The 72,089-nt window shown below is 36.3% G+C and overlaps 2 protein-coding genes and 2 long non-coding RNA genes across 6 annotated transcripts; 2 read left to right on the forward strand and 2 right to left on the reverse strand.

The window, feature by feature from the left end:
- The first annotated feature begins 23,786 nt into the window (after positions 1 to 23,786).
- LOC113279973 (transcription factor bHLH84-like) lies at positions 23,787 to 25,334 on the forward strand. The gene is made up of 4 exons (XM_026528605.1): positions 23,787 to 24,600; positions 24,693 to 24,911; positions 24,991 to 25,056; positions 25,167 to 25,334. The coding sequence occupies exons 1-4, from the start codon at positions 23,881 to 23,883 to the stop codon at positions 25,332 to 25,334; spliced, it is 1,173 nt and encodes a 390-aa protein (XP_026384390.1). The 5' UTR covers positions 23,787 to 23,880.
- Positions 25,335 to 26,064: 730 nt separating this feature from the next.
- LOC113283483 (vacuolar-sorting receptor 3-like) lies at positions 26,065 to 31,268 on the reverse strand. Its single transcript, XM_026532758.1, has 12 exons — positions 30,807 to 31,268; positions 29,437 to 30,129; positions 29,270 to 29,358; positions 29,048 to 29,117; positions 28,872 to 28,955; positions 28,695 to 28,771; positions 28,537 to 28,618; positions 27,892 to 27,974; positions 27,743 to 27,809; positions 27,408 to 27,536; positions 27,221 to 27,330; positions 26,065 to 26,522 (listed from the first exon to the last, which is right to left on the reverse strand). Exons 1-12 carry the CDS (start codon positions 31,108 to 31,110, stop codon positions 26,424 to 26,426), a joined length of 1,887 nt encoding a protein of 628 aa, XP_026388543.1. The 5' UTR covers positions 31,111 to 31,268; the 3' UTR covers positions 26,065 to 26,423.
- A 146-nt stretch (positions 31,269 to 31,414) lies between these two features.
- LOC113278057 lies at positions 31,415 to 33,054 on the forward strand. The gene is made up of 5 exons (XR_003325281.1): positions 31,415 to 31,494; positions 31,887 to 31,969; positions 32,056 to 32,128; positions 32,271 to 32,336; positions 32,627 to 33,054. It is a non-coding gene; the product is annotated as an uncharacterized LOC113278057 (long non-coding RNA).
- A 5,488-nt stretch (positions 33,055 to 38,542) lies between these two features.
- On the reverse strand, positions 38,543 to 42,671 carry LOC113283484. Of its 3 annotated transcripts, none has more exons than XR_003327469.1 (5): positions 42,380 to 42,671; positions 42,063 to 42,147; positions 41,256 to 41,343; positions 40,921 to 41,120; positions 38,543 to 40,825 (listed from the first exon to the last, which is right to left on the reverse strand). It is a non-coding gene; the product is annotated as an uncharacterized LOC113283484 (long non-coding RNA). The 3 variants fall into 3 exon arrangements; XR_003327468.1 differs by having other exon boundaries at positions 41,256 to 41,393; XR_003327467.1 differs by lacking the exon at positions 41,256 to 41,343.
- Positions 42,672 to 72,089: the final 29,418 nt, after the last annotated feature.

Here is a 72,089-nt window from a genome sequence, read left to right on the forward strand (position 1 = left end):
TCTTGGAATCTGTCAACGAATAAAGAAATATATTTTTTTCGTCATTTATTGTTGAACGTTAAAGGATCAGATGCTGACGAATTTCACGCTTAGGAAGACGATGATATTATCATCCGACAACTTTAAAATGCAATTACTGATAGCAATGCACCTCAAATGAGGATGATTCTTCTTTTACTTCTTTAATAGTTGAATGTACCTATCCAAATGGTAAAGGAAAAATCTTATGCCCGAATAGAACAGAAGAAATGAGAATTTTTTACTTCCAAAATCTAACATTTTCTTCTAAAAATAGTAATCAAACAATGAAATAAATTATCGGATGTATGTCTGTGAACACAGTTGGATTTAATGTTGTCGGATCCCTTTTATGGCACCAAAACTTGAAGAGAAATATATCACATAAAAATGATAATTAGATTTTTAATTCATCCAGCCTAGCATATCTTCGGATTCCAATATTAATTCCATGATTCTGTCAAATCAGTTTCTTGATATTTAGGAGAATTTGGCTACAATATTATATGAGCTAGTGGGATTTATAAAATGAATGCACTTGTACAAAATTCAAAAAGAAAGATATATACTTGGTTTCGTAAATGTTTGTTTGACGATCTTCTCTTTTTCTTTTTGCTGGGTGGATGTTTTCATTTGTGTGGTAATCTTAGTAAGAACACCATTTCTTCCCCACTGTAAATTTGTACCATATTACTTGGAGCCATAGTAGAGGTGTAAAACGTGTCGGCCCGGCACAGCCCGACACACGAAATCGCGTGCTTCACGTGCCATGTGTCGTGTTGGGGTGTGCCAACGATTTAAACGTGTTGTGCAGTGTTGTGCTTTACTAGTCAAAAGCTAGGCACATCACAACCCACGGGCACAACATGTAACGTGTTGTGCTGTGCTGTGTCATGTTGGCACACGTGCTATAAACAATTTGAGATCACTTAATGGTATACATTAAGTCGGACATTATCACGATATCTAAATAGACACCATATAATTTGAAATTATTTTAGAATTTATTTCAAGTAAAATTAACAAGTTTATTCAATAAAAAGAAATATCACACCAAATATAAAATTGGATCACTGTCGTGTGAAGTTAATGTTCTAGTCAAGTATATATAGATAATGACATTATAACAACGATATTGAAATATATTTTCCAAATATTTAGGTATTATATGTGTTGTTATAAAAATAAGTCAACATAAAATATCAAAAACTAGCTAGAATAGTGACTGTTTTGTGAAATATACACAAAATATGATGTATTATACCTAGTTATATTATGTATTTGTGCATGCTATGACGTGCTTTCTTAACCGGTTATATGCTTCAAGTACCATTTTACGGCCGCAGTTACCCAAGTATCATCTGGTAGTACAAAGCGTCGAGTATTAAAAAACCAATCTACAAAATTGGTCGGCTTTGTGTTTTATACGAATCTTAAAAAAATAAATGAACTAATATGTTGACGGTTAGCATGCAGTTCAATTCTTTTTCATTGTACAGCCGACTGTGAGAAACTGAGTATATAGTTTGGTGAAACTAAAGATTTTTTTTAAAAGAATTATCCATCCGCCGGCCAGACATACATGTACCTTTGGTACTGGCCGTAATCTGCTTATAGCTACTTTAAGCGATCTCCCCAACATTATTGCAAAGAATCAGAATGGGATTATGATGATTCATGTACATGTATGTACATTGAACTAAAAGCGTGCCAAGTAACGCAATCTTCAAGTACCCAATTGCCACTTATTGCAAAAAAATTTAATGCTCAACGTGCCTTAATTCTTAAATACCCAATTGCCACTTGGTATTATAACCAAAATGTTAAATGTAGGTAATGTTAGACTCGGAGAGCCGACTGATGAAAATGGCATGGTTTATTTACTTTTTAATAACGATATTAGTATCTAATTATCTACTGTCCGGATAATATATACAAAATATGCATAAATGAATTTTAAAAGAGACAAACAATTACAAAGATTAACGATAGTATTATTGATATTATTGTCGGGATCCTTGTTAAGGACCACTACGACTAGGACAAGCTGATCATAGCTGCATTTGTCGACCATATTAGTCGATTAAACAAAAAAAGGAGGTTAAAATCGTGTAATATAGATGTTTAGTGAAGATGATGTTCGTAATTGCTATGGACTGTGGTTTACAGTCGACCAGACCTCAGTTACATTTTAGCTGTCAAGAGCACTCTTTTGTTACCCATTAAAAGGCAAACATAATCCTTTAGTTTCTTCAAAAAAAAAACAAAAAAAAAAAAACAAAAGAAAACAAAAAAAGAAACGAAAAAGAGGAAGCATCTAACGGTCAAGCATTTGAAAGAACATAAAGGATCAAGGCGGTTGAAAGAACACATATGTGAGACGCGGCACTTCTTCTTTGGTTTAGATTGGGTGAGCTTAGAATTTAAATTAGTTCGATCAAACAAGAAGTTCTTTCATTAAAAAAAGCTTGAAAGGATGTTTTTGACTTATTTAGTCTCCTAATTTCTGTTAATAAGAATAAAAAAAAGGATAACACTTCACTAATTAGAGGGTTATCTTGAATGAATTAAGATCAATATCGTCACCTAATCATCATTTAAAGACCAACAAACTATTTAGATATTTTATTTAATTTGTTACTGGTATATATTTTTAATATACCACGATGAACCCATTCATGCTCATATTCAAATCAACTTAACAGAATCAAATATGCTGTCTTATTGCTAGCTAGTTGTAAGAGATGATTTTCCTTGTTACTTGCAAAGCCATTGTCTATCTAATGTGGTAAGTAGCACCGGGAAGTTCTTTTTCAGCAGTGTGAATTATACACTGTACAACTGAAGTCATGAACTACATGTTAGAAACCTATACGTTAAAAACCAGCTTATATAGGTTGTCTAAAGCTTACGGGCATCACAAATATAGAAGACGGTACCTAGTAGAGTAATATGTAGTTGACGTTCTAACAGCACAGAGTACTTCACAGTTTGGAGCGCTGCTGTTGTTGGGATTCCAGGTTTGGCCGGTGAGCACGCTGTTCAAACTAATGAAGTTAATCACTTTGCGAGCTGACGCATGCAACATAATGATTAATGAACATCAAATTATTGTCTTGTTTGAGGTTTAATTTCTTCCATAATGTTGGAAGGAGGAGACAGGGAAGCGAAGCAAATCATATCTATGACCTCGTGGAATTAGGTTAATGGTACACGTGTCCCCATGGTAGGTTGAGAAAGTTTATATTAACCTTAATCCTAGCTCAGGATATGTTTTACAGCTCTTCAGAAACCCCAATCCTAAATAATTAGCAGAGAGACAGAGGTCGTGCAGGCCGGTTTAGGATACGATATGTATTAAGAGATTATGCATCCAATGGCAAATCAGCTTTTTACGGCTTTAGATTTTATTCCTTTTTTTTCTTTCTTTCTTTTTTTCTTTTTTTTCTTCTTCTTGTCGATAAGAATAAGTCGCTCCATTAATGGGCCGGCAAAATCCTCAAAGTCGAATGTATCTCAATGGAAGTAGACGTTGGGAAATTTCCTCGTTCCTTCATTTATCTCAGTTTGGCGGGGTTCAGATATGTAAAATTAATGGAAGAATTACGTAGAACGGAAACCGTGAAATCCGCGAAACTAGGAGTTAAGATTTCGGTAAAGTGTCTGCCCATGAAAGAAATAATCTCAGTGACTCTTCAGTGAATTCTCAGGTAACTAAATGACAATAAGCAACTCTTGAGAAAATTTTATTTCGGCACAACAGTACAGTATAGTCTTAATCAATTTTATTTTGGTGGCCACTGTTTTAGGCTTCCAGATTTCACAGCTGGATTTCCGCGCTCGCAAAGGAGTACTGAAGCTGTTTTTCTTCTCCAAAGAAAATTATTTTCCTGCCATAAAAATTATTTTTCAACCCGGTTGACTTTTTTGATCCAAGTTGACCGAGGAATAAGAGCTACTCTCCCAAACTTATCACTTTTCTCTAACATTGAATTCCTTTTGAACGGATGCAATAAGTTAACTGTCCAGAGTTAAATTAGGAACGCCAGATCGTTCTATTTTTGGGTGGACCGAAGCGAGTGAGAATTTTATATGGCCATTTTATCGTAAAATCTAGGTCATGGATCGACACAAAAGGATTGGATTTCTTTTTGGTAGTGCGTACCTGAAATGACAGAATTATCCCTCCTTTTTAGTCCAATTACTGTAATTATCCCTCCTTATGTATCCTATCTTTTCAGTGGTATAATTAGAAAATAAAATTTAATATAACACATCTAAAAATTCGTGCCTTTGAATTTTAGAAATTTTATTTTGTTGGAAAGGTTATAAAAAAATCTACGCAATGAGTATAAACAACAATATTAAATTTAGAGTTTTTACGAAAAATTCGGAGGTCTTTATCATTTTAGGCACAATTTTAGAAAATTAAATGTACATTCATTATGCAAACCACCACAAAGGATACACAATATACTTTATATAACCATATTTTGGTTTATGCATCCAGGACCGTCTTATAGTTCCAGGATGTCCTAGGCGAACTTCATTTTTGAGGCCTTTAAGTGATACTAAGTCAAAAAAGAAAAAAAGAGATAAATCGGATTTGGCTTGGCGGCCGAAGGCCGTCGATTTTTTTTTCCAGTTTCTTAGGTTATATTTTGGGTCTAAACTTTTAATTTCGCATAAAATATCCCAAAAATCAACGACTAACGGAAACTTATTGATACTTAAAGCTGTTACAAAACAGTTTGCAACAATTATAATTGTTACAAACTCTGTTAGAATATTAACTGTGACAAAATCATTTAATAACATTTATAACTGTTAGTATTTTACTTATAAACAATTTTTTTTTGGGCCCAACAATTTGGGGCCTTAGACGACCGCCTAGCTCGCCTACCCCGTAAGACGACCATGTATGCATCAACTAATTTTCCGTTGCAACTAATAAATGTATGTATATGCTTAAAAACAAAAAATATTATGTAATTTTTCCGTTTCAAGAAAAATGATAATTTCACTTTAGGCATAATTTTCGAAAATTGAATGTATAACTATTATGCAAACCACCATAAAGGATGCATAATACATCATGCAACCATATTTTGGTTTATGGATCGACTAATTTTCCGTTTCTGGAAAAGTGATACTTTCACATTCCATTTCAGGAAAAGTGATACTTTCACTCCGTTTCAGGAAAAGTGATAGTTTCGCTCCGTTTCAGAAAAAGTGATGCTTTCGCTCCGTTTCTGAAACAGGGCGAAAATATCACTTTTTCTAACACGGGACGAAAGTATAATTTTTTCTGAAACGGGGCGAAAGCATCACTTTTTCTGAAACTGGACGAAAGTATCACTTTTTCTGAAACTGAGCGAAAGTATCACTTTTTCTAAAACAGAGCGAAAGTAATCGCGGGCAAACCACTTCTTCATATTCTTCTTCGATTGGCCCTCACACCGTGGCAACAGTTGTACTAGTTACATGTAAGTCAAAATGATCAGGTTGGATTAGTCTGCTCATTAATGGATAATTTTGGAAAAATATCTCAATTTTTATAATTTTTTTGATGGTTAGTATTTAAGAACTGTTGATTGTGAGTTTATTACATGAGAAAAATAATTGAACATCATTTTTATGAGGTTCAGAAGTATTAATGTTTTGGGAGAAAAAAATAATCTAAGTGAAGTTCTGGCCTTGTATCGACCATCCAATAGACCATGGACCAACAATTACAACACTCCTACGTTACAACATTTACAACATTCCCTACTTGTAACATTTACAAAAACCTATACGTGAAATTAATGTAAGCGTTTACATGCACCCAGATATATCCCAACAAACGTTCAATCCATTTTTCAGATTTGGAACACATTAGTTAAACGAACCCATATCCTTGACCGCGCAACTAAATTATGTAAATGATATTTATTTATTTTTAGAAGAAAAAGATATATATTGAAAGAAAAAAGAATATTTAAAAGAGTTCAGGAGCACTCAAACCGAGAGGAAAAGAAGAAAAGTTTACAAAACACAGCTTCCCAGTTATACAAAATTTGGTTGGTTGAATAACCTTTAAAGATGTCCGTATCCGAGCTCCATAAGCAAATTTCCAATTTGACAGCGTAGATCAACTCATCTTTAGACCTTGCTCTTTCCCCACGGGCTCTTATATTACGCTCCAACCATAACTCCCAACAAACAACAAATGGAGCAATTTGCCAATAACTTTTTCTTCTTTTCGACGTTCTCTGTAATCTCCAGCTCAATAGTAAAGAACCAAAAGAACCAGGCATTACCCACCTTACCTGCATAGATGAGAAAAAATAGTTCCAGAGATGACACGCCCAGCTTCCCTTCATAAATAGATGTGTGAACACGTAAATCACGAGGGCATCTATATGTTCACAAACAATATTCAAACTCTAGGTACCAACTCGTGCTGATAAGACAATGGCATTGATTCCTTGGATCAAAACCTTCGGGTTTACCATAGCCTCATCTAAGAACACTGCAAGTGGCGTTTACGCAAGGGGAGATAAAGAAAACGAAGCATAAAAGTAAAACTCATGAAGCGTTAGACAAAAATAAAGTGCTGAAGTGTAAATGAGACCGGGATTTACGTGGTTCAGCACTAAGGCCTACATCCACGGGGTTGTTGTTTCACTATGTACTTGATGATTACAAAGATAGTCGAGTGACTTTGTAGTTTACATAGGTCTGTCTATCGTAAAGGACTAACTTACACTTACAATATTTTCTTTCTCTCATTCTCCCCCAGTTTTTTCGATCCCCTTACTCTTGGTGGAGAGGGGGTATTTATAGGGTTAGAATGGGGGACCCATCTCTGAGGACCGTTGGAGCGTTATCTTCTTGTGTTCTGTGTCCATCCCGCGGGGGTCTTCGTTTATTACTTCATCACGCAGGGTCGTCTTCGTTCGTTCCACGGGTTGATCGACACGTATGTTGCTCAGAGTGTTTAATGCGGGTAGTTGAGGTGCCTGCTCATGTCAGGCAAGTGTTTTCTGCCCCTGTTACATCCGTGTCAGTTCATTTTCTCTCCACCGTTGATCTTGGATTCTTTTGGGGATGAGATAAAGTAACTCTTCGGGAGTTATCTGGTGCTCCGCAGTACATCGTGTTACCGGTACATCTTTTTAACTTCTGCCCTTAGATTTGTTTGGGCAAAGATCCAATGTCGGCGGGATGAGTATCTTAGCTGTGGGCACATGTCATCATGCTTTGATGACTTTGTCCGCATGCTCTCCACGTATATTCCTATATACACGTGTTTGATGATGAAATATGTGCACACAAGATGCTCCAACATTTATACAACATTACAAAAGAGGCAGTCGACTGAAGGAATAACCACTACTCTATGTTGCAGCATATCTCTAGCAAGTATCGAAGCATGTATTGCTGCTCATAATATGAAATAGACCTTAGGAGGAGCGAGCTTATTTTCCAAAGCAGATAATACATCCCGGTCATCACCAACCAACGATAGCTTCCTGGAAATAGCTTTTGAAGTTGCTTTACCTTGGATTTTCATCTCCATCAAGGTATAAAACCAAATTCTTTAATTCATACTTATGTTCCAAAAGATCTATTCTAGTAAACAAAAAATTTCAGTTCATATTAAGCAACTCAACTGTAACTGATTTCTTCTGTTCACTAATCTTATATATTCCTCTTTGAAAGAGTAATTCCCCATCCACCGGTCAAGTCAGAATCTGACTCTTCTCTCGTTATTTATCTTCACATTAATCAACTCATGGAAATCATTTTTTGCCTTTAAAATTTCATACCACATACTCCTGCCCACTGGATCATTAACGTATAATGGAAGTAAACACTTTCCATATGTTTTTGTTTTTTCGCAAACAATCTTTCCCCATAAAGTCGTCGTTTTTTACAAAACCTGTCATGCCATTTAGCTAGCAATAATATGTTAACCAACCTGATATTACGTATCCCCAAGCCAGATTTTCACTTTGGTATTCAAACCTTCTACCATGAAACCCAACTCATTTTCATGTTATTTTCATCCCATCCCCCTCCGCAGAGCTCTTGATCAAAGTTACTCTACCAGCCTAATTAAGAAACTTACACTTTCAGAGAGCGAGTTTCTTCTGTATTCTATGAATTATCATCTCCCATATAGCTACATTTCACTTTGAGGCACCAATTGGCATCCCTAAATAAGTGATAGGTAGAGCATCAATTTTATACCCCAGTTCCATTGCCAATTCCTGAATCAAATTATCCGCTCATGTGCTTGTCTTAGGACTCTTTTCTAAATTCAATTTAAGACCGGTCAGAACCCCAAAAAGCAGTAAAATAATAAGTAGTCTTCTTACCTCCATCATAGAAGCATTAAGAAAAATAATTGTGTCGTCAGCAAAAACTGTAAATGGGACACAATAGTTCCACCCTCCGCTACTTGAAACCCACTTAATCTCCCTGCTGTCACTGCTTCATTAATCAAGATAGATAAAACTTCAACCACCAAAATAAAAAAGAAACTGTGATAAAAGATCACCTAGTCTGATTCCTTTTGAATGTTGAATTCTAGTAGCCTCGCCATTAACCAATATCGAGAATTGAGCACCTGTTACACACCAACAAATCCAAGAAATCCACTTCTCTCCAAAACCATTCTTTCGCAAAATAGAGAAGAGAGAGAGCCAGATAGCATTATCAAAAGCTTTCTCCATATCAAATTTACATAAGATACCCGACTTCTTTTTCCACGGCCTGCTGTCAATGCATTCATTTACGATAAGAATACCATCCAAGATCTGTTTGTTCTTAATGAAGGCCCCTTGAGCATTAGAGATTAGACTCGACATTATCATTTTCAATCTCTCTGCAAATAACTTAGATACAATATTATAGAAACTTCTAATGAGACTCAAAGGTCGAAAGTCTTTTGGAGTAGCAGAATTCTCCTTCTTAGGAATTAATTTCAAGAAAAACATATTTATTCTCTAGTCCAACTAAACTTTACAGAATAATTCGTTAATTACAGGCATAATATTCGTCTTTAAGGTATCCCAGCAAGCCTTATAAAACTCGAGATTGTAGTTATCGGGAGCATTTGCTTATTAGCACCGCACTGCTTAATCACTAGCACAACTTCTTCTCCGTAAAAAGATCTCTCAGGCCATTCTTTTTGAGTATTATCAATGCGGTTAAACTCCAGGTTCTCAAAAGATGGAGCAACAATACTTGTGGCTTAAACAACTTAGTATAATACTATTAGATCTCCATTTTTGTCGCATCTTGATTAAAAACATCCGCACCTCCTATTTCTAACTTGGTAATGAAACTCATTTTCTTATTAGCATTAGTAATCCTGTGAAAGTATTCTGTGTTTTTATCCCCCTCTCGAAAACCTTTTACTTTAGCCCTCTGATGCGCCATTCTAGCCTTATTTATTTTGACCTCATTAAGCTTCACTAAAAAATCAGCTCTCTCCACAATTTGGACTCTAGACAAAACATATGTTTCTTCAGCTATATTGAGAGATTTTACTTTATCCACCAACTTTTCTTCCTTCCGTTTAACATGACCAAACACTTTTATACTCCAATCCTTAATAAAGAACTTAAGATTTAACTTCCTGAATAGAATGTAACCCGGTGTGCCATTAAAATTCATATCCTTCCACCAAATATCCACCAATTTAACAAAATTTGAATGTTTAAACCAGTGATTTTCAATCTTGAAGCTCAACTATTCCGAGTGCCGGCAGATACCTCAAAAAGAAGTGCATTGTGATCCGAGAAGGTTCTGACTAGAGCAGTTTGAATTGCATTTCTGATTTTGGAGTCAAACTCATTACATACCAAAACTCTGTCCAATATACAAAGTAGAGAGTCATCATGCTTATTACACCAAGCAAAAGAACTGAAAACGCGGGGGTACCAGAATACACCACCACTTTTTTTCCCAGGAAATCTGAATGGACAAACTTAATACAACTCCGAGAGTTAAATTCAATCAAGGAATAATATCTAGAGTTATATATATATATATATATATATATATATATATATATATATATATATATATATATATATATATATATATATCGTGTGATTAGAACGTTTACAAAATCGAATCCGTGAACCTAATCACAAAGAGATTATTTGGACGGTATCAAAGACCAATGTCCAAGAATCAATCAAGTCATATCCAACAAACTAGGTCGGATGTATCTACTATGATTGGTCAACATACAACCTATGATATTTCAATTATAAAGATAAACAATTGGCATCGGATCCCAGCAGTACAAGAAATCTGGATGACTGCTGCTTTCATAACCATGAAAGAATTATGCTTTTTTAGAAACATGACTGTTTATGATGGGGTGCATCCAAATGCATAGGAACTGAAGAAGAGAATCATGCAACTTACTAAGGAGTGTGAAGTTAGGATGGGGGGTGTATCTTGAATACAGTGGAGGACTTGTTGATTCCTAAAAAATTTGGTATGAAATGCAGAAAGTGAAAAAATACAAAATACAGGAATGCTTCTTATCATTTCCCACTGGGAATCAAATCCTTCTGTACTGTGATGGAGCTGCAAGAAACAACCCTGGAGAAGCTGGATATGGTTTTGTAGGAAGAAACAATATAGGTAGAGTTCTGATTGTTGTTGCAGGAGGGATGGGTATTGCTACAAATTTTATGGCAGAGGTTTTTTGCAGTAATAAATGCATGTGAATGGGCCATAAGTGAGGGATTCTTCCAGCTATGCATTAAGACTGATTCTATGTCAGTTCTCAACCCTTTTGCATCCAGAAAAGTACCATGGTATGTGAAAACTAGGTGGAATAAAATAGTGGAAGCTCTTACTAGTTACACAAAAGTATACATAGTTACAGAGAGATTAACTTCTCTGCTGATGGCATGGAAAAAATGGGGGCTACTCTTCCTAGAGGTGAAAAGAGAATTCTTTTAAGTAGACGTCCTTTTATGTTACATATGGAACATCCTAATGTTACATATTATAGATTTGGATGATGTTGTTGGTTACAAATGCTTGCTTGTAAGCATTTTAACCATGAGAGATAGCTTTTCCTCTTATTTTGGAACTCTTTTGTAAAATCTTTTGGAATCAATAAAATTTTATTATTAAGCAAAAAATTTTTATAAAGATAAACAATATAATGCGGAAAAATAAATAAGACAGACACCAGTAGTTTTGTTAACGAGGAAACCACAAATGCATAAAAATCCCGGGACCTAGTCAAGATTGTACACCAAATTGTATTAAGCCACTATAGACACTAGCCTACTACCAATTAACTTCAGACTGGAATATATTGAGCCCTAAAAGGTATCCCACTGATTAAGGTACAATCGGGCTCCTTACGCCTCTTGAATCCCAGCAGGACTCCGTGCAATTGATTCCCTTAGCCGACATCACACTAACTAAGAGTTGCTTCAACTCAATTGAAGACTTTGAACCAATCTGCCTCCCACAGATTAATTCTATATATGATTTCCTTTTACAATCAAATAGTTTGATCAAAGGTGATGGAAATCGATAGTAATAGACAAAGTCTAGCTAACCTCAAAATCCGAGCAACCGGAAGTGCAACCTAGATTATTATTCACCTCACAAGTATAAAACATGTGGAATCAATAAAGTTTGAGACAAAGAGAACTTTGATGATTTCTATCTATTTTGATCAAGTAAGCAGCTCAACAGTCGATCAAGATTAGGATACTCGAGTTATCAAGAGAAGATAATTTGACCTGGCTTCACGAGTCCCTACGAAGTATTTGTAGTCGCTAAAACCTAAAAGGTCTAGGAAGAGGACAGATCTAGATACAACTAGGACACATCAAAAAGTAGTGTCGGGATTCAAAGATCTCAGTTGCTTGAAGTTCCCTTTTTATATACATTCAAAGTATAAAGCTAAGATAGCTTTGGAACCAAGCAAACAATATCCACCGTTAAATGAATCTTTGAATCTAATTTACATATATAAGATATACATTCTGGTTAGGTGAAACTGTAACCAAACCGTGTATAAAGAATATATTCAACATGGTTAGCCGAAACTAGTCGATTTGAACTTAAAAGCTTAACACTCGTTTTCATGAACACATAAGACATTAACCTTGAGTCACAATCATGTAATAAAATAAGTCTAGTATTTTAGAGAATTAATCAAATGCTAATGATCTCGTAGAAATAATTTAATCACACTTGAAAAAAATCGACATGGTTAGTGGGTGTACAAGGTACAAATACCATTGTCGTTCGTGAGTCGGTTCAGTCACAGTATGTGTACCAAGTTCCGAAGTTAACAGAACTATTTAGGCATGTGTACCGGTATGGTTACCTTAAGACTATCACCGGTTCTGGAGTTCACAAAACAATTTTGGATTGCGTACCGGTTTAGATACACAGCCGAGTTCAAGAACATATAACTATTTTGGTTTGCGTACCGGTTTGGATACTAATCCTGGTTCCGTAACCATAGTTCAAAAATGGTTTGCATACGAGTATGCGTACCGATCCGGTTCATGAGTTAAACATATTTTCACATGATGTGCATAAGAATATACGTACCACAAATCTGTGAAACGATATATAGCTACTCTGTTACATGTACGAGTACATGTAATACGGGTTCAGACTTATAACAATTTTCCAAGTTTGTAAGACTGATAACACTGTCTTGTATCTTAATCCATAGTAGTTCTATATTTCTCTCTAAATCTATTCGAAATATTCCTGAATAACATCAATGACACATATCACTGTTCGAGGCTATTTTTGAATGATGAAACTTGAATCGTGATTTTGATTCCGAACAATAAATTTTCCTTAATCGAAATTCATCAAGTATGAAAAAATGTTCATTAAGCTTCATCGTTATATTTCGAGAAATCCCCCAACTTGGTAATTAGTTCTCGTCTCGAAATTATTGTCTATGCATAATAGTCTAATTAGTTATGCGACATCGTCTCAAATGATAGAAAAGTGAATATAACTTGAGAAATAGGTGGTTCAGTCTTCACTTACCTTTTGTTGATGAAGTTCTACAAAAGCTTCGGTTGGTTTTCGCCTTCAAACGGTAGAACGCAATAATGACTATCGTGATCCACTGTTTCTCAAATATAATTTTATCCTATTCCGAGACTTAATTAATTGTAAACTAGAAATCAAGATATAGTTTTGACAACAAGATTGAGATAGCAACACTTGTGAGTTCGACCGGGAAATGCTCTAACAAGAACTACCGTTTAAGGTAAGTGAATCATCTCCTATGTTACGATGAAATCATTCAAAAAAGTCATGTTGCTTATATCTCCTCCTGGTCTATTTTGTTCATCATCACTTCTTACCGCGTTAAAATCTCCCATCAAACACCATGCTTCATATGACCAGTTATTAACTTCCGCCAGATTAGCCCAGAAAGTATCTCTTGCATTGTACTCACAAGGTGAATAAGTGTTAGTTAGGATAAACTTTAAGACGCCTCTTCTAAATTTGAAAAGAATAGATATTGAATTGAATCCCAATATTTTATCCAGTATCTCCAACCGTGCATTGTACCACATGGTTATAAAACCTCCATTATTGTCGTTAACACCTTGGGAACGAACAAACTCAAAATTAAACCAAAGTTGCCTGACAAACAATTGCAAGGTATTCATCATATTTTTTTTTTGGATTGTATACACTAGACATTTATGCGTCGCAGTTAAATCTCTGACTGCTATTTTTTTTATTGTACGCGTTGAGACCTCTAATTTTCCAGTTAATAAATTAAGACCCCATTATCTTTAAGATTTTCCCTTGAGCTTTCCTACTCCATATCATTGGAATCATTTGAATCATTAGAGTCATAACTATCATGGACCTTCTTACCGTCTTCGATGGCCTTGTATCTGTCTGTATACTTGAGTAAAATCACATCGATTACTTCTTTAACATTCCTTTCATCCTTGGGATGAATTCCACCTAGTCTACAACATAACTCAATCTGATCTTCAACCACTGAAAAAAGATTAGGAGCTGGCACAACTTGAAGTGGTTGAAGTTTTGAAACTGTATCAGTCTTGTTCACCAAGGAATTACCATGCAAAACCAGTTCAAGGTCGTCAATACAACTTGAGAATAAAAACCTTCTTCCAGAAACTGGACTTTCCTTAGCTGTTGTAGCAGGAACTGCACCTTCACATCCAGCAAAAACAGGAAGAATAGTTCCAGAATAGACCAAGTTCAATTGATTAACATAATGTGTGGACTCACCACCATCACCACATTCATTCTGTAAACCTACTGACTCAGTTGCAAGAATACTGTCAATCAAATCCAGTCTAGATGAGTTGGGAACCACATCCCGTCTTCCAACATCATTTAAAGACTGAAATCGATTGTCAGTAGGGATTATAACTCTATTATGAGTGGTGGGTACATCACATGCACATCCATGTTGGTTAAACTTCAACATAGAAGTCACTAACAAGCTGGTTAGGACAAGATTAGGAAATTGATGTAATCCTAAGGGAATTAGAAGTCATCTAGTTCTAAGAAAAGGAAAGACATGTAATAAGGTAATAGGACTAGGAAAAGGAATTCATAGTTTTATATATATATGATCACCAAAGTTGTGGTTGATCATATGAGCAAGATTAGAGCTTGTGTTTAGTTTTGAGAGATTTTCTAAACATCAATAAAGAGAGTTGTCTTTATATAAGCTAAGTTTCATGTTGCAGTTGCCATTAATTGGTATCAGAGCTTGTTTCTGATCCATGGAAAACGAAACCACCATTGTGGGTGCAAAACAGTTCACGCCACCATCAATACAAGTTCCAATCCTCAACGCTACAAACTACACAGTATGGGCCATGAGAATGAAGGTACTGATAAAAATCTACAAAGTTTTGGAAACAATTGATCCTGGTACATTGGACCCAGACAAAAACAATGTTGCCATTAGATTACTCTTTCAAGCAATACCAGAATGTCTTGTTCTACAAGTTGGTGAACAGGAAACTTCAAAGAAAATTTGGGATGCAATAAAGGCACGTAATCTCGGAGCTGATCGAGTTAAAGAAGCCCGTCTGCAAACCTTAATGTCTGAATTTGAAAGAGTGAAGATGAAAGACACTGATACTATTGATAGCTTTGCAGGAAAGCTATCAGAGATAGCCTCAAAAGCTGCGTCACTTGGACAATCCATTGATGAAGATAAACTGGTAAAGAAGTTTCTCAATAGTTTACCAAGATCCAAGTATATTCATATCATAGCTTCTCTCGAACAAGTCTTAGATTTAAAGAAGACTAGCTATGAAGATATAATTGGAAGATTGAAAGCATATGAAGAGAGAATCCTTGATGAAGAAAACAATGGAGAAACTCAAGGAAAACTCTTGTACACAAACTCTTACCAAAAAAAATCTGCGACAAGAGGAAGAGGTCGTGGAAGAGGTGGTATAGTAAACAGAGGCCGAGGAAGGGGAGGAAGGTTTAACTCACAAGATAGAACAACAAGTCAGAATGATCAAAACCAAGGGAAAGAAAAGAAGGATAGATCAAACATTATTTGTTACAGATGTGATAAACCAGGACACTTCTCCTCTGTATGACCTGAAATAATACAAAAGATGGAAGAAGCAAACAAGAATGAAACAAGGGAAGCAGATACAACTCTTTTCATGCACGAAGTTGTATTCTTAAACAAAGGGAAACTAATACCAACGAAATACGAATCAAATGATGGATAAGAAGGAATCTGGTATTTAGATAATGGAGCCAGCAATCACATGACTGGTAAGAGACACTACTTTTCTGAACTCAATGAGAAAATCAAAGGACAAGTGAAGTTTGGGGATGGATCTTCTGTAGAAATTGAAGGGAAAGGATCAATTCTATTTCAAAGCAAGACTGGAGAACAGAAGCTTGTCACAAACATCTACTTCATCCCAAACTTACAAAGAAACATTCTAAGTTTAGGACAAGCTACAGAAGTTGGATGTGATGTTAGAATGCGACAAGATTATCTAACAGTTCATGACCCAAGTGGAAGACTTTTAGTTAGAGTCTCACGCTCACAGAATAGACTCTACAAGATAAGTCTCATGATTGGAAGGTCATTGTGTCTGAATATGAGACTGGAAGATCAGACATGGAAGTGGCACGCAAGGTTAGGACACATAAGTTTCAGAACCTTAAAAACTATGTCTCAGAACAAGATAGTTCCAGGGCTACCACAACAAAACGGAGTGGTGGAGAGGAGAAACAGGACTCTAATGAAGATGACAAGAAGTTCTTTAAAGGCTATGCAGGTACCTAATTATCTATGGGGAGAAGCTGTACGATACTCCACATACCTGATAAACAGGATACCTACGAAAGCTCTGAAAGACACGACTCCATTTGAAAGTTTGCGAAAGAGAAAACCAAACATAGATCATCTAAGAGTGTTTGGTTGCAAATCATACGCAAAAGTTGATTCTACAACTCTTAAGAAATTGGATGATCGATCTCAGACTCTTGTGCATCTAGGAATTGAGCCTGGATCCAAAGCTTACAGATTATTCAATCCAACAACGAAAAGAGTAATAGTGAGTCGAGATGTGGTATTCGATGAAAAAGCAAACTGGAACTGGAAAGAAACTAATGATGGACCAAGTAGGGATCCAGGAATGTTTCACATGAGATGGGGTCAAGTAATTGATGAAGGCGAAGGACCCATAATCATCAATACCAATGGAAAAAATGTTGTTAATCAAGAAGAAGAAGAGAATAATGAAAACACTGAGAATAACGAAGAAGAAGAAGAAGAAGAAGAGGAGATCGATGAAATAACTCAACCCATTCCACTGCGAAATCAACAAGATAGATACAAAAGCCACAGCATCTGGAGGATTATGTTCTTCAAGCAGCAGAGGAATGTGAGACATTATTGTTATCCATTAATGACGAACCAAGAAACTTTAAGGAAGCAAAGCTTTCGCATAAATGGATACAAGCATGTAGAGAAGAAATTGTTTCAATCAACAGAAACAAGACTTGGTGTCTAGTTGATAAGACAGGTGGGGTAAAAGTGATTTGTCTTAAGTGGATTTTCAAAATAAAACGGAATGTTGATGGTACTGTCAACAAATATAAGGCAAGACTTGTATCTAAGGGATACGTTCAAGAATCAGGCATAGACTTTGATGAAGTTTTCGCACCAGTTGCTAGACTAGAGACAATTCGTCTCTTAATAGCAGAAGCAGCATCAAACTCATGGGAAATTCACCACTTAGACGTTAAGACAGCATTCTTACATGGTGAATTGCGAGAAGATGTGTATGTTGAACAACCAGAAGGTTTTGAAGTAAAAGGACAAGAGCATAAGGTTTATAAGTTATCAAAAGCTCTATATGGTCTAAGACAAGCTCCTCGAGCCTGGAATACAAAGTTAGATCAAATCTTAAGAGAAATCATATTTGTTAAGTGCTCTAAAGAAACATCAGTATACAGAAAAGAAGAAAAGGGAACGCTTCTTGTGATTGCAGTCTATGTAGATGATCTATTTTTGACTAGCAACTCCCTTAAGGTGATCAATGAGTTCAAGAGAGAAATGTCATCAAAGTTTGAGATGTCAGACCTCGGAAAACTCACTTATTACCTTGGCATAGAAGTTCATCAATGAGTAGATGGGATTCAGATTAAACAAGAAGCTTATGCAAGGAGAATTCTGAAAGAAGCAGGACTTGAAACTTGTAATCCAACTAAGATACCAATGGAGTTTGGACTTAAAGTTTCAAAGGCACAAGAAGAAGCTGAGATTGATCCAACGAGTTATAGAATAAATGTTGGATGCCTTAGATACTTGTTACACACAAGACCAGACTTGGCTTTCTCTGTGGGAGTAGCAAGCCGTTATATGCAGAGTCCACGCAAGTCTCATGGTGATGTAATAAAGCAGATATTGAGATATCTAAGAGGAACAATCAGCTATGGATTGAAGTATGGTCGAGGAGGATCAAAAGAAATTGTTGGGTATAGTGACAACAGTCATAATATTGACCAAGATGATGGAAAAAGTACAACTGGTCATATATTTTATCTAGGAGAAGCACCTATTACATGGTGTGCACAGAAGCAAGACACTGTAGCCCTCTCATCCTGTGAAGCTGAGTTTATGGCTGCAACAGAAGAAGTTAAACAATCAATATGGCTTCAAGAACTGTTGGGTGAAATCAAAGGAAGAGAACCTGAAAAAGTTCTCATCAAGATTGATAATAAGTCTGCAATTGCACTCACTAAAAATCCAGTGTTTCATGGGAAGACGAAACACATTCACAAAAGGTATCATTTCATACGAGAATGCATCGAGAAGGAGGTCATTAACGTTGAACACATATCAGGAACTGAGCAGAAAGCATATATATTTCCAAAGGCATTAGCTCGGATCAAGTTTGAAGAAATGAGACAATTGATTGGAGTGCAAGAAATGTCACGGGTAAGGTTGAAGCTTAACGGGGAGAATGTTGGTTAAACTTCAACATAGAAGTCACTAACAAGCTGGTTAGGACAAGATTAGGAAATTGATGTAATCCTAAGGGAATTAGAAGTCATCTAGTTCTAAGAAAAGGAAAGACATGTAATAAGGTAATAGGACTAGGAAAAGGAATTCATAGTTCTATATATATATATGATCACCAAAGTTGTGGTTGATCATATGAGCAAATTTAGAGCTTGTGTTTAGTTTTGAGAGATTTTCTAAACATCAATAAAGAGAGTTGTATTTATATAACCTAAGTTTCATCTTGCAGTTGTCATTAATCCACTCATCTCACTAACAAAGTTAATAACCCCCTTCTCTGTAGCCTGAATATGAACATGATCTTCTCTATCATTCATACCACAAGAGTGTGATGATCAAACCACGTGGACGCCACCATCTAATGGGACTTCATCTTGAGAGTTACTTGCAGAAATTTTTTGGTTTGAAAACCCAATTATTTTCCACAATGTATGTTAACTCTCGATTCTGATGAATTGCCTCACTCGATTTTGAATTAGAGACCCAGACCGATTTAGCTCCTGATATTGCGGGAAGAGATATTTTCAAATTTGAAAGATTTTGTTTGTTGTCAGAAATCAATCTACTATACTCCTCTAGAGAAGCCTTATTTTTAGGGCTGGAATTGAAATCCGTTCAATCGTAACAATCCAAATATGGTCTCCTTCTTCAACCAATAACACCGTCGGAATTTGCAAAATTCCCTTTTAAAGAAATATTAAAAAAGGAAGCCTTTACGAGTTGCAGAGTGCTAGTTGCAATCTCCATTACACCTCCCAAAGAATCTCTTATTGATCGAAAGAGATTTGAATTCCAATGATGATGTGGAATCCCTCTAATCTTAAGCCACTTTTTAAATTTTGACATTGCTTGTATTGGAATAGTACCATCTTTGACAACACTGGATCTAACAAATTCCTTCTGCTTGCCACTCTCCTTCTGTGTACTACCTGCAACTGCTTAGCCTTAGCATGGTCCTCATGCCACTGTGATAAGTGAACCTCGGAATCATCAACAGTAATACACCTTGATTTCCAGAAATCTAGCCAATAATCATGAATAAGTTTAATCTTTGTTGTTTGCTCATCCACAATCTCCATATCTACGAAAGACTCCCATTGCATTTATCTGCGAATCTCCCTTGCCACCTTATGCTATCTAACAAAACCATCTACTCGCACTAACCCTATACATGATTTAGCTCCAATATTGTTCTTGGGTAAAGAGACAGGAAAGTATGTCTCTGCAGGTAAAGATTGTCTTATCTTTCTGTGTATATTATTAATTTGCAACAATTTACGGATTTCCTTGCAGAGAGTAACCCAATAATAACAGCCATCTCCACATGTAATGCACATCACATAAGATTTGTCTGCATCTCCTCTTCTGACCCTTGACACCCTCATGTATCTTCCTCCTTCATTTTCCTTATCTTCACATAGAAATGATTCCTCTCCTTGTCTCCTTGGCCATTTCTTCCTATCACTGTTTATCACCCTAGCTTCACCCATCACATCACTCAACCAGAAAGCCATGTCTACCAAAAAGTGAATCCATGAGCTGAATCCCCTCCTTTTGCTTTTTTCTAATCTAATTCCTTTAACATTACCTAGAGTGTCCATTGAAAGATAAAAAAAATTCTATCGAGATAAAGAACTCGGATGTTCTCTCTCCATTAAATCAAGTACCATTTATTATGCCAATGATATTATTATGGAAACTAAAGAATAGTCTAATATTATTATGGAAATTTAACTAAAATTTTAAATTAAAATATGAGCAAACGAATATTTAAAAACTAAAGAGACAGTTCATACAAGCAAATAACACCTTATTTCAGGTTTTTAACGGACTTAACGGTGATGTGAAGGTAAACCTAAGGCAAAACTTCTATCGTACTGTTCAATAGATGGACATTAAGGGAAAACTAGTATTACTAAAAATATTAAGTTTCATAACTCAAACAAAAGTAACACAGAACTTATGGGTGGCGATACAAATAAGATTGAACCTAACGGATCACGTTGCATAGGATCGGTGCGTCGAAAGTAAGATTGTTAACGGGTATATACTAATTTGGAACCGGTTGATTCATTTCTTGATCTGGATCCTAACACTTAGCCCATTATAATTTTAGTTCTCATCCGTTGGTACCTGGTACTCGGATATATGTCTAATATTAGGCTTATAAATAGGTCCTAAATTATTTGACTTTGAAAAATACGGGGATACCAAGCGCACCACGATATTTTCGATATCAACCTATAAGTCAAATATCTTGTGTGATCTAATATAGACAGAGGCTGTCAAGAAGATGGAAACAACAAGGTATACACTTGGTATATGGAATAGGTATCGAAACTGAACCTAACTATAGGGATCAACCCCAAGTGTTCTGGGACCTAGTCCAGTTTGGAAGACTCTCATAATTAAGTCGTTATATAAAGACCACTACCAACTTTGTATAGTTGAGACCAAGTAAACCACCCCTAGTTACCTAGTTTCCTCAGTATCCCTGTGCCTACAACCAACCAATGCATGCAAATCCTAAGATAGAGTCCACTATCTTAAGTTGCTTCAGCCGATGTGAAGACTTCAAGCACTCAAATGATCGTCCTCCGAAACAGTAAAGGACTAATCTGTTCGGTAACCATTTTTTCAATCTCAAGAAATAAATCAAAGATTATATGTTAAGTTTAACAAAGGCTCTTTCGTTTAATATAATAAACTCCTTTGTTGGGTAAGATATACCAAGATTTAGATTATCAAGATAACCAAATCTCGGTGTACAAATTATCATATTCAGATACTGAAGAATATTACCAAATGATAGTTTGCGGATCTACTATGACTAGCAAATTATATGTCTATAAAATATAAAACAAATCTAGTCGGATCTCAGCCGATCAAGTGTATGCACGAAGTTAAATCCCAAAGATACGAAACCAATAAGAAATCTTCTTGTCTTCAAATCTTCAATGTCTTCTTCTGTACCTGAACAAACAAACTTGAACCCCTTGTAATCAATCATACGCAGAACGAAGTATATAACAATGGAAGATCCCAAGCATATTGTCAGATCTAAAAACATATATGATCTATGTCGATCCTTGATCTAGTTCGAGTGACCTTATATCAGAAGAAAATGTTCTCAGAATAAACAAACTAGGTGCAATCAGGTTCAACCACCATTAATCAAGAAAATCAATAATTGAAAACTAAAACAATAATGCAAATTCTAGTTCCCCACCAACAGTACTATCTATACGCTTCTTGATCCCAAAAAGTCGTTAAATTAGCGTACGTAAGGGATTTTTTCTAATTAGGTTACTCTCCTCTCCAATATAGTATTACAAGTAGATAATTAGTTTTTATGATATTTGGAATCATAATTTGTTAACACTTTTTTTTTGGTCGGCCTTGTTTAGAGGTGTAAAACGTGCCGTCCCGGCACATCCCATCCCACGAAATCACGTGCTTAACGTGCTGCATGTTGTGCCAGAGATTTAGACATGATGTGTTGTGCTAAATGACGTGACATGCTGTGTTGTGTCAGAAAATAAACGTGATGTGTCGTGTTGTGATGTCGTTTAACAGATTCGGTTAGCCATACTAGCGTGTCTTATCATTGTCTTTCTATGTAAACCATAGAAAAATGGGATGGGGGTAATAGGCAAAAGGTCCGAATGATATACACAAACTACATAATGGTGTTCTATTTTCTTTGACCTTCATCATCTTTAGAAAACTTATTTTTCTCCCAATTTTAATGTCTGCATAGTACGACACTACGATGTTCATGGCTATGACAAGAATGTACACATATATGACAACACAAACAAATGAAACAAGAAAAAATATGCTACGAAAAAGGAACTGGAAAAAAAATGATACATGGAAAGGAAGTACTTATGACGTTACTCGTTAGGTTAGGTTCAAGCATCCCAGCCTCGGAGGAAATGGACGCATAATATTATTTAGACCTTTTTTTGTTTGTCTCGCACGATCACGCCTCTCCGTCCTTCGTCCCCATATTTCTTTAGTCATTATTCTATCCCCAACAACATTCCCTTTGCAAATTTCATATTCATATAAAAATTCCCCCCACGTCCTCCCATTTCTAACTCCCCGTAGTCAGTCTTTCCCAACCTAATTCTTCATTTTCTGTTAACATTAATTGTGATATCTATCACTATACTTATCAGATAAGGGCTACCCTATGCGCCCTTTTGTGCAGAATTGATCAATCCCCACCAAAATTTGTCAAGCGCATGGCCGGGGCCCTGGGGAGAGAATTCTGCAGGGTATGAAAAAGAACTCCCATTAAAGTATAGTAACCCTAAATTTTGTGAGAATTCTATATTAACATTAAAGTCAGATTCTGAAAGAGCTCCCATGGCCGTTTTTATGTAACCCTTATCTGTAGGGTATGCGTCAGATATCGTTACCCTCGTTAATTGATCATAGTTGGGACCCCTTCTCATGATTGCTTAAGGATTAGGCTCCAACCATCACTAGTTTAATAAATTTGAAATGGTCCCTAGCTGTTGCAAAGGGTTCCACTTTTTTAATCAACCAACACGCATATCATATAGAACTTGATCTCTCTCGAGTTTTGTCTCACAACCAAACTGAAACTCGTGCATCCGCTCTCTCTCGATCTCTATTCTCTAGCTTACGCACCAATGATTAGGAATTAATCAAACAATTAAAATATATGATTTGGCATGTACACCAAAATGGGCATACTGCATCCAAGACCATAGCAAATTATTTGGGAGCCAAGGTATTCTTAATGCAGACCAGGAATACACTCACAAAAAAAATGGCCATAATGGAAATTAGTCAGATTTTACCCAAGGTTTAAGTGTTTCATAAAACAGATTTTACCAGTAATTACCACAGTAACACCGCAACTGTAATAAAAATTGACATTTTTTTAAAAGCAAAATATAGGCTCTGGGCGGTGTCTTGCTCTCCTTCACTATTGATCACAAATTTGGATAGGAACTATGAAAACATTGAAAATTGCATGGTAAAATAATCAATTTGGTATTTTATTCTATGTGTTCTGGAAAAAATGATGAGTTAAGGTTATTATGGTCTTTTAGCCTAATTTTTGGTTGTATAAATATGTGTTAGTAGTTTGTCATTATTCCTCAAGCTTCGAAACATCATCATTTGGAGCTACTTCTCTCCCAACAGTTAATGATCACTATTCTTTAATTCTTGATAACCATTTCGAATACATAGTCTTTTTTCTCAAGGCATTTTAATCCTTTTCTCTTTCAATCTACTGAACAATGGAGTCTATGGGAGTTATGTCTGACGGAGAACTTATTAACTCCTTCTGTGGGTTTTTCTCTAACAACGAAGAAGCTGAGTTCATGTTACAATTGCTCGGTAACTTCTCGTATACAAGCGAACAACAACAACCACAACAACATCAAGACGAGTACCCAAGTTTGGGAAATATGTCAACTCCTGTCACTGCTAATTACTATCCTAATCATCATCACGACGAAGCTGAAACTAACGATGGCGGGATGATGATGAGGATGCCTGACAATTCATATTTTTGTGCTGATATTTCCTACCCCCATTATGAAAATATGTCTCAAGTAGGTAACTACAGTTTTAACGGTAATGGTGATCATGTTTACATGCAAAATAATTCTTATCATGATGACCATGATAATTACTACGTCAGTGATGCTAATGCTCCTATTTTGATGAGCAATAATTTATCTATGGATTATGTTATGGTTGAGGATCAAGAACATGTCCATGGTTTGACGACCAATAACTTCTTCCCCGGCCATGTAGTGGAAGAAACTAACAATACTTGTTTGAATGAAGAAATGAGCAATGAATCTTCATTAGAAGCTGTTGACCTTCATGATCAGAGATTTGAAGCTAAGGCGAAATCCGAGATTGAAGAACCAGCTATTTCTACGGTAGAAGACAAAAGCAACGTCGAGTTGATTGGAAACTGTAAAAAGAGAACTCGGGTTCCTAGAGATGTAAGTTTACTTGATCAAATATGAGCTTGTTATGAGATACGCGTAATGGGCTACTTTTATTGACTTGTTTTCATTTTTATTTTGTGATGCAGAATCAGAAGAACAAAAGAAATGTAAGGTCTAAGAAGAGTAAAAAACAATCTCCCAGTAGTAACGATGAAGAAGAGAGACAGTGTTCTAGTGGTTGCAGCTCTGAAGAGGATTCCAATGGTTCTCAGGAAGAGCCGAAAGAGTCATCCGTTCTCAATATGAATGGAAAAGCTAGAGCTAGCAGAGGTTCCGCAACTGATCCTCAAAGTCTCTATGCTAGGGTAACAAATTCTAACCAATATTATATCTAGCTAATTCTTATTATCGCTTACTTACGGGAACTATGGTTTATTTTTGCAGAAACGAAGAGAAAGGATAAACGAAAGATTGAAAACCCTACAAAACCTTGTCCCAAATGGAACCAAAGTAAGTGCTAAAACATCATGAAAATCACTGTATATAATTTGCTTCATTTTGTCAAGTTTAATAAGTAAATGAAGGAACATGTTCTAATAGTAAGTTTTGTATATCTGCAGGTTGATATAAGTACAATGCTTGAAGAAGCAGTTGACTATGTTAAGTTTTTACAACTCCAAATCAAGTTGTTAAGTTCGGACGATTTATGGATGTATGCACCGATTGCCTACAATGGAATGAACATAGGCGCTTTGGATCATATCAATAAGATCTCCCAAAAGCAATGACAATCTAGGAAGAAGATTATGCGTCATCAAACATATACAAAAGAGTTGTGTTGGACTTGCCAATGTTAATAAATCTATACATATATATCCCTTGATTTAACTAATTTTAAGTTTTCTTGTTACGAAAAGGTCCAAGAAAAAATTAATCAAAATGAGTAAATTTTTTTCTAAATATATTAATGTTCAGATCTTTGAGGATTAATCCTCTTGATTACTAGTAAAAGACTATATCAATCAAATATAATGTACACCTCTTCTTCTTATTCCTTGACCCCCTTCATGGGCTTATTTTACCAGACAAAAATCTGAATACATTTAAGAGAGAACTGATTTGAATTCTGATTATATAAAGGTAGAAAACATGCATGTAATGCGCACTCTCTCTTTGTTGCATTTTAAAAACAATGAGATCTGAAAAAGTCTAGAACTATGAACACATACTACATTGGATATTAGATACATTGATCATAATCTGCCCCTTAATCCTAAATATTAGATGAGTGATAAAACTTGATCCATTCTAAAGGTCTGACTGCTCGGAATAATCTTTCAGCATTGACTCCACGAATGTGTATGCATGGCCCGCCAAGGTCTACTACTTATTTGCACAACAATGGTATCGGGTTAGAACTGACTTGGTTTCTCATGGGGGAGATGCTTGTCTGCATTCCTTGCATTGAAGGGTGCAACACATTCATGACTATCAGAAGTTAGTTTCTTTAAAATAAACTGATCAATTGAAGGTTTCGAGAAACCTAAATATATTCCTACAAAAGATATACATGAGTGTTACAAATTGATCTTCTGATTACTACATTGGCAATTCTTGAAAGTTCTCATGGCAAACAAGATTCCTACAGTTACAGCTACAACTACAACCACAACTACAATAACTTAACCTTACGAGAACCAACCCCCCTAACTTGGTATATCTCCTTTGTCCCTTTCTTTATTAACTTTCAGGGTACACTAATCTTGAAGACTATTATTTTGTTATCCGTTAATGTTATACAAAAGGAAAGTTCCTTGGAACACAAAAGGGTTTATGTTACAAACCACGGTAGCAGTTCCAAGGGTTTTTACATCTCTCTACGCTCGGCCGTCACTAGCATGATTTGGTATCTCCACCTGACTGTCCAGTGGCATGTACTGTGCCATTATAGCTCTGATCTCTGAGTCCATGTACGACTGGAACCAGTACAAAAGAAAAAAATGTCAGATGTGTAGGAAGAGCAAAAGAGATACAGATACACAAGTAGCATTTCAAACTCCGCCACTGTTTAGCAAGTGAGCTACTGAGAAGGGATGGTACCATAGTTACAAATACTGAATGCTCAAAAGTGAAAACCGATGGTACAAAAATTCAAAGCAAGCATTAAAAGAGCGACAAAAGGTTAGCAATGTAATGAATTAATCAAGGTGAGAGGTTATATATGCTTGGCAGGTGAGAGGATCTTTATGTTTATTTTTCCAAAGAGACTAGGACATTATTTTTATATAACAATTATCCAGATTTAATATGATTTACTTATGCAGGCTGGGCACTCCATTCATTTTATTTTCATAAATGATAAAACTAATTTCTAAAACAATAGAATGCTTATAGCACTTATTTTTGATTTATGAAACTTCAAGAGATTAAAAGATTATGGAAACCAAGTTAGGATTTCTAGACGATTTTACAAGGATTGCTAACTACCAGGCTTAAGTGGATCAACTTCTGCTTTTATAGTTAACTAGTATATCACGAGGTTTCACGGGCTAATTTAGCTAATGAGAGCAAAATCAGTTACATCATGTAAAGTAAAACTGACACCTTCACAAATAGTCAAATAGACTAACCTCACCTACATAGGAAATGGAATTATGCAATGCACTGAACTTACCCGTATTCTGTATTTGTAAACAAGATATGCTCCAGCGGCAGCCATAACCAGGCCTATCAAGATGACCCACACAGCAGTCCATGACGTCTTAGCTTCACTAGCACTCTTACCTGAAGCAATCACAGGGAAGCCATTTATATAAGCTGTGTGTTCATGTAGTTGGAAAAGAAGTCATATAGTGACTTACTTATACAGGTGTCATGATCCTTCATGTACAAGAGGCCCTCACTGCAAGTGCACTCATACCCGCCCCATGTATTTTTGCAGTGACAGTCGGGACACTGACAAGCTCTCCTTTCTTTGCATTCATTAATATCTGCCAGTATATATTGACAACAACTGTTTATCTGAAAGCTAATTTGGAATAATAATTTCAACCTGAACTTGCTTGTTCCAAAATCAGAAGTCTCAATCTATCTCTCTTAGCAAGTGGTGAAATACTATAAGATCAGCAAATAGCAAAAAGAAAAGAAAAAAACCACTGCTTCTGTTGTAAAAATTATTAAGCCGTATCAGTATTACCTTCACAATTTTTGACACCATCCCCTTTGAATCCCGATGGACACTGGCATTTAACACCATCTATATCCTGTTGATAACAAACACAAGAATTAAGAATCAACATAATCCCAGTTTATACGGGATAAACTTGTACTGGTGGACACACATACCAGACACGCAGAAAAGGTATGTCCATCTCGAGTTTCGTGCCAGCAACCCCCATTGTTTATATTGCAGCGTCCACGCCCACTAGCTGCAAGAGAAAACTCCCACAATCAAAATATTATCATACTACATATTCCATGTGAAGCTCATTACCATGATTCTAAAATTGGATTTTAATGTGAATGATTCCTACTCTAAGAAACCATTCATCCACGAGCCAGCCTATGTGATAGTTCAGCAGGAAATGGCACATAATTTTGACATCTTATACAATCATGGTGCTAACAACCAAAACATCAACGTCGGTGTTTTGTGACCTTGGTGGAATAGCGTGAAGACTATGTAGGACAATCCAGCTTTAAAAGTGACTACTACATGATAATACAGACTTTTACATTGGTTTATACAGAAGTACACAAATTACTCCCACATGTTCTTATCTATTTGAACTCATTCATCAGACATACTTCATTCATATAAAGACACCTGCAGGAGGCAGTAAAACTCTGTTTCACCAATGAGCAACTAAAAGATTTCTTTAGCCACATCTTTAAAATGTCAAAGATGCTGTTTAATAATTTTTAACTGCTCAGAGAAATCTAATTCGGGAAACATTGACTAAGAAAAACAAGTTAAATATCCAGACACACCTTCACAGGAACTGTAACCATCTCCTTTAAACTGCACACCTTGAACAAGGGGACACTCACACACTCTTCCGCGGAATGTATCCTGAGATCGGAATCCAACTATCAACCTACGTTGAAAGAAAGTCCACCAATTTATTGAGGTGAAGTTTTAGTAATACCTTGCAAGCAGTGGCGTTTAATGTCTTATCCTGCCAACATCCACCATTATTATCCAAGCACTCATTTGTCTCTAAATCTGTATTAGGATAACATAAAGGTACTAAAGACATACACCACCCAGATATTACTGCAAGTATATAACCACCCTAGGAAGTTAAGATAAAAGTGGAAGCTACCAGCATTCAAGCAAACCGCTGGTTCAGTAGTTTCCTCAAAACCGGAACAAATGGCTTTTAAAACAGCTCCTTTATCCAATTTCCCTGCATTTATACGGAGATGCAGAAAACAGTAACAGTGTCAGAAAACTGACACCCACATAAGAGATATAACTAGAAAAGATTCTAAGACTGACCTCGATATTGTCGATTGTTAACGACAAGGGTAGGCAGTATGGTCACATCACCTCTGGTTCCTTTTCCAACCTGCACGCAAGTCATACGAGATTTAGCCATTATTTAAACCCATGACAGGGAAACCACTAGGTAGAATTGTCTGACAGTTCACTCAAACTGAAGGATGTAGTGTAAGATTATACTGAAGTCACACCTAAAACCGTTTAGTTAGAAATACTTACTTGGGCTTCTTGTTCTTCTTTTAGAACAGGATTATCAGCATCAGCATTTGGGTCACCCATACACTTCTCAATCTTTTTCATGTCAAGGCCTACCAGAAGCAAGAAGTACTTTAGCGTCCTATAGAAAGAATGACTCGTTCAAGTAACAAAAAAAGAAATCCACCCACCTAGAGACTTGATAACAGTATCAGCACATTCTTTATTATATTTTTTCAGCTTCATTGGACATCTTATTTGAAAATCGGTGACATAATCCCACCAAACCCAAGGCTTGCTGATCTCATTTGCCACTTTGAACACACAAAGTTGTCTTAAATTTTCGACAACAACATCTTTCCCTTCATATCCTTGGCTGAAATCCTGCTCAGGATCAGGTGCACAATACCGTCCCTTATTTATGCACTGAGATTTACACTGTTTGCTTATTGTGAATGCTTCAGGACAATACCAAGTTATATAATGGGGTGTAAATTGCGTGTAACCCCCTCGCTCAAGTATTTGTGCTGCGCCTTTGAAATCCTTTACAAATTCCATCAGCATATCACATTTCACCCCACATTCATCATTGCTATTGGTCCACAATTCATACTCTACTCGATTATCTGGGTGCGGAACAGCTTCCCTCCAATCGAGATTCAGGTTGACCATTTCCCCACTACTTATTGCTTTTTTCAGCTTTCCACCAAAATCTTTAGTGATGAGCGCGGATGGAATGGTTATGTTCTCGATATACTGTGCAGATGCACCATCCTCTTTAGGTGAATCCATGGTTAGTAATGGTTCATCAACATTATCTGCAACAAGCACAGCGGAAGCTCCAGCTTTTTGCGCATTCCAAACTTTTAAAGCAAAAAGGCAATCTGTGAAGGATCATAGGACATTCAAACATGTTACAACTCATCCAACTTAAAACAACTCATGACTTTATATACAAAAATATAGTTACACTCGACCGCTAACTACTTCGGACTCTTAAATAATCAGAAATCACCAGTATAATAGTCATACTAGATCAAACATATATTGCCGAGCTAAATACAATGACTATATCTGAAGTTAATTTGGGTCTTTCTATTTCTATTTTTGGTAGTTAAGCTAACATGGCCACAAAGATCCATAATGTAATTCTGAAACTTAGATGGTTTCATTGGCAGAGTGGTGGTAGAGTTGATTGTTTAAGTTCCTATCAGATACATGTTGGACACTCTTCTCGACTCAAATTACTTCCAGGTTTATCAAACATCACTCACATGCAACACATACATACACCAAAAACTCAAAGCTAACACTATAATCTTGAAATTGATCAGTTTACTTCCACTAATTTCGCAGTCCTAAAGAACTATCTAAAAGATGAACCCAACATATTTACTCATTATCAAAGTCAAAAGATGAGACCTTTTTAGGTTCATTAATCACCACATCTGTAACCCCTCAAGGTTATCTCCTTTTGGGGCTTCTAAAAAACCCAAATACCAAACCAAAAATCAAGAGAAAGCAATGAGATTCAAAAAAATAAAATAAAAAATGATCTTACCTCCTCGATCAACTAAGAGAAATGTAGGAAGAGAACCAGGTTTAGTCTTGAAAGAAGTAGTAAAATCTTCTCTACAAGCTTTTTGATTGTCTTTAGGGTAAAGAACAGTACCAGCCATACTTCCACCATATTGTGGTAAACCAAAATTACCAATAGCACTATCATGATTTCCTTTAATACTATCCGGAGAAGTAACAGTTATACTATTTTTCTCAACTAAAAATTTCCCAGTTCCAATTTGAAACAAATATAGCAAACTTACAAACCCTAAGTAATAACAATAATATCTTGAAAAAATCCCCATTTTTAGAAATACCAAATAAATGAGTAATCTTTTTTTCTTAGGGTTTTGGAATTGAACAAAACAGGAACTCAAGTAACGCCTACTTTGAGAAAACCAGATAAGTTTAGTAATGATGAAGAATCTGTCACTTCCTGAAACTTCAGTGGTACAGAGCAGAAGTGAGAGAGAGACTAGTAGTTTCTTTTTCTTTCCCGTTGCGTTATACTATTATTTTTTGAATTTCCGATTTTACCCCTATCTTTAATAAAACACCTTGACCTCTGGTTGAATTTCTTTGACCAAACCGACATCTATTTGTTAAAAGGCAAGATTCTGTACAGTAGAAGACTCTATTCTCTTTCTCTTTTGTCTACAATCTAGATTGACCAGAAGGCTGAATCGCAGGTATGTTTCTTATTGTGAGGATAATAAAATAATCTTAGGGTTTATCTTCTGATTATCCTAATTACAGATAGTACATAAACTAATCGAATGTTGGAATTTAGTTAGGGTTTATTTCTGAAGTTTTTTGGGGTTTTTTTAGGGTGATCAGTTATTTCAATTAGGGTTGGGTTTATCCATGTGTAATCATCATGTTTTTTCATTAAAACAATAGGAATCAGATGGTTTGTTCCATGATAATTCAATATGGTTCTTTTAATTTTATTTTTGATCCAGTGAATCATAAAATTAGTCATCTAAAACCATTGATTATGTTTTTCTTGTAATTCGTTCTTTCTACTTGTTTGTAGCTAACTTTAAACGGTGATATGCTGAGATTTTTTGTTTTTACACAGGTTTTTGGCTCAATAATACATACTAAAGCCTTTAGTATTTCAAATTTGGGAATGGAGGGCAAGTACTCGGTGGAGGTGTTGAAGTGAGCTCTACTTTAACCTTCTTTTCCCTTCATCTCTTTGCTGTTTGTTTTGAACCTGAGTGAGGTCTAAATGCAACTTTTTGCAGGCACTTGGAGAAGCAAAGTGAAATCCTGATGGAAGCTTACAGATCAAAGTCACATGAGTTGCATAGACTCCAGGTTGTTTTGAGACTCCTTCGTGGTCATAGTTGTTATTCCCTGGCGTACATCTTTCGGCCCGCCAGTTAATTTTCTTATTATTTACTGTATCGATATTGCATTGTCTTATTCCTTACTTCTATGTTACTTTTGTTTGTTGAAGGTAGAAGAAGAAATGCTGACGCACAAATTTTATGAAGTTACATATGGTCAAGGCCTAAATCAAAAGGTACGGTAATTCTAGTCTGCAAAACATTTACATTAGCCCTCAGTGTCAGACATAAATTGTCTCTTCTATGGACTCAGCAGTCTAACTTAACGAGAGAGCGGAGTTTTTACATGTGGACTAAGAAAGTTCGATAATACAAACATCATATCTAATGTGTGATATGTATGCTTCTTTGTATTTTGAAGAGGTCATTGTTATACTTGATTCAATGTCTCTATTGTCATGGTTATGTAAATGTTTGGAATTCGTTTTGATTTAAGTATTAAGAAGCTTTGATGATCTTTTTGCAGAGAAATTCTGAAGAGGTCTGCTGCTGATGTTGCGGAGGCAGAGTCCGATACAGTTAGCAAGCAAAGTTGATGTATATGTGAAATATTCAACGTCTTTAGGTTTCTTGGTGGAATTTCTTTCAAAGAAGTTGCAGGTACTGATCTTAGATTTTAGCGGACAAACTGACATGTTAAAAAGGTATCAAATTTTGAAGTGGCTTATGGGCCAATTGTTATGTTGTAAAGCAAAGGCTTCTAGATTCTCAATTTCTCGCAGTAATTTTTGATTTTTTTTCTCCAAGGAGTTTTGATCTGTTCTCCAACGGACCAGTTAATAGCTAACAGTGTGTAAAGTTGTGTGTGAAATCCCAACATGTAACACTTTTTCCTTCTTTAACAAGTTTGTTATTTGCTAGCAAGGGGCTAACCTAAGCTATAGCCTGTCCCTATTTCTTGCCTGATATAATTTTTGAAATCCATTTCGAGGCATGCAAGATCATTTTCCACTCTAGGATATGTTTATAAGGGTGTCCTAGTCGCGACAAAATTACTATGTTGCCCTTAAATAGTTTAAATTGCATAAGTAGAATACTCTTCGACAAAATTAAAAACATAAACCTAACATAATCAAATTCAAAATCAATTCACTCTTTTTTCACTCTTCTTAGCCAAACTTTCTCCTTCCCAAATGTTGAAAAATTTTATCCGTTATTGATTAATCGTCCGATCATAAGTCTTTGATCTATTAAAATCACAACTATACAATGATCGTTGCACCAGAAATATATATTTTTAGATTTAAGCAAGGGAATGACGAATTGAAGTGGGCGACGCTGGAGAGCGAAAACTTTTTTTTCCCAGGAGAAATATAAAGATTTATTAAACTTGAACCAAGTATAATCCAGGACAAACAAAGACAACTCAAAACACACAACAGATAACCAACTAACAAAAGTATACACCAGACCACGAAACAAATAAAACAAAAGCTACAGACTGAAGCCTAGTTTGGTATTGTTGTGAGTTTTGCAAAAAATATTTTTTTGTTATGTTGTGATGTGCGCTGTTGTGTTGTGCTTTAAAATAAAGTAGTCAGACGTTTGGTAAACTATAATATGTAAAGTGTCGTGGAACTAACAAACCTTAAATTATGTTTGGTAAATTATGATGTTGAAGTGTTTATGATGTGGCTAATGACGAAAATAGACACGGTTTAAAAATTCGTTTTAAATTACATCTATTAATAATAAAATATTTTTTTTATATTTTGAATATTATTTAAATAAAGATAAAAAATAATAATAATTCATATTCATATTTTAATCATTTAATTTTTGAATTTGGAATTTTTACCTTTAGATACTATTTTTATTATTGTTGTTGTAATTATTATTTTGTTCATTTGATTAGAGAAATAATTGTAGATAAATAAATATTTGAGGGTAGATTTTCTCTTTTTAATATAATAACAAGGTTAAAATAGAGAATCAATTAATTAAAATTGTGTGGGTCCACAGCTTCTGCTTTTACTACTTTTAAAAGCTACTCCTGGGTAGCTTTTAAAAAAAAAATTTGTTTTGATCAATCACAGTAGCTTTTAAAAGTTGTCCTAAAACAGAAGTGCTTTTGGAGAAAAGCGCTTTGAAAAAAGTTTACCAAACGCTATTTTCCTAAAAAGTTTGTTACAAAGTGTTTTTGTAGGAAAAAAACAATCTCAAACGGGGCATAAAACTACAGACAACTAAGACTCCATACTCCCCTATGATCCCTGTCCATCTTAAATATATCCTTAATGACTAAATTTCTAACAACACTATGGATATTACGGAACCAAACCTGATTACAATCATTTCTTCTAGCAAATTTTGCCAAAGCATCAGCAACGTGATTACAAGAAATGGGTCTAAACTGAATTTCCTCCCACCTGCAATTGTTGTTTCCTTGCTTTTGAACTCCTTCCGTAACAGGTTCGTTATCCCCTTCTATGATAACCCTGGTTAAATTTCTTTCTTTTATCCACCATACAGCATGTAATAGTCCAAGAGCTTCTGCATGATCAATCGCACGAACTTTCACTGTGAAGGCCACAGCTTCCAATAGAGATCCTGAATGATTCCAAACAATAAGAGCAATACCAGCAATATTAGAATTATAACTGAAAAAGCGAGGGTCTAACAACCACACCCAATATTTCGCTTAGCAATCTGTGATGAACTAACTCCAATATACTTTCAAGAGAATCAACTAGACAGTCAGAGTCAATCTTAAGAAAAGTATATTAAAGAGTTATATCTCAATTTCTCAATTCAATCCGCAATCAAACAAATAGGAATTTGCGAGCCCGGTTGAATAAGAGAAATAACTTGGACGGTATCACAAACCGATATCCAAGTGTTAATCACTAGTGGAAAAAAGAAAAAGTAAGTCTGCCAGAAACACACTTATAATCGCTAAAATGACTGTTTCCGGGAGCCATAATATTGTAGTCTTATTTCTCAAAAAGACTGCTTCGGGAAGGAGTATATTTTTCCAAAAAACGTCTTTCTTGAACAGTCCATTGCTAATTCTGATAAAAACAAACGTTTCTATTGAACTTATTTTATAATAAAAAAAGTTAAATTGATTTAGCTGAATCCAAAGCTGATTCAGTTGAATCACAATTAAAATAATATCAACACAAAAATTTATTGATCAAAAAAACTAAATTGTTGAATTAATAGTGATTTCAAAACTGAATTTTATTAAAAATTGCTAACAGTTTATAACTTTGACTATTTAGAATACTTTTCCAAATCTCAAAACTTCAAATGCTTAACTTTATATTCCTAATACAAGATTTACAACCAGATAGCTTCAACACTAAGTTGAAGGCAATACTTCACCATCCATGACTTCATTTACTTACAAATTAGCTCTAATTATGTCCATTCGCCGGATGCTAAGCCCCTGTTTGTATGAAAGATGTCACTCAACATTCAAGTTGTCGTCTCACTCCATGACCATTACATGTATACCTCACATGAAAGACAACAATAAACAAATCAATGTCAACATTTACACAAATCCTCAAGTCCAAAACAACAACATAGCCATAAATAAACAGTACAGGTGACCATAGTAATTGGCAGCATACAAATAACAACTCCCAAAGTAAACTAAAACATATTCGAATGAACCATCCGGAGGAAAGATACCCCGTGAAGAGAAACTAAACTAACAACAAAAATCAAATTTCCTAATCTATACATGATTATGATCAACTTGAATGGTCATCAAAAGGAATATAGATACGTTTAGTAATGATGCACTTTACTATATTATACACCCAAGAAAAGAGAACAACAAGAAGTAATATAGCTTAAATGGTCTCATTATAATCCTTTGTACATTAACATCAAGAAGAAAAAATAGATCTACACATATTCAAGGAACGTTTAAGTATAATATCACTATCCCAAGAACCTCACACTTCAGTTACCGTACCAATGTATCGGCGTATCCTTTGACGCAATCTCAAACATCATTATAAATCGCATTTCGAGTTAAACTTTGGTGTACATTGCTTTATTATACATATGGCTAATGGAAATATAAATCATAAGGACTAGCCATGTTAACAAAATAATCTCAAATATTGGTTTATTATACATCATGGAAGAGTTTTAAAATGAAACTTACTTTCTGAGTTCTCGCGTTGTGATCCTTCTCCGGATGTAGGTGCGCAAGATATCATAATCCCAACATGTTCGAACTTGAAATCTTGAATAGGGCGAATCAACATCCTGGATCAACAACAAATAACTTGCTCAAATCTCAAATGACAATTGCAATCAATACGCAACTCTTGAACATGCAAGTAAATGCAGTACAAATAAACATAGAAGCCCAAATCAAAGTAGAATATATATGTGGGAAGACGCATACCCACCGTAGCATGTTGAACAGTTGATACTACAGATTCCTCTTTATTCGATATCAAAATTCGCGGTTACTTCAGGGAAGTTCCACAAGTACCAACAGTTCGCACTGTGCTCCTTTTCCAGATGCAGGTGCCTAAGATATCGTATTTATCCTGACATGCTTGAAATTGAAATCTAGAACAGGGGAAAAAAAATCCAAACAATAGGCAATATCATATATTAACTCTTGAACAAGCAAGTAAATGTAGTACAAACTGTAGCGCCGCCAAAGCTAGCAGCTAACTAATCCAAGTGATTAACTAAATAAGAGGCACTAAAATCTAATTCAATTACTTAAACATTCAATTAAGAAATCACAAAATTGGTTAAAAAGACCAAAATCAACAATTCCTGGGTGAAATGGACAGTTAGACTTTGATATTGTTTAAATGGACAAAAATGTAAAAATAGGCAGGATGTAATCAGTTTCATCGTGTCCATTTTCAAATATTTTTTCTTATTTTTAATTTACACAGGATGTATCCAGTTTCATCCTTGCTATTTTTTAAATTTAAGCTAGGATGAAACTGGTTTCATCCTTACTAATTTTTTTTTGGCCATTTCACCCAAACTATTTTTTACTCGTCCATTTGAACCGTGATTTAAAAATATTTGGACAAATGACCCATTTTCCGTTAAGAAATCTGCTACAAAACTTAACCCAAAACTAACTCGCTCAGAAATATATATATACAAGAACTCCTCTCAAATGATACATATACAATAGTCATTTGGATTACAAATACAACATGTAATATAATAAATATAGTAAAAGTCAACCAACTAACGAACTCAACTCCTCGAAGCTTCCGCTGCGCAACTCTGATCTGTCTCTGAAACTAAAAGTGGGAATGGGTGAGCGCATCATCCCTAAAAGGGGTGCCCCCAGGAATAACATTTAACTTTCAAGTAATCATTAATGATTTGAAAACAATTCATGTTTTCCCTAAACGTTAAAGCGCAATCAATTACACATAGGTAAACAATCATGTATATGGAACTAACTCCTTCCAAACAATATATAATAATGGTGACTCGTCCCGCACCTAGATAGCTATATGGTGACTCGTCCCACACCTAGTGATTGCATAAAAGCTCGAATTCTTGTATATATAAATGAAGGAGCAGTATCCTATATACCACAGAGAGAAATTCTCATTTCCCAAACAATTCATAAAGACAAACAAAGCATTACAATTCATTTTCAAGCGAATGGAAAGATTTAAAAGAAATCAACAGTACTTTCAGAATTTTAAATAAAATAATGCATGGAATACACAATCAGATAATGCATGAATTTGTTAAACATAAACATTGGTAAAAGCAAAAAACAATAATCACAAAAGAGTTAAAGTATTCCCACCTTTTTTGATGACAAGCTACGCCTACCTCGAGATCCACGATCCACCGGTACATCATTTGAATCGATCGTTGTTAATATAGACTAACTGTTAATCACACAAGAAGTCTAAGAATCTAGCCAAAATGGCTCACGCAAGAATTATACGATCTATCTAACGGTTCTAAGCCCATTTATTACTTTACACTTTAATGTTATATATCTTTAGCATAGCTAAGGTTTACTAATTTAATTAGGTTGATTCTATGGTCCATAACTAAGCCTTATGAGTAACTTTATAAAGGAAGTCAAAGGTTAATTCAAACAACAATGGTCTAATACAAGTTCATTAAGAAAACTGGCTATAAGCCTAAGTCCACTAAACAGGCCCATTACACAAGGCCTGGTCCACTAGGGTCAACTAACGGTCTCTAACAGTCAACATGGTCAATAAATGGTCAACGTCTAAGTCATGGTCAAGTGGTCAACTGAGTCAAGTCGGTCAAAGGGTCAGGTTAATTCAAGGAAAATCAGTGAGCCAACTCAGTCCACAAGACTGATTCAGGTTATACAAACCAAGGCCCTTGCACAGGCCAAACACTCTGCTAACTGAACTTCACAGGCCTAAATACAATTTCATTCATTCAAAAACAACAACTTTATAATTCAATCTCAGATACAATTGTAAATTAAGCCTACCTGCAAATGCAGTTCCAAGCTTTTACAACAAATACTAAATGCAACTCTATAATCATCACTGAAACCCAACCATAGCCACCTGCAGGTCTAACTTATAACTCAACTTGTAACCCAAACTCTATATACTTCAACATAACCTAACTCAGATCCATTACAACCACAACCTGCACATCCGAACTTCAACAACTCACATAACACCAACAACACATCATTATCACTTCAACCAATTCCAGACAACATCCCAAACAACTTGTTCATCATTAACCATGTGGCATCATTACAACACCACTACCAAACTCAATTCATGTCCCTCAATGAACTGCCTATCAATCTGATATCACTGACAATATCCAACAACATCTAAACTCCAACAAACACACATCCCTGCATCTCAACTCTTAACCCAACCACATGCATAACAACTTATAGTTTCAACTACACAACTTCTACTCCATACACTCTACAGGACCAACACTATCATAATATTTTCCATAGCAATGAAACCAAACCTCTCCCATTTCGGTTCATGCCTGCACAACAAACTGAGCCTCTACTAGTCTCAATTACCAGTTAAACAATTTCATCTCCATTATATACCAACCATGTCCATCTTAATCTTAATCCAATTATCAAACACGCATAGTAATTCAATAAAACTGAAAAACTGAATTAAACATCTTAAGGAAGGATTACCTTAAATTCCATGGAAACCAATTATTCTTTACCTTGATTCTGTTTATCTAATAGTCTCAATAATCACCATCACCAATTAATCCTCAAAGCGTTCAATTTCATTCTCAAACTGATTCCAGAAAACCTTAACTTCAGAACCCTATCTTCTGTTAATAACAACATCTCAATCCTCTTTTCATAATCAACAGAAACACCAACTCCTTCTTCTTAATGATTCAATTAACATACAACCCATCATCAATTACTCAATCAATCTCATAGCAATGAAACATTAATTCCTGATTTCTCAAATCAAATCCTCAAATCAACACACTCATCTTCTTCTTCATAAAACATACTCAAAACTCATGTTCAATTTGTTACATCCACCCTTAATTTCACACAAACCCTCAATCAATCTCTAATTATCCAGTTTACAGCTGCATCAATCTCTTCTTCTCCTGGAACTCAAACTTTAACAGCATCACCTTCTCCACTGATATAACTACGAGCTTCTACAAATCACCCACATCAAATCAAATTCGCTTCGTCAACTTGAAATCGACAGAAAGAAAAAGAAAAAGAAAAAAAGAAGAGAGAAGAGGAAAGAAGAAAGAGAAGAAGAATAAAAGAATGATTATTCTCTTCGATCCGTTTAGAGATAAGGCTGCCCAAATTGCTACACGTGCAGACACAAGGGTAATACCCAAAATTACTATTCTATCCTCCGAAAACAAATCGATAAATCCTCTTCGCCCAGTGTCCGAATGACGCGTGCGAGTAGTCCATTCTGGGTAACTTTTCGAGTTCTACCCAGTGCTACTAGTTTCGTGTCTAGATCGTTGTTAGATTAATTCCTATTAATTAACGTTCGTGTTAAACTAATCGAGTCACTATCGGCTAACTCGTCACTTGACTAGTCTAATAACGTTGACGAGCTTGAGGGTCCTTACACAAACAAACGAATCCCAACTCAAAGTAGAATATACTTATGGGTAGACGCATACCCACCGTGGCAAGTTAAAAAGTTGCCACGGAAATGCCACGAGTATAAGCATTTCAGAAGATAAAGGGTTCTAACAATAGTGTTGATACAACTGACAGAAAGTAACAATAGTTCAGGTAAGTGCTACGAGTACCACTATCTGAAAAAAGGAGCAAACAAACAACATTCGAGCCGATCAATTTGTAAAGAACCAACATATGATTTTTACCAAGAAATACAAGAGCTTGTATCCCCATTTAAAATTGACTAAACCTGCACATTTTAGCCGCACAGTGTCACTAGATTAACTGGACACATGATACGAAATTCAGAGATAGAAATATATACATCATGCATGAGCATGCTTCAACAACACACCTGATTCTCATGGAGTTGACATCTTTAACAAGAATATCAAGGATGGAGATAACTTGAATAACCATGATATCAACCCGATTGACGCTGAACTTCACCATAGCTCTGATGTAACTATTAACGAATCTGAATGGCTTTTTGAGATCCTATTCCATAGCCAACCCAAGCCGAGCCTTACCCAAAACGGTGAGCTAAAAAAATGGTAAAAAAAATTCATCTATAACTGCACTAACCATATTAAGAAAGAAAAATAAAAATTTGAGAGTGTAGGATTGAAGTTACAAACCTTAAGGTCACTAATGAACCTTTCAAAATCAAAATGGACACCGCGGAGAAGTTCAAGAATAAATTCATTGCTTTGGCGGGGAATCTTAGTTTCTTCAAAGATACCAACCCAATCTTTAGTTTAACAACTCCAAGACTAAACTACGGCTTCTTTCCTTAACTTTGGATAAATTTACCTCCAAAACTCTTCAGTCATGAGCGCTGCGAAACCCAATAAACAACAAGTAATGAACCTAAAACTCCAAGCCACTGTACTCAAAATGCAGTATATACATAAAAAAATTACTAAACATAAGTTTGATATGACCGGTAAAGGTGCAAAGGATATGAACTCACATAAATAAACTCCAGGATGGCAGAAACTGTTGGAAGTTAAGTTCAATATTTCCTTCTAAGTACAAAAAGAAGTTCGTAACTCCAATGACTTTATGATAAAAGATCTGTGTCAGAATCTGTCCTAAGCCAGCAGATGTGCTAATCGTGATGCATATCAACACGTAAATAGATAGAAAATAAAAAGAATAAGAAACTAGTTGTTGTAAATTTGAAATTTTTCATAAGATTCTTATTGGTACAAAATCCAGTGAATTCTCCACCTCAATATCTCCATACATACTTCGTTTCAGCATAATACATCACTCAGGGATGCATGATTCTTTTGCTTCCAGCCAAAAAGATCCCAATTTTACCAACTCTAGGATACCATAACAAATGATAACATGGCCAATTAACACTTCAATTAAGAGGCAAACCCAACATTAAACAAAGTTTTCCTACAGTTAGATTTACTTTTTCTCTGGGAAAATGCACAAAAAACATAAGATTGCATACACAATGACACAATAATCAACAACACCAAGAGAAATTGCACAGATGCTACAAGAACCTATAACCAACCTAACAAAAAGCACCACCACAGCAACAACAACAACACAATTTTCATCCATACATGAAAACCCACAACTGAAAAATGAGTTGAAAAGGTGAGAACCGGTACCAAAATTGGATGACTACTAACAACATCAACAATTCAAATCAATCAAAAATGCCCGAATCCACATATTTAAACCATACATAGGCAAACACATCTAAAAAGAAAGAACTTGAAAAATTAAAATCAGAGGAAGTACTAATTTTGTATACCTTAGAAGTTGTTTCTCATGAAGTTGTTCATCCAACCACAAGCCAAACTGGATGTTTCTAGGATTCTCTTTCCAGATAAATACCCCTAAACAGCGGATAATAAAACACAGAACAATGTTACAATCTACACAAAATTTAACAGAAAAATTAGGATTTGCATAACAAAATTAACAACAAAAAGAAACCCATTGATTATATTTCTACTAATTTCTCCTCCTTCACCATCTTTTTCAGAAACTTAATCATTAAATCCAAAAGCCTTGATTTAGATCTACAAGGTCAGAAAACGTCTTCATTTAATCATGTTCTTTCATTACCAGCAATATTTTCAGATTGCATCTGGAGTTGGTGGATTCAAATCTTCCGTCGATGTACACAGATGCAGATTTTCATAGAGGAAAACATGATTTCGAGTTAGTTAGGGTTTCAACGATGAATTTGAGTATAAGAAAAAACAGAGAAGATGAGAGACCAAGATTGAGGCAAAGAATAACATTTAGGTTTTGGTTTGGATTTGCATTTTCATTTCGAGTAAAAACTCAGATGCTGCGAGATTTCTGATGAGAGAGAAGTGATAGAAGAGGGAGACCAAGAAGATAAGGAACCCAATATGGGAAACCGGGACCATAAAAACTAGCTTCCTAGCCAGACTTAATATAAACCTTCTAGAAGCTCCGTCTATTTACTAAACTGCCCCCTATATTCACGTCTTCCATGGAAGCTTGATTTACTTTTTCTCGTAAAAAGGACTTCCTCTCGAAGACTGATATATTAATAAAGTCATGGGAAGTCTTAATTCTAAATCCCAATCTGATTTGAAAAATCCATTTTCCACTAGTGAATCAACAACTCAAAGGTCGGATTCAAGAACTGATTGAACTTAACGCACAACCTATGATATTTTTCTTTATATAACAAAATATAATGTGGAAAAGAAATAACATACACACCAGAAATTTTGTTAACGAGGAAACCGCAAATGCAGAAAAACCCCGGGACCTAGTCCAGATTTGAACACCACACTGTATTAAGCCGCTACAGACACTAGCCTACTCCAAGTTTTCGAACTGGAATGTAGTTGAGCCCTAACCAATCTCACACTGATCAAGGTACAGTTGCGCTCCTTACGTCTCTGGATCCCCGCAGGACTCTACGCACTTGATTCCCTTAGCTAATCTCACCCACAACTAAGAGTTGCTACGACCCGAGGTCGAAGACTTGATAAACAAATTTGTCTCACACAAAAAATTCTATTGTATAGATAAATCTGTATCCCACAGATAAACCTATGAGTTTTGTTCCGTATTTTGATAAATCAAGGTGAACAAGAACATATTGATATACCAGACTTATATTCCCGAAAAACAGCCTAAAAATATCAATCACCTCACAATAATCTTAATCGTATGGTAGCGAAACAAGATATTATGGAATCACAAACGTTGAGACGAAGATGTTTGTGATTACTTTTTATCTTGCCTATCGGAGATTAAATCTCGAGCAAATCTTAGAGAATATAGTACTCAATCACGATAGAAAACAACAAGATCAGAACAGGAAACTTCAGAGAAAATAGTTGGGTCTGGCTTCACAATCCCAATGAAGTATTTAAGTCGTTAACCTACAGGGTTTCGTGAAAAACCTAAGGTTAAAGGAGAATCGACTCTAGTCGCAACTAATATCACACAGGAGGTGTGGGGATTAGGTTTCCCAGTTGCTAGAGTCCTCCATTATATAGTCTTTAAATCAAGGTTTGCAATCAATGTTACCTTGGTAATAAAGCATTCAATATTCATCGTTAGATGAAAACCAGATTAGACTCAAGCTAATATCTTTCAACCGTTAGATCAATCTTAGCTTGTTACTCACAAATGAAAAAAGACTTCATTTAGATATGAGTAACCGTACCTAAATGTGTGCACCTTGTTGGCTCAACAATAGTTAACCGAAGTTAGCCATATGAACACTTTCATATCAACCATATTCATCTTAACCATAACTAGTTCAAATGATTCAAATGAAACTAGTTCTAGAGTTGTTCAATTGTTTATATTCTCATAGAAGTATACAATACACAATTGAAGAAAAATCAATTTTGATTCACATGAATCAATTCATGAACATTATAGCCACGATTTTCAAAAGATTGCATTCCTTATTATGTAAATGTATTAGTTCATGAACAAACCGATTTTAGAACATAACCTACTCAAGTATGCAAACGGATACGCATACCTAACTAGCCGGACTTAGTTTGGGTTCGCCAGTATGCGAACCGGTACACATACCTTCCAAACTCAGCAGAAATTCCCGGACCTGAACCTCACGCCAATACGCGTACCGGTATCCGTACAAGGTTCCCGGACTTTCACAAAACTAACCAGTACGCATACGGGTATGCATACTATGGTTCCCGGACTTGGATTACATATATGCAAGTACACATACTATACTTTATCCAATCACGGTTAAGTGTTCTAAACTTCATTTCAATCATTGAAACATTCTCGGAAGACGGGAATAGCTGTCTCACACAAACTATTAGCTTCAAAGCAATTTTCAAGTGATCGAATGATCAATATGAAACATTCCAAGTCTACATCAAATGACTGTCTCACACAAATCATGTAAGATGTTACAACGCAATTTTCACATGATCATCTTTTGACTTTCGATAAGAATATAAGATGAACTTGGTTAAAGCAAAAGCTTACCAACACATACTTCGAGAAATATGTAAGCGGGTTAAACTCAGCTCGAAATATCAAATATGTATAATTGAAGTCTATATAGCTATACGAGTTTTGTCTCAAATAAGGGATAAAGTAGAAAGACTTTTGAGTGATATATGAGTTCAAGTCTCCACATACCTTTTGTTGATGAAGTTCCACAAGCTCCCCTTAGTAGTACTTCGTCTTCAATCGATGAACGTCGTAAATTCTAATGCTCAGCTACACTTTCTATCCTAATCCGAGACTTAGCTATAAGTAGACTAGAAATCAAGACTTATAGTTTTGGCAACTAAACTTGATAACAAGCTTGAGATAGAAACGCTTGCGAGTTCGACCGAGCAGTGCTCTAACAATCTCCCCCTTTGTCAATTTTAGTGACAAAACTATCAATACATATGGAACACAAAATAAATAAACTTTGAAGCTCTCAATCCAAATGCTTGATTTCCTTGGTTCTTCAACATTACTCGAAATCTACGTCAATTCCAAGTACTCCAGTGATTCTAAATGTGTTCAACTCAGCATCATAGTTGTTGAAGATCCGTAGCTATAACAATGAGAAAACAGTTGCTCTTAATCATTGTTATACAATGTCATAATATTATTACAAAACATCAAAGTCCAATTGTATCACAACTTTGACAACAATACTATAGTGATATGTATCACTCCTCCTTAGTCAATACTTCATCTCACATGAAAACCAACCCCCCTACATAATGATTCGTAACAATATGTATTTGTAGTGTGAACTACACATTAATTCTCCCCCTTTTTGTTAATAAAATTGGCAAAGGTACGAAAACTAGTGGGATCCTAATGAAATTTCCATAGAGATACTGAAAAATCGTGGGTACAACAACCACACCCAATATTTCGATTAACGATCTGTATGGACTAACTCCAATATACTTTCAAGAGAATCAACTAGACTCAATCTTAATAAAGTATATCAAAGAGTTATATCTCTCTTTATCGATTCAATTCTTACTCAAGCAAATAGAAATCTACGAGTCTAATTGAATACAGGAGAAATCACTTGAACGGTACCAAAGACCAATCTTCAAGTATCAATCAATGTAAATCAACAACCAAGGGTTGGATATTCTAATTGATTGATTCAAACGCACAGCCTGTGATATTTCAATTATATAACAAAATATAATGCGGAAAAGAAATAACACAGACACCAGAAGTTTTGTTAACGAGGAAACCGCAAATGCAGAAAAACCCCGAGATCTAGTCCAGATTGTACACACACTGTATTAAGCCGCTACAGACACTAGCCTACTACAAACTAACTCTAGTTTGGACTGTAGTTGAACCCCAATCAATCTCAATCTGAGCCAAGGTACAGTTGTGCTCCTACGTCTCTGATCCCAGCAGGATACTACGCACTTGATTCCCTTACTTGATCTCACCCACAACTAAGGTGAACAGGAACCAATTGATAAACCAGACTTATATTCCCGAATAACAGCTCAGTATTATCAATCACCTCACAATAATCTCAATCGACGCGGCGAAAGAAGATATTGTGGAATCACAAACGATGAGACGAATATGTTTGTGATTACTTTTATATCTTTCCTATCGGAGATATCAATCTCAATCCAATCATTACGATTGTACTCAATACGATAGAATCAACAAGATCAGATCACACAACTAAAAGAAAGTAGTATCGGTCTGGCTTCACAATCCCAATGAAGTCTTCAAGTCGTTAACCTACAGGGTCTCGAGAAGAAACCTAAGGTTAAAGGAGAATCGACTCTAGCTTATACAACTAGTATCACACAGGAGATGTAGGGATTAGGTTTCCCAGTTGCTAGAGTTCTCCCTTATATAGTCTTTCAAATCATGGTTTGCAATCAATGTTATCTTAGTAACAAAGCATTCAATATACACTGTTAGATGAAAACCTGATTAGATTCAAGCTAATATCTTTCAACCATTAGATCGAAAACTTAACTTGTTACACGCAAATGAAATGCATGATTTTAGGTTTGTGTAACCGTATCCAAACATGTACATTCGTTGGTTCAACAGTAGTTAACCAAATGGTTAGCCATATGAGCACTTTCATATCAACCATATTCTTCTTTACCATAACTAGTTCAAATGACTCAAATGAACTAGTTAGAGAGTTGTTCAATTGTTTAGATCTTGTAGAAGTATACAAGACACAGTCGAAGCAAAAAAGATTTGATTCACTCAAATAAATTTATGAACTTTATAGCCACGGATTGCAAACTTGAATTCCTTAGTTTATAAAAGTATAAGTTCACGGATAATCGTTTTTAGAAAATAACCAACCTAAGTACGCGGACTAGGTACGCGGACTTAAGTACCCGTAATAAGTTTGTAAATGGTTTACAAACTCCAGCAGATTTTCTCGGGACGAGAACCTCCGACAGTTCGCGGACTGGGTACGTGGACTGGGTTTGCGGACTTTGTTCCGGTTTTCCTGATCAAAAAAGTACGCATACTTTGGTTCGAGGAATAAGGACTTATACATATACGTGTTACCACACAATACTTATATCCAACAATGGTTATATAATCTGAATCTCATTTCAATCATTGAAACATTCTTAGAGAACGTTATATAGTTGTTGTTCACAAACTATTTTTCGTCAAAACCATTTTCAAGTAATTGAAACATAATATGACTTTTGTCACTAGGTAAAGATGAACTTGGACAAAGAGAAAGCTTACCAACACATATTTAGAGAAATAGATAAGCGAGACAAACTCGGCTCGAAATAGAAAATGTGTATAATCAAAGTCTATATAGTAAAACAACTTTTGTCTTAAGATAGGAGATAGAGTAGATAGACTTTTGAGTGATAGATAAGTTCAAGTCTCCATATACCTTTTAGTCGATGAAGTTCCACCAGTTCCTTGAGTAGTTCTTCGTCTTGTATGATGATCTCCATGGAGTTTTTGAGCTCAACTACACTTTCTATCGTAGTCTGAGACTTAGCTATAGTAGACTAGAAATCAAGACTTATAGTTTTGATCACTAACATTGACAAACATGCTTGAGATAGCAACGCATGCGAGTTCGACCGAGCAGTGCTCTAACAATCTCCCCCTTTGTCAATTTTAGTGACAAAACTATCAATACATATGGAATACAAAAATAGATAAATAAACTTTTGTATCTCATATTCCACATGCCTAATCTTCAACATTACTCGAAATCTCCGTCACTTCCAAGTACTCAAATGATTCCAAAGGTTGTAAGTTTAGCATCATCGTTGTTGAAAATCCGTAGCTATAACAATGAGAAAACAAGAATTATCAATCATTGTTACACAGTGTCATAGTATTATTATACAGCATCAAAGTTCAATTGTATCACAACTTCGACAACAATACTATGGTGATATGTATCACTCCCCCTTAGTCAATACTCCATCTCACATGGAAAACACTCCCCCTTACATAATGATCCGAAAACCATATGTATTTGTAGTGTGAACTACACATTAACTCTCCCCTTTTTTGTCAATAAAATTGCCAAAGGTACGAAAACGGGATCCTAATGAAAATTTCCATAGAGACATTTCATGCCCAAAAGCAAGCACATATCAACTTATTTAGATGCAATTATAAAGCCGAAGCTAAATGCTTTCATCAAGGAGTTTATAAAAATACAAGATAACCCCTATAATATTCCACAACCGCACTCCCCACAAAGATTTGGAAATTAAGCACAAGTTCAATTAAGAACTCTCCCCTATTATATGTCATTCCCGAAAGAACAACAAGAGCGACCTTAATTTCAAGAGAAAAAAAGGATTTCTTTGGACATACCAAATCACATACGAATATGAATTTGAATCCAAATAATAATCAATTAAATTAACCACAAGAAAACTCATGATTAATCTAATCGGAAATGATCGACATAAGAAAACTTACGGAGCCGCACAATATATACATAAAATATGAATCAGGGAAGATCAATACTGCGGAATAGACAAGGATTCATTCTATTTTCCATCACTATTTGCACGATGACATATAATAGACATAATCCTCGTGAACAAAAGTTCATCCTATCTTCCATCAATAATGACATAATAGGCTTCAAACGTTTTGCAATGTCAAAAGCTCATTCATTCTTTTATCAATACATGCATATCGACATATGAAAGACATAACTTTTGACAAAGTATGAGACAATCATAGTTCGCGGACGCAAACACACATATCTCATAACAAGTTTATAATATATAAAACCATAAAGATTAATACTGCAAAAATCATCTTCCAAATTTGTTTTTAGAATTTAATCAAATAAACCTAAAAACATGAAGATGAAAACGTTGGACGTAGCTATGTGTAATCACAATAATGGCTATTCCAAACTCTAGTTATTCTTCTAAATAAAACAAGAAAATAAAATTCTCATAAGAAGATTTACTAGACATTAAGACCTTTGAAGAATTCTTTATCGTCCCCGAACTCCTTGTCGTCAACATCCATTGGGACATAAGGTTCATGAAGATAGGAGTTAATATCAATAAACCTTCTTGACTGATGTCGAACCAGGGACTTCTGAATCTCATGAGTCTTAAACACAAAAGCCTTTATTTGTTGAATCTCCTTACGCATCTCCGTCAACACTTCAAGAACATCAGAAACTTCTAAGAATTTAAGGAACATCTCTTGGCTTCCTCACATTCCTTATTTTTCTTTTCAATGTCGGAGATAACGAAGATTTCTCTTTTTGCTTCATGATTGATGGCTTGACAATCATATTAACATCTTTTCCATCAGAAGATATGATGCTTGGAGTATCCATAACGTATGGGTTTGTGAGAGGAAATCACAATTTAAACTCAACAAGTAGTCTCAAGATAAAAAAAGGTTTCAGGGAAGAAAAAGGAATGTAGGGTTACGCAGCCTTTTTAACAGGTTCGTGCACGTACAATTTTGAACTCTAGAGAGGGTAGAATTGTCGAGAATAACTCTCCTTTAGACAGAGAATTCCAAAGAGAAAAAAACTAAGAAAAGAAGAAAACAAACTTTTTCTAAAGCCTGAGAGGTGCATAACCTTGTCTCTTTTGATCAGGCACATGAGACAAGATCTTCAACACAATCAAGTTGTGTTGCGGTGAACAACAATTTGTCCACCATGTTCCTCTTGAGAGGAATCCACAGACCTCTGTCTATAAAAATGATTTGACCATACTTTCTTCTCTAATGGTCTTTTTTTGTCCTTGGAAACTAACTTCTTAGATGAAGATAAAATCTTACATACCTCAGCGATCTTCTGAGTGAGTTTTTTAAGCTTGTTTGCTAATCGATTAATTTTCTCTTCGTTGAAGTTTGTTGACATGTCTCAATTTGTGCTTGAACTTGTAACACTTTGATACTTCATGACCCTTGAGTGAACAATATGAGCACGTCAATCTTGAAAATAGTTCAGGCATCTGAGACGTGCAAGGTGCAAGACACATAGTAGAACCTGAAACATTATACACATAGTTTCCAATAGAAAGGTCAATTTTATCTTCCATATTGGTTGAGTTTTCTTCTGAAAGAATATCAAGATTGATGTGTGTATTGTTACAATTATCAAAATCAATATTTTCATAAAGAAGTGCAACACTTGATTTTTCGTCTTCATTAGAATCATAATTTTCAGACATTTCATCAAGAGTTCCAGCAAGAACTTTGTTCCCAGTGTATTTCTTTCGATTTGGACACTCATTTGCAAAATGACCAAAGATTTTACACTTAAAGCACTGAGGCATATCCTCGTCATCAGTTTCATCAATATCCCTATTTTTAGGAGGAACACGATTATGAGGTTTATCTGATGACTTGGATTTATCTCTGGAAAACTGTTTACTTCTCTTCAAAAGAAGATCCCTAAACTGTCTTGTGATCAATGAGACTGACTTGTCAAGATCTTCATATGATTGAATCAGCCTCGAAAAGATCATCTCCAGAGATATACACACTTTTACTTTTATCAAGTAATTTAGTGTTCTTTAATACTTTGAAAACAACATCCTTACTAGACATGAACGTATGCTCATGATCAAAGATCTTTAGCTTCCCAACCAGAGTATTTCTGGAAACCGTTGCGAGATTATTTCCTTCAACGATGGCATGCTTCTTAGAATCGTATCTAGATGGAAGAGATCTGAGAATTTTCATCACAATGTCCTTTTCAGAAATAGTATTACCCAATGCAAAAGATGCATTAACAATTTCAGACACTTTGCGATTAAACTCATCAACCGTTTCTTCATCTTCCATACGAAGGTTTTCCCAACCAGAACTTAGGTTTTGAAGTCTAGCTTCTTTCTCATTGGTATTTCCTTAAAATACGGTTTCTAAGATATCCCAGGCTTCTATAGACTTTGTGCACATAGTCACATGGTGCTGAAGATCTGGGGTAATGGCATGTATGATAGCATTTAAGCAGTCAGAATTTTGCTTTGCAGCAAGAACTTCTTCTAGGCTGTATCTACCAATATCCTTCGGTATAGGTACATCGCCGTCTGTATTAACCGGAGGTTCATAGTCATTAATAACACGTACCCATGTTTGAAAATCACGAGTTTGAAGAAATGCACGCATAGCAATTTTCCACCATAGGTAGTTTGAGCCATCGAAGACTGGTGGTACGTTTATAGAGATAAATTTTTGGTCCATAGAGTCAGATCGCTACAAACACAGACTTGTAAGGCCTTTAAACGTGTTTGCCAGCTCTGATACCAATTGAAAAAGCGGGGTACAACAACCACACCCAATATTTCGATTAGCAATCTGTATGGACTAAGTCCAATATACTTTCAAGAGAATAAACTAGACTCAATCTTAATAAAGTATATCAAAGAGTTATATCTCGCTTTATCGATTCAATTCTTATTCAAGCAAATACAAATTTGCGAGTCTAATTGAATACAAGAGAAATCACTTGAACTGTACCAAAGACCTATGTTCAAGTATCAATCAACGTAAATCAACAACCAAAGGTTGGATATTCTAATTGATTGATTCAAATGCACAACCTGTGACATTTCAATTATATAACAAAATATAATGCGGAAAAGAAATAACATAGACACCAGAATTTTTGTTAACGAGGAAACCGCAAATGCAGAAAAACCCCGGGACCTAGTCCAGATTGAACACGCACTGTATTAAGCCTCTACAGACACTAGCCTACTACAAACTAACTTCGGTCTGGATTGTAGTTGAACCCCAATAAATCTCACACTGATCCAAGGTACAGTTGCGCTCCTACGTCTCTGATCCCAGCAAGATACTACATACTTAAATCCCTTAGTTGATCTCACCCACAACTAAGAGTTTCTACGTCCCAAAGTCGAAGATTTTAATAAACAAATTTGTATCACACAGAAAAGTCTACGGTAATAGATAAATCTGTTTCCCACATAAATACCTACGAGTTTTGTTCCGTCTTTTGATAAATCAAGGTGAACAGGAACCAATTGATAAACTAGACTTATATTCCCGAAGAACAACTCAATATTATCAATCACCTCACAAAAAAACTTAATCGACGCGGCGAAAGAAGATATTGTGGAATCACAAACGATGAGACGAAGATGTTTGTGATTACTTTTATATCTTGCCTATTGTTGAGGGGTGAATTTTGGTTTTACAAGTCCTAGCCTCAACACACCCAATTCCCAAGAGGAGAGAGAGAGAAAGAGAAAGAAAAAAGGATCCCCTTCTATTGTACTATATGCCTCTTTATATAGACTCTTCAAAATCCCTTCCTTTTATAATATCATGCCACATGTCCTAAACCTCCTTAATTACTACTTATGTCATTCCTTCTCTAATACAACCTCATTCTTTCCTATTAATTCCTACCTTGTCCTTTCCATCTTATGGATACTTTCTTAGTGAACTTGGGCTTTAGTCCCCGTGTTTCATGTTGGGTTTGCTTCCCTTTTAGGGGCACACTAGCCCGTCTAAGGGGTGATATTTTTCATGTATCAACATTAGTCCCCTGACTATTGGGTTAATTGTCAAATAACTCGATTGTTATAATGCGTTCCACCCTAATGCCCCTTGTAATTGTCTTCTCGGGTTGAGTCCCCAGTCATCAAGTTTGAGGAATATATGAAATGAAACAGTTTTTGCTAGAAATTTTCGTCATGCGCGCTGGTGTTTGGATATGCATTTTTCGAGAATTTTTGCATGAAATGACTGAACATTATATTACACCTTTGGATTGTATTACCAGCCCAATTTGTGGGTCTCAGCGCGAGTGTGATGAATATATGGATTATAATTTACTTAGCCTCATTCTTTTATTTTCTCTAACTGCTCCGCATGGTTGGGAATGTCTTTAGCTTGTATCCCCGTCTTACCTTCAAAACGAATTGGCGCGCCTGTTGGTGCTGAGAGAGGAAGTGGGTATGTTATGGGTTCTCAGACTGATTCGTCAATATAAAGCATGTAAGTAATATGATGAACATACAAACACTCTTTCATTCGTACGTAGGGCACAAGCTAAAGACGATAATACAGGATACCCACAAGTTGGTAGCGCATATTATGCCTCGATGAGTGGGGATGAGGCGTGTGAACGCATTTACCCAATTTTTTTGTAGAGGATAGGGTGTGTCTATGGGCTAGGGAGAGCCTATTCCCACCCCCTCCTTTTTTTTGTAGAGGATGGGTTAAGACGAACCTATTCCCTCCTCCTTTTTTTTTGTGTGGAGGATGGGCTAGGGAGAGCCTATTCCCTCCTCTCTTTTTTTGTGTGGAGGATGGGCTAGGGAGAGCCTATTCCCTCCTTCTTTTTTTGTAAAGGGATGGGCTAGGGTGAGCCTACTCCCTCTTCTCTTTTTTTTGTGTGGAGGATGGGCTAGCGAGAGCTTATTCCCTCCCTCTTTTTTTTTGTAGAGGATGGGCTATGGAGAGCCTATTCCCTCCCTCCCTTTTTTTGTGTGTGTGGAAGATGGGATGGAGAGACAATTCTCTCCCCCTTTTTTTGTGTGGAGGATGGGCTAGGGAGAACCTATTCCCTCCTCTCTTTTTTGTGTGGAGGATGGGCTAGGGACAACCTATTCCCTCCTTCTTATTTTATGTAGAGGATGGGCTAGGACGAGCCTATTCCCTCCTTTTTTGTGTGGAGGATGGGCTAGGGAGAGCCTATTCCCTCCTCCTTTTTTTGTAGAGGATGGGCTATGGAGAGCCTATTCCCTCCCTCTTTTTTTGTGAGTGTGGAGGATGGGATAGGGAGAGCCAATTCCCTCCTCTATTTTTTTGTGTGGAGGATGGACTAGGGAGAGCCTATTCCCTCCATCTTCTTTTTTGTAGAGGGTGGCTATGGAGAGCCTATTCCCTCCTCTCTTTTTTATGTATGGAGGATGAGCTAGGGAGAGCCTATTCCCTCCTCTCTTTTTTGTGGAGGATGGGCTAGGGAGAGCTTATTCCCTCCTCTTTTTTGTGTGGATGATGGACTAGCTAGAGCCGATTCACTCCTTCTTCTTTTTGTAGAGGATGGGCTATGGAGAGCCTATTCCCTCCTCTCTTTTTTTTGTAGAGGATGGGCTATGGAGAGCCTATTCCCTTCTTCTTTTTTTGGTAGAGGATGGGCTAGGGAGAGCCTATTCCTTTTTTTTTTGTAGATTTGTCAGTCAATCAGGAGTCTTTGGCATTCCTGAGACCTTTTGTGAATTTGTCAGTTAATCAGGCGCCTTTGGCATTCCTAAGACCTTTTGTGAATTTGTCAGTCAATCAGGCGCCTTTGGCTTTCCTGAGACCTTTTGTGAATTTGGCAGTCAATCCGGTGCCTTTGGATTTCCTGAGACCTTTTGTGAATTTTTCAGTCAATCAGGTGCCTTTGGATTTCCTGAGACCTTTTGTGAATTTGTCAGTCAATCATGCGCCTTTGACTATCCTGAGACCTTTTGTGAATTTGTCAGTCAATCAGACGTCTTTGACTTTCCTGAGACCTTTTGTAGATTCGTATTTGTTCAAGCGACCTCATGGACCCTTGCTATTATGGTGTCCGGAGCACGTTACTATATTTTTTTGTTGCATAGATGATCATGAAATTCATACACGTGAAACAAAATATTAGTGAAGGAATTAAAGCAAACCTCAAAATGCGCGTGCTATCTTTCAAATACTGTATCATGCTTGTCAAATAAATAATGGCAATCCCATAGAAGGAAATCAGGCTGAGCCTTTTCATTTACTTCACCGGCGTGTACAAATGCCAATTTAAAAAATAGGAGATCGTGACAGATCTTGTCAAGGCAAGCGCCTAGCTTAAATAATAGTTGGTCAAAGATTCAACAATAGTAACATGAACTAAGTGCGTTTAACAAATTGACACCATATATACATGACTAGGCGGATAGCACCTCCCCTATTTACACCTCATGCTTCGTTTACGTTTCATGCTTTATAGATATGAGATGAGATGTATTTCGACTATGTAAATATATTCTTGACCTAAATGAGTGTGCATAATAATTTAGCTAATCATAATGGAACATGTGCCGCTTAACAGAGTTTGTTCTATCTGTTTTTCTACCAAATATCAAAAATTAAAATATGTCAAGTTAGGGGTACTAAACGAGATATTTTTTTGGAGCGGGAGAAATCGTGTCGCCCCTTTTGGTCTAGCACGCGGCGCCTTCCAACCTTTTCAATGCCGTTTGTAATCGTCTCTGAAATTCATCTCGACTTGTTTTGAAATTTGCTCCATAAATCACTAAGTCTGATCTGTTTCATGTTGTTCGACATTAATCGAGTATGATGCGCCTGTCTAACTGTTTCTTCTTAACGGCTCTGTGTTCGGTTCCTCCCCATTCATTTCACGGTTAGAAGAATCGCCAAAATCTTCTTAGCACCCCCGTACACTTCAAGCTCATCCATCCGTCTATGTCTCCAGCGGCATCAACTCCATCTCTTCCCTAACTCGGTATGTTGGAGAAGCTTGATGACTTGGCCCTTCTAATGAATTGGCGCTCTCCTTTGTTACTCATGTCGTTTCTCCAATAACTAAAATTGTGTTGATGTAGTTTGATGTCGCCGTAGAGGGGGAGCACTGGTGTTACCTCGTATAGTCGGAGATGTGGGAGAAACGCGCTGGTATCCATCGGCAGTAGTATTCACAGACGCAGAGGTGATTCTGGGAAATCCATAAGAGGCTCCTTGATCAACGAAAGTTATTTGCTTCTGTCGTTTGTTCATGGTTGATTGCAAGTAGATTTTTCGCTGTTCTGAGGTAAGTATCCTCTCTATACCGACTAGCATAAGTGGGGAGCCTCGTATGCGACTAGCAGTTTCTAAAGGGTGCTGGTATTGTTTGATGTTGTTGGAGATTGTTGATGGATCAACAATGCTGACGAGGCTTATGCTAGTAGCTAGCTTCCATATCGATCTTTCACGAGTTAGCTGGACGGAGGCGCGGCCGCGGGAAGAGAATGGAGCGGCACTAGCTTGCTATGTTGTACCACTTGCAGCAGTTATCAAGCTTATATAAGCTTGGATTGATGTGACTGGAGTTGGCGTGTAAACTTAGCGATTGATGCATTACTCCCAACCTTAGGCTCAAATCCCAAATTAGGGACTTCTAATGGGGATACTTGACGATCATTACCCCCAAACTTATTATAACCACTACTCTCCATAAGCCCTAGCACTATTGCTTGAATTTCCGGATCTTCAGAGTCTTTAAAATACTCAAGAACGTCTTCTAGATCACTACCCCCAAACTTAGGGTAATAACTGCTCTCAGAAAGACCTAACACTATTCCCTGAATTTTTAGGTCTTAGAGTCCTTAAAATATTCGAGAGATTCTTCTAGTTCTAAAGTCTGGTCATCTAACTGACCTAATAGAATTGTCTCATCAAATTCATCTAGAGAATCACCAAATAAAGTGTTATCCCAATTATCCTGAACTAGATCCTGAACCAAAGTGCTAATCATATTCACTTCCTCTAAATCATCAGAAGGTTGTCTAGTAACATTAAAGACATTTAGTTCAGTGGTCATATTACCAAAGGATATGTTCATAAGTCCGGTCCTACAGTTGATGACAGCGTTAGCTGTGGCTAAGAATGGGCGACCTAAAATCACCGGTATTTGAGCACTAGGATCCTGAACAGGCTGAGTATCTAGAACAACAAAATCTACTGGATAAATAAATTTATCAACCTCAATCAGAACATCTTCTATGACACCATGAGGTACTTTGACAGACCTATCAGCTAATTGTAATGTCATTTTAGTCGGTTTCAACTTACCAAGACCTAGCTGGTTGTATACATGATATGGGAGTAAGTTCACACTAGCTCCTAAGTCAAGCAATGCCTTATCTACTGAATAATTACTGATCACACAAGATATAGTAGGGCATCCAGGGTCTATATACTTAGGGGTTGTTTGATTCAGAATGATCGAACTTACCTGACCAGCTAAAAAGGCTTTCTTATGGACATTAAGCTTACGCTTTCGTGTACAAAGATCTTTAAGGAACTTGGCTTAAGCAGGCGTTTTCTTAATTGCTTCCAACAAAGGGATGTTAATGTTTACCTGCTTAAATATCTCCATTATTTCGTTGAAAGTCGACTCTCTCTTTGTTGGAGCTAACAACTGTGGGAATGGGGCTCTAGGCATAAAATGAGACCTATCAGGAACCGAATTGGCATCACTAGAAATTTTGTCAGTCTCTTCAGCTAGTGGCTCCTGCTGGTCCTCTTGGGGACTAGAATGGGAACTAAGAGGGGGATCTACAGTATGTCCACTATTAGGCATGGCTACCTTATTGTCTACCGTTTTACCATTTCTAAGGGTTGTGACAGAATTCACTTGATTAATGTTTTCTCTCCTCTAGGATTGGGTATTGGTTGACTAGGGAACTTACCTTTTACTCTTAGAGAATCATTGATCAGACTAACCTGGTCTTTCAGTTCGGAAATAGCCTGACTGTTTTCTTGTCCTATCCTATTACTAGCCTCTAGACTTTGTTCTACTGATAATTGAAACTTTGCAGTCTGCTGAATTAACAAGGCGAGAGAGTCCTCTAAACTGATGATATTCTTATCCGAAGGGTTTTGAAACTGTGTTTGACCTGAAGGATTCTTAGTATAGACAAAACCTGGGGGAGCATTAGAATTACTAAACTGACCTTGACTCTGGCCCTTAGACCATGAAAGGTTTGGATGGTTTCTCCAACCAGCGTTATAGGTTTCCGAATATGAGTCAATCTTCTGAGAGTTATCAAATCTAGTGTTATTGTAAAGAGTATTGGCTTGCTCTTCCATAGCTCGGCCTTCCCAAAAAGGCTCTATTCTACTAATAGTATGACCCAATTCTAAGGCTTTTAACCTTTTTTCTATCGCTGCAATTTTGGCATCTGATTCATATCCTTCACCTTATTAACGTTTCCTCTACCTAGAAGAATTGTTTTCTGAGGTGCCCTACTATTTTCCCATTGCTGGGTTTTTTCGGCGATTTCATTCAAAAATTCCATCGCTGCATCAACAGTTTGGTTTTCAAATCCACCAGTGCATAAAGACTCAACCATGGTCGTTGTGGAATCATCTAAACCCTCATAAAGGATCTGAACTAGCCTAACCTTTTCTAAACCATGATGAGGACACTGGGATAATAAGTCATTGAACCTTTCCAAATACCTATATAAAGATTCTCCCTCTTGTTGTGAAAATGTGCATATTTGCGTACTAATAGACGATGTTTTGTGCCTAGGGAAAAACTTATTGAAAAAGGCAGATGTAAGTTGTTCATATGTCTCAATTGACTCGGAGTCCAAACTATATAGCCATGACTTGGATTTATATTTCAGGGAAAATGGGAATAACCTAAGTTTCAAAGCATCATCATCTAAGCCTCTAATTCTTAGAGTACTACAAATTTCCTCAAAATCCCTAACATGGTAATCGGGATTTTCATTCTCTTTCCCTAAAAAGATTGGGAGCATCTGTAAGGTCCCAGGTTTCAGTTCATAGGTTGCCTCCGTTTCAGCTAACTTAATACACGAAGGACGAGTAGTCCTAGTCGGATTCAACAAAGCTTTTAAAGTTGCTATTTCTTGCACTATCGGAATATTAGGGATTGTCTCCTCAAGCGGACGTTCAAAAACGGACTCTTCAAAAATTGTACTTTCTAAATTGAGGTAATCGAGACGTTTAAAACTACTAGGTTTCTCTACCTAGGGCGTCTCTTTTACGTTCAGGCATGCAAAAGAATAAGGAAGGGGATTCTATTCAATCACAAAACAAGGCTGACTCAACCAAATCAAACCTATTGATTTCTAGCAAACAAGAAGCATGATGGCTCCACTTAGATTGTTTCTAGACCAGCTTCTAATCCTTCGAAAGGGAATTCGTTACAATTTAAGCAAACCCCTCTTGAATCAATCCGAGTTAAAGTAAGTTGAATAGAGGCGAGGGAAGCTCGGTGGAGCTTTGATACCCAAGGCCTCACCGGTATTACAAGGCGGCGCAGTCATGCATTCAACTTACAGAAACCGTCAAGAACTTCGAAGTATGCTTAAAGAGTAACCAATATTTTTCGAATGCCTTTCCTGTTAAGCTCGTTACCCTATCAGTCTGGTTCTAGTCAAAATTTTAGGCTTAGGTTCGCGTTTGGCATCGTTTTCCTAAGGCGGTCAAGAAGAGGATGGTGATGAAATCCGAACCCTTATTTTATATGGTCAGGCCTTGCCATTTACTAGAAAATTAAAGTCCGTATTCAGTCCTCAACATATAAGCATACGAAGGAAGACAATAACTCGTTGACAGGGGATTCGCGAGTGTCCAGAATCTTACCTCCCGTTCCAGACGCGGGATGAATCGGTTGTAGTCGATTCGGGCCACTGACTCCTATGTCAGTGTACGAACCCAAGGTGCAGAGACAATATCGTAATTGTCCTCCTTCTCTGCAAACAGTTGATATTTAATACTACCTTTCTGTAGGGTTTAAAAATAATGTCCAAGAATGTCCAAAAAGTCCAAAAAGAAAAGAAAATTACAAAAATAATAAATAAACCCTAATACATTTTCTAAAAATAAAACAAAATAACTATATACAAAATTTTCTTCTTCACTCCTTTCGGATTCCTCTTTTCTTTCCTTCTTTGGTGATGCTTTCCTTTTATAGCACTTTTTCTTTCCTTGTAGCTTCGCTCCAAATCTGAAAAGAATCGAAAAATACCAAAACACGTAAAAAGGAACAAAAAAGAATAATAAAAATAAAAATAAACCTAAAACAAATCTAAATACAAATCCGCGTCGGCGGCGCCAAAATTTGATGTAATATTTATAGTGATAAGAAAAGTGGTTCGTTTAAAGACTTGTGAAGATTTGTTTTAGACTTAAAATAAAAACTCAAGATGAAGTTGCTTTCAATATTTTAAAAGCACTGAGACTCGGATTCCACCAATCTCCAATTTCTATATGATTTAATCTAATCAATATTTATGCAACTCTTTACGTTTAAAGTGATTCTAATAATTTCACCTAGACAAGTAAATTCTCAAAACAATAGTTGTAAATCGAAAGCACGGACCATCAAAAGACTAACCTAAGCATGACCCGTCAATTGAGAACACAACCACTTAATTAGAATCATATATTCAATTTCAGTTCAGTGCAAATAATCATAAAAGATATTGTAAAAATTAATTAAATAGAAATTACCACATAGAAATTGGGAAAATGGCTTCCTCCGTCGCCTCAGCAAAAAGGTTTAGCTCCTCATATCAAGAACATGCTCAAAATATTTATTCATGGCTCCAAAGTGTTTGAAGAGAGTGAAAATACAAGAAAAAGATAAAACAGATCAACTGCAACGTGTATAAGTGTTACAGACTGACTGTTACAAAGGATTACAGAGAGTATAAGTTTGCCTCCTAAACGATACTTCTCTACTGCAGTAATAAACTACACCTCTCTGCGACTGTCCAACTGGGCCTTATGTTCTTCACCTTCGTCTTCTTCCCTGAAAGTGCAGAAAAAATTCTGCAACTTTCTTTCTCCGAGCAGAGACCTATGTTGTCTCTCCCTAATCTTCCGTATCAACCCCAAACTCTCGATTTCTTTTTATGAAACTCACCAAAGCTCTTTTATACACCACAGGACCCCTAAAACCTCGAGTCAATCTTTGGAATATTTTTTCTCTTCCGTCTAAAAAAAACAAGCTACAAGATTTCTTCCCTCTTTTATTTCTTTACGCGCTTGCTGACTCCTCAAACCTTCCAAACTAGATATACTCTAATATTAGGCGAATATCTTCTCCCATTCCTTCACGTAACTTCCCAATATAGATACAGAGAAATCACTAAAATAATATAGCTTCCCTGTTTAACGAGAAAAACTTAGAAACTTATTTTTGTTCGATTCTGGAGCACATAACTATCCCGTACAATCATCACAGGCCCAATCCATGCCTTTCCCATGAAAATATCCAATAAACTCGATTGAAAATCCCAACAGAGAGTTATGCAATATCCTCCACCTCTGTTTCGCTTCACATCAATAATCCAGCCCATTCTGATCGATCCAAGCAATCGTACCATCCCTGTTTAAGATAAACAGGTCCAACCCAATCGATTTTAGTGATTGAATCTCTTAAAATCACGTCCAAAATCTAAACCCAAATATGTTCTTCACTTGCAACAGTTTCCCGCCAAAACCTGGGATTTGAATTTGGGAAGAAGATGCCCCTTATCCTGCTGATGGGGTGTGAATATCACTTGGGGTGTCCTGGGTGTAAATAACAAGTAGTTTCCCCTTAGTAATTGAGTGCCCCTTATCCAAATAAGGGGTGTCTTTAGTGATTTCCTCCCACGAGCGCAAATACCACTTTTTGAGCCAATTTTCGCGCAAAAGCTTATTTCTCCAAAAACACCTACAAAACATAAAATAATCAAATAAGTATAAAAGTGAGCACTAACAATACACATAATTGAGATCAAAATAGACACATAAATGCGTCTATCAAATACCCCCAAACTTATTATTTGCTAGTCCTCGAGAAAAAATAAAATAAAATAAAAATCCTAACTCACTATCGCAGGCATCGTCGGTTGCATTTAGCGTATGTAACAACACTTTCACCCCTAGGTGGCCCTAGTGGCCGAGTTATAGTCTCGGGAGGGCTTACAAGAGATATACCCACAAAACCATTACTTCAGACCTTAGCCATTTACGCAGAACCTTGGAAGGCACTAAAGAATCTCCTTGGTTGGCATACTTATTGACTACAGGAGGAAGTACCCTGATGCGAAATTCCAATTGTTGTACACGAGTTTGCACTCTAGCATACTAAAATTCATATATAAGTGACAGAACTCTACTCAGATAGTCGCACTATGGACATCAGTATCCGGAGTCAAAACTAATCACATGGATAGATCAAGAAGATGGATATAGAGAAAAACATAGATGGTTTTGATGTTTACTAGGTGAACGGTGTTTCTCATATCTGTCTGAAGGCCTCCGCCAAAATGAACCTATCCTAATGGACTGAGATACTAGTCTGACTAATATCAACACACTGGCATATACAAGGGAACCAGTGATTGATAATCCTAATTCTAGGTCAACTCAGCTGGCATATACAAGGGTACCAGTGGTCGACTTTATTGAATTTATTCCGGTTGGTCTGGTGGTCTGGTCTCGATTTTTTTTTTAATAATAATTCTTTCTCAATCATTCTAATTCATCCTAGCATTGGTAACAACTTGATTCGTGAGCCCCACCTAATCACTTAGAGAAACATAGTTTAAAAACAAAACAAAATAAAAACAGAAGTGAAAAGGACTCAACGAGATATGGTGAAACTATCATGTTATTTCTAACACCTGAGCTATGTGCTTTTATGAATAGACTCTTTAGATGTTGTCATCTAGTCAGATTGGTTCCTCAACTCCTACAACCAAAATGCTTCCATCCACTTAGATTGGTTAGTGCCATCCTTAATAGGCATAAATTTCTAGGCTCTGGAGTTTATTTATTGCAACTAAAAAGTTTCTCCCATACCCCCAAACTTAAATCTAACATTGTCCTCAATGTTCTAAAGATAAAATTAAGAACATGAACAAGGAGAAACTGTTACCATTTGAAGCAAAAGAGTTAAGGAAAGATATTACCGTGTTGCATGAGCATTGGGTTACCTCCCAAGAAGTGCTAAGTTTAATGTCTTCAGCCAGACATTACGTACCCATAAAATGGCTAATTACCCTTTCAAATCGTATATCAATAGTCGAAACAACTGTGGATCATCAAAACCAAATAATACTGCCACTAAAATGAGACAACTGCAGAGGATCAGAAAAATGAACAAACAGAGCACAACCTTATCGAAAGTTTCTTGCAAGACAACTGTATCTATCTGGAACGACCAATTGGGCTTCATATGAGTGTCTTGACAAACAGATTCATCCGAATAACGTGTTTCTGATAGCTTAATTTCTTCCTGGACAGTATCAGGGGGATCGGGTTGTGGAGTCTGAAGAGACTCAAGTAATACCTCAGATGTGTTAGGCTCAAATCCCAAGTTAGGGACTTCTAATGGGGATACTTGACGATCATTACCCCAAACTTATTATAACCACTACTCTCCGTAAGCCCTAGCACTATTGCTTGAATTTCCGGATCTTCAGAGTCTTTAAAATACTCAAGAGTGTCTTCTAGATCACTACCCCCAAACTTAGGGTAATAACTGCTCTCAGAAAGACCTAACACTATTTCCTGAATTTCTAGGTCTATAAAGTCCTTAAAATATTCGAGAGATTCTTCTAGTTCTAAAGTCTAGTCATCTAACCGACCTAATAGAATTGTCTCATCAAATTCATCTAGAGAATCAACAAATAAAGTATTATCCCAATTATCCTGAACTAGATCCTGAACCAAAGTGCTAATCATATTCACTTCCTCTAAATCATCAGAAGGTTGTCTAGTAACATTAAAGACATTTAGTTCAGTGGTCATATTACCAAAGGATATGTTCATAAGTCCGGTCCTACAATTGATGACAGCGTTAGCTGTGGCTAAGAATGGGCGACCTAAAATCACCGGTATTTGAGCACTAGGATCCTGAACAGGCTGAGTATCTAGAACAACAAAATCTACTAGATAAATAAATTTATAAACCTCAATCAGAACATCCTCTATGACACCACGAGGTACTTTGACAGACCTATCAGCTAATTGTAATGTCATTTTAGTCGGTTTCAACTTACCAAGACCTAGCTGGTTGTATACATGATATGAGAGTAAGTTCACACTAGCTCCTAAGTCAAACAATGCCTTATCTACTGAATAATTACCGAACACACAAGATATAGTAGAGCATCCAGGGTCTATATACTTAGGGGCTGTTTGATTCAGAATGATCGAACTTACCTGACCAGCTAAAAAGGCTTTCTTATGGACATTAAGCTTACGCTTTCGTGTACAAAGATCTTTAAGGAACTTGTCATAAGCAGGTGTTTGCCTAATTGCTTCTAACAAAGGGATGTTAATATTTACCTGCTTAAATATCTCCATTATTTCGTTGAAAGTCGACTCTCTCTTTGTTGGAGCTAACAACTGTGGGAATGGGGCTCTAGGCATAAAATGAGACCTATCAGGAACCGAATTGGCATCACTAGAAATTTTTTCAGTCTCTTCAGCTAGTGTCTCCTGCTGGTCCTCTTGGGTACTAGAATGGGAACTAAGAGGGGGATCTACAGTATGTCCACTATTAGGCATGGCTACCTTATTGTCTACCGTTTTACCATTTCTAAGGGTTGTGACAGAATTCACTTGATTAAATTTTTTCTCTTCTCTAGGATTGGGTATTGGTTGACTAGGGAACTTACCTTTTACTCTTAGAGAATCATTGATCAGACTAACCTGGTCTTTCAGTTCGGAAATAGCCTGACTGTTTTCTTGTCCTATCCTATTATTAGCATGTAGACTCTGTTCTACTAATAACTGAAACTTTGCAGTCTGCTGAGTTAACAAGGCGAGAGAGTCCTCTAAACTGATGATCTTTTTATCCGAAGGGTTTGAAACTGTGCTTGACCTGAAGGATTCTTAGTATAGCCAAAACCTGGGGGAGCATTAGAATTACTAAACTGACCTTGACTCTGGCCCTTAGACCATGAAAGGTTTGGATGGTTTCTCCAACCAGGGTTATAGGTTTCCGAATATGGGTCAATCTTCTGAGAGTTATCAAATCTAGTGTTATTGTAAAGAGCATTGGCTTGCTCTTCCATAGATCGGCCTTCCCAAAAAGGCTCTATTCTACTAATAGTATTACCCAATTCTAAGGCTTCTAACCTTTTTGCTATCGCTGCAATTTTGGCATCTGATTCATAGCCTTCTACCTTATTAACGTTTCCTCTACCTAGAAGAATTATTTTCTGAGGTGTCCTACTATTTTCCCATTGCTGGGTTTTTTCGGCGATTTCATTCAAAAATTCCATCGCTGCATCAACAGTTTGGTTTTCAAATCCACCAGTGCATAGAGACTCAACCATGATCGTTGTGGAATAATCTAAACCCTCATAAAGGATCTGAACTAGCCTAACCTTTTCTAAACCATGATGAGGACACTGGGATAATAAATCATTGAACCTTTCCAAATACCTATATAAAGATTCTCCCTCTTGTTGTGAAAATGTGCATATTTGCATCCTAATAGACGATGTTTTGTGCCTAGGGAAAAACTTATTGAAAAAGGCAGATGTAAGTTATTCATATGTCTCAATTGACTCGGAGTCCAAACTATATAGCCACGACTTGGCCTTATATTTCAGGGAAAATGGGAATAACCTAAGTTTCAAAGCATCATCATCTAAACCTCTAATTCTTAGAGTACTACAAATTTCCTCAAAATCCCTAACATGGTAATAGGGGTTTTAATTCTCTTTCCCTAAAAAGATTGGGAGCATCTGTAAGGTCCCAGGTTTCAGTTCATAGGTTGCCTCCGTTTCAGCTAACTTAATACACGAAGGACGGGTAGTCCTAGTCGGATTCAACAAAGCTTTTAAATTTGCCATTTCTGGCACTATCGGAATATTAAGGATTGTCTCCTCAAGCGGACGTTCAAAAACAGACTCTTCAAAAATCGTACTTTCTAAATTGAGGTAATCGAGACGTTTAGAACTACTAGGTTTCTCTACCTAGGGAGTCTCTTTTACGTTCAGGCATGCAAAAGAATAAGGAAGGGGATTCTATTCAATCACAAAACAAGGCCGACTCAACCAAATCAAACCTATTGAATTCTAGCTAACAAAAATCATGATGGCTCCAATTAGATTGTTTCTAGACCAGCTTCTAATCCTTCGAAAGGGAATTCGTTACAATTTAAGCAAACCCCTCTTGAATTAATCCGAGTTAAAGTAAGTTGAATAGAGGCGAGGGAAGCTCGGTGGAGCTTTGATACCCAAGGCCTCACCGGTATTACAAGGCGGCACAGTCATGCATTCAACTTACAGAAACCGTCAAGAACTTCGAAGTATGCTTAAAGAGTAACCAATATTTTTCAAATGACTTTCCTGTTAAGCTCGTTACCCTATCGGTCTGGTTCTAGTCAAAATTTTAGGCTTAGGTTCGCGTTTGGTATCGTTTTCCTAAGGCGGGCAAGAAGAGGACGGTGATGAAATCTGAACCCTTATCTTGTATGGCCAGGCCTTGCCCTTTACTAGAAAATTAAAGTCCGTATTCAGTCCTCAACATATAAGCATACGAAGGAAGACAGTAACTCGCTGACAGGGGATTCGCGAGTGTTCAGAATCTTACCTCCCGTTCCAGACACGGGATGAATCGGTTGTAGTCGACTCAGGCCAGTGACTCCTATGTCAGTGTACGAACCCAAGGTGCAGAGACAATATCGTAATTGTCCTCATTCTCTGCAAACAGTTGATATTTAATACTACCTTTCTGTAGGGTTTAAAAATAATGTCCAAGAATGTCCAAATTGTCCAAAAAGTACAAAAACAAGAAAAAAAATTACAAAAATAATAAATAAACCCTAATACAGTTTCTGAAAATAAAACAAAATAACTATATACAAAATTTTCTTCTTCACTCCTTTCGGATTCCTCTTTTCTTTCCTTCTTTGGTGATGCTTTCCTTTTATAGCACTTTTTCTTTCCTTGTAGCTTCGCTCCAAATCTGAAAAGAATCGAAAAATACCAAAACGCGTAAAAAAGAACAAAAAAGAATAATAAAAATAAACCTAAAACAAATCTAAATACAAATCCGCGTCGGCGGCGCCAAAATTTAATGTAATATTTATAGTGATAAGAAAAGTGGTTCGTTTAAAGACTTGTGAGGATTTGTTTTAGACTTAAAATAAAAACTCAAGATGAAGTTGTTTTCAAGATTTTAAAAGCACTCAGACTCGGATTCTACCAATCTCCAATTTCTATGTGATTTAATCTAATCAATATTTATGAAACTCTTTACATTTAAAGTGATTCTAATAATTTCACCTAGACAAGTAAATTATCAAAACAATAGTGGTAAATCGAAAGCACGGACCGTCAAAAGACTAACCTAAGCATGACCCGTCAATTGAGAACACAACCACTTAATTAGAATCATATATTCAATTTCAGTTCAGTGCAAATAATCATAAAAGACATTGTAAAAAATTAATTAAATAGAAATTACCACATAGGAATTGGGAAAATGGCTTCCTCCGTCGCCTCAGCAAAAAGGTTTAGCTCCTCATATCAAGAACATGCTCAAAATATTTATTCATGGCTCCATAGTGTTTGAAGAGAGTGAAAATACAAGAAAAAGATAAAACTGATCAACTGCAACGTGTATAAGTGTTACAGACTGACTGTTACAAAGGATTACAGAGAATATAAGACTGCCTCCTAAACGATACTTCTCTGCTGCAGTAACTAAACTACACCTCTCTGCGACTGTCCAACTGGGTCTTATGTTCTTCACCTTCGTCTTCTTCCCTGAAAGTGCAGAAAAAATTCTGCAACTTTCTTTCTCCGAGCAGAGACCTTTGTTGTCTCTCCCTAATCTTCCGTATCAACACCAAACTCTCGATTTTTTTCCAAAGCTCTTTTATACACCACAGGACCCCTAAAACCTCGAGTCAATCTTTGGAATAATTTTTCTCTTCTATCTAAAAAAAACAAGCTAGGGGATTTCTTCCCTCTTTTATTTCTTTACGCGCTTGCTGACTCCTCAAACCTTCCAAACTCGATATACTCTAATATTAGGCGAATATCTTCTCCCATTCCTTCACATAACTTCCCAATATAGATACAGAGAAATCACTGAAATAATATAGCTTCCCTGTTTAACGAGAAAAACTTAGAAACTTATTTTTGTTCGATTCTGGAGCACATACCTATCCCGTACAATCATCACAGGCCCAATCCATGCCTTTCCCATGAAAATATCCAATAAACTCGATTGAAAATCCCAACAGAGAGCTACGCAATATCCTCCACCTCTGTTTCGCTTCACATCAATATTCCAGCCCATTCTGATCGATCCAAGCAATCGTACCATCCCTGTTTAAGATAAACAGGTCCAACCCAATCGAGTTTAGTGATTGAATCTCTTAAAATCACGTCCAAAATCTAAACCCAAATTTGTTCTTCACTTGCAACAGTTCCCGCCAAAATCTGGGATTTGAATTTGGGAAGAAGATGCCCCTTATCCTGCTGCCGGGGTGTGAATATCACTTGGGGTATCCTAGGTGTAAATAACAAGTAGGTTCACCTTAGTAATTGAGTGCCCCTTATCCAAATAAAAGGTCTTTAGTGATTTCCTCCCACGAGCGCAAATACCACTTTTTGAGCCAATTTTCGCGCAAAAGCTTATTTCTCCAAAAACACCTACAAAAACATAAAATAATCAAATAAGTATAAAAGAGAGCACTAACAATACACATAATTGAGATCAAAATAGACACATAAATGCGTCTATCAGTAAGCGGCGAATAGAGATGCTCAGAGGAGTAGAAGATAGAACGCTGAGTTTTCAGGGTGAGTAGAATAGATGGGGTTTTAGAGATAGAGGTGATGCAATGGTTCAGCTGGTGAGTTTTTTCTTCTCTTTTTTTTTAGTGAAAAGGCGAGTATATGGTAGTGCCGCGCTTAATAGGTGCGAGCGCATAAAAATTATGCATGATAAAGCGTCGATGGAAAGAGGGAAGACCCGGAAAATAAAGTTGGAATTTGGTGGAACTCGGATGGATGGGCTGGGCACGATCCTCCGGGTGTGGTCGCCAAATGTTGAGGGGTGAATTTTGGTTATACAAGTCCTAACCTCAACACACCCAATTCCAAGAGGAGAGAGAGAGAAATAGAGAGAACAAAGGATCCCCTTCTATTGTACTATATGCCTCTTTATATAGACTCTTCAAAAGCCCTTCCTTTTATGATATCATGCCACATGTCATAAACCTCCTTAATTACTACTTATGACATTCCTTCTCTAATACAACCTCATTCTTTCCTATTAATTCCTCCCTTGTCCTTTCCATCTTATGGATACTTTCTTAGTGGACTTTGGCTTTAGTCCCCGTGTTTCATGTTGGGTTTGCCTCCCTTTTAGGGGAACACTATCTCGGATAAGGGGTGATATTTTTCATGTATCAAAACCTATCGGAGATATCAATCTCAAGCCGATCATTACGATTGTACTCAATACGATAGAATCAGCAAGATCAGATCACACAACTACAAGAAAGTAGTATCGGTCTGGCTTCACAATCCCAATGAAGTCTTCAAGTCGTTAACCTACAGGGTCTCGAGAAGAAACCTAAGGTTAAAGGAGAATCGACTCTAGATTATACAACTAGTATCACACAGGAGGTGTGGGGATTGGGTTTCCCAGTTGCTAGAGTTGTCCCTTATATAGTCTTTCAAATCAGGGTTTGCAATCAATGTTAGCTTAGTAACAAAGTATTCAATATTCACCGTTAGATGAAAACCTAATTAGATTCAAGCTAATATCTTTCAACCGTTAGATCGAAAACTTATCTTGTTACACGTAAACGAAATGCACGATTTTAGGTTTGTGTAACCGTACCCAAACATGTACATTCGTTGGTTCAACAGTAGTTAACCAAATGGTTAGCCATATGAGCACTTTCATATCAACCATATTCTTCTTTACCATAACTAGTTCAAATGACTCAAATGAACTAGTTAGAGAGTTGTTCAACTGTTTATATCTTGTAGAAGTATACAAGACACAGTCGAAGCAAAAACGATTTGATTCACTCAAATAAATTCATGAACTTTATAGCCACGGAGTGCAAACTTGCATTCCTTAGTTTATAAAAGTATAAGTTCACGAATAATCGTTTTTAGAAAATAACCAACCTAAGTACGTGGACTTAAGTACCCGGAATAAGTTTGCAAATGGTTTACAAACTCCAGCAGATTTTCTCGGGACGAGAACCTCGGACAGTTCGCGGGCTGCGTACGCGGACTGGGTTCGCGGACTCTGTTCCGGTTTTCCTGATCAACAAAGTACGCATACTTTGATTCAAGGAATAAGGACTTATACATATACGTGTTACCACACAATGCTTATACCCAACAATGGTTATATAATCTAAACTCTCATTCCAATCGTTGAAACATTCTTAAAGGATGTTATATAGTTGTTGTTCACAAACTATTTTTCGTCAAAGCCATTTTCAAGTAATTGAAACATAATATGACTTTCGTCACTAGGTAAAGATGAACTTGGCCAAATCGAAAGCTTACCAACACATATTTCGAGAAATATATAAGCGAGATAAACTCGGCTCGAAATATCAAATGTGTATAATCAAAGTCTATATAGTGAAACGACTTTTGTCTCAAGATAGGAGATAGAGTAGATAGACTTTTGAGTGATAGATAAGTTAAAATCTCCACATACCTTTTAGTCGATGAAGTACCACCAGTTCCTTGATTAGTTCTTCGTCTTTCATGATGATCGCTATGGAGTTCTTGAGCTCAACTACACTTTCTATCCTAGTCCGAGACTTAGATATAGTAGACTAGAAATCAAGACTTATAGTTTTGATCATTAACATTGACAAACATGCTTGAGATAGCAAAACATGCGAGTTCGACCGAGCATTGCTCTAACAGATACTTCATGACCAAAAGAAAACAACATATCAACTTTGTTTAGATGCAATCACATAGCCGAAACTAAATCCATTCATCAAGGAGTTAATAGAGATACAAGAAAACTCCTACAATATTCCACAGCCGCACTCCCCAAAAAAATTTTGCAATTAAGCACAAGTTCAATTAAGAACTCTCCCCCATAAAATGTCATTCCCCAAAGAACAACAAGAGCGACCGTACTTTCACAAGAAAAGAAGGATTTCTTTGGACGTTAACAAATCACATGAAACATGAATTTGTATCCAAAATGCTCAACTAAATTAACCACAGGAGAACCCATGATTAATTTAATCGGAAATGCTCACATAAGGGAACTTACGGAGCCATACAATACTTACACAAAGATTTGGATCAGGGAAAGACCAGTACTACGGGATATTCAAAGATTCATTCTATTTTTCATTAATATTTGCATAGAGACATGTAATAGACTTAATCTTTGTACACAAAAGTTCATCATATCTTCCATCAATATTCGCATAATGACATAATAGGCTTAACTTTTGTTTGTCAAAAGTCCATTCAATCTTTTATCAATATTTGCATAATGACATATGAAAGACTTAACTTTTGACATATATGGGACAATCATAGTTCACGGACGTAAACACACATATCCCATAACAAAATGCAATATATGAAACCATAAAGATTAATACTGCAAAAAATCATCTTCCAAATAAACTTTTAGTATTTAAATAAATAAATCTAAAAACAATGCAAGATGAAAATCATTGGAAATAGCTATGTGTGCTCACAATAATGGTTATTCCAAACCCTAGTTATCCTTCTTAAAACACAAGAATAAATTCTCATAAGAAGTTTCCTAGACAAAATAAATAACTCCTAGGAATAACGAAACCGAGAGTCATCAGACATGACTAGCAACCAGAGATCGAACATAAACAAGTTCATAAGTTTTTTTCTTCAGTTCATTTTTCAGAAATTCAAGATTCTTTGTTGCAATCCCAAGTTATTCACGAACGACTTCAAAATATCGAAGAAGATTTCCTGCCAGTTGAGATGACATCTAAACTGGAAGTTTTTTTTGATGATCAACATGATGATAGCAAGTTATGAAAACAGGGTTTTCGTGAAACTCTATAACCTCTCCCTTTTCAACTTTGTCTTCCTTTTTGCAT

The sequence above is a fragment of the Papaver somniferum genome, chromosome 5, assembly GCF_003573695.1.
Source record: "Papaver somniferum cultivar HN1 chromosome 5, ASM357369v1, whole genome shotgun sequence".
In the NCBI taxonomy this organism is placed as follows: domain Eukaryota; kingdom Viridiplantae; phylum Streptophyta; class Magnoliopsida; order Ranunculales; family Papaveraceae; genus Papaver; species Papaver somniferum.

What these genes read in the sequence shown, in the direction of transcription:
- LOC113279973 (XM_026528605.1), top strand. Translation starts at nt 23,881, where the DNA reads ATGGAGTCTATGGGAGTTATGTCTGACGGAGAACTTATTAACTCCTTC. An exon ending in GAACTCGGGTTCCTAGAGAT is followed by an intron (nt 24,601 to 24,692) that starts GTAAGTTTACTT and finishes TTTGTGATGCAG; the next exon opens with AATCAGAAGAACAAAAGAAA. An exon ending in CTCAAAGTCTCTATGCTAGG is followed by an intron (nt 24,912 to 24,990) that starts GTAACAAATTCT and finishes TTATTTTTGCAG; the next exon opens with AAACGAAGAGAAAGGATAAA.
- LOC113283483 (XM_026532758.1), bottom strand. Translation starts at nt 31,110, where the DNA reads ATGGGGATTTTTTCAAGATATTATTGTTATTACTTAGGGTTTGTAAGT. An exon ending in TAACAATCGACAATATCGAG is followed by an intron (nt 28,956 to 29,047) that starts GTCAGTCTTAGA and finishes GTATAAATGCAG; the next exon opens with GGAAATTGGATAAAGGAGCT. An exon ending in ATACCTTTTCTGCGTGTCTG is followed by an intron (nt 27,810 to 27,891) that starts GTATGTGTGTCC and finishes TGTTATCAACAG; the next exon opens with GATATAGATGGTGTTAAATG.